This window comes from Gymnoscopelus braueri, assembly GCF_963280865.1.
Source record: "Gymnoscopelus braueri genome assembly, chromosome: 3".
Taxonomy (NCBI): domain Eukaryota; kingdom Metazoa; phylum Chordata; class Actinopteri; order Myctophiformes; family Myctophidae; genus Gymnoscopelus; species Gymnoscopelus braueri.
In genome coordinates this window covers 43129989-43202077 of record NC_137612.1, presented here as the reverse complement: position 1 = coordinate 43202077, position 72089 = coordinate 43129989, and the positions used below count along the sequence as shown (strand labels likewise).

The 72089-nt window shown below is 41.9% G+C and overlaps 3 protein-coding genes across 3 annotated transcripts; 1 reads left to right on the top strand and 2 right to left on the bottom strand.

The window, feature by feature from the left end:
- Positions 1 to 22951: 22951 nt before the first annotated feature.
- Positions 22952 to 26460, bottom strand: LOC308079176 (E3 ubiquitin-protein ligase TRIM39-like). The gene is made up of 2 exons (XM_080420556.1): positions 26365 to 26460; positions 22952 to 24831 (listed from the first exon to the last, which is right to left on the bottom strand). Exon 2 carries the CDS (start codon positions 24665 to 24667, stop codon positions 23117 to 23119), a length of 1551 nt encoding a protein of 516 aa, XP_080276682.1. The 5' UTR covers positions 24668 to 24831; positions 26365 to 26460; the 3' UTR covers positions 22952 to 23116.
- Positions 26461 to 34725: 8265 nt separating this feature from the next.
- Positions 34726 to 35559, top strand: LOC308081951 (UV excision repair protein RAD23 homolog A-like; the record flags this gene model as incomplete). Its single annotated transcript, XM_080423567.1, has 1 exon — positions 34726 to 35559. The coding sequence occupies one exon, from the start codon at positions 34726 to 34728 to the stop codon at positions 35557 to 35559; it is 834 nt and encodes a 277-aa protein (XP_080279693.1).
- Positions 35560 to 40663: 5104 nt separating this feature from the next.
- LOC308081950 (glycylpeptide N-tetradecanoyltransferase 1-like) lies at positions 40664 to 42082 on the bottom strand (the record flags this gene model as incomplete). Its single annotated transcript, XM_080423566.1, has 1 exon — positions 40664 to 42082. The coding sequence occupies one exon, from the start codon at positions 42080 to 42082 to the stop codon at positions 40664 to 40666; it is 1419 nt and encodes a 472-aa protein (XP_080279692.1).
- Positions 42083 to 72089: the final 30007 nt, after the last annotated feature.

The window sequence follows — 72089 nt, the reverse complement described above, 5'->3', positions numbered from 1 at the left end:
TCAATGCAACACAGGGCTTAGGCCTCACGTATAGTGAAGAGTTGGACCTCCTAGTAAAGTGGCTCGGTAAAGAGTCATCAGAGCATGTTAAAAGGCTCCGTTCTGTATATGTCACCAGCCCCCAAGCTGCCCTCCATCTGTCTTGGCAGAGACTTCAAGAATGCTATGCTACGCCTGAAATAGTAGAAAATGCTCTGTTTAAAAGACTGGATAATTTCCCCCGACTGTCTGCTAGAGACAACATCAAATTGAGAGAACTCAGTGATCTTCTCATGGAGGTGCTGGCAGCTAAGAACGAAGGATATCTTCCCGGCCTCAACTATCTTGATACTCCTCGCGGTATAAAGCCGATTGTAGAGAAGTTACCTCCAGGCCTACAGGAAAAATGGCTCTTCACCGGTTCCCGTTACAAGGAAGAACAAAGAGTAATCTTTCCGCCCTTCTCGTTCTTTGTTGACTTTGTCTATGGCCAGGCTAAGGCCAGAAATGACCCTTTGCCCTGTCAACCAGCAGCCAAAGTGGATTCAAGTCTGCTGTATCCGTGCACAAGACAGATGTTTCTGCAACTGCTGACGCAGATCACACAAGTGCAGCAGAGAGTGAGAAGACAGACAATGATCCTGCTCGATACTGCCCTGTGCACAATTTGACACATCCTCTGGCTAAATGTAGAGCCTTCAGAATGAAACCATTGCAAGAACGGAAGAATATCCTGAAAGAACACAAGCGCTGTTTTAAGTGCTGCTCTCCAAATCACCTGGCTAAGGATTGTCAGGCAACGCTGAGATGTAATGAATGCGAGAGTGACAGACACTGCTCTGCTATGCATCCTAGCACCTCCCAGCCTCAGCCTTATTCTGCATCGCCCACAACAGAAGCAGATGCAGAACCACAAGATGGCCCTCAACTTGAGGTGACGTCGCGGTGCACCAAGGTCTGTGGTAAAGGCCGCACCGCTCGGTCCTGTTCAAAGGTGTGCTTAGTGCGGGTCTTCCCTAAAGGCCAACCGGAGCGCTCCGTCAAGGTATACGTCATACTTGACGATCAGAGCAACCGCTCGATGGCCCGCTCTGAGTTCTTTCACCTATTTGGGATCGAAGGCAGCCTGTCACCATATCTGATGAGGACATGTGCTGGCACAACAGAGATGACTGGAAGAAAAGCAGCAGGCTTTCAAATCAAAGCAGTACACGGAGGAGAATGCCTGGATCTCCCACCTCTAATCGAGTGCAATGAAATCATGACAGATAAATCGGAAATACCAACACCAGACGTGGCTCTTGCACATGACCACTTAAAGCACATTGCTCCATGCATCCCCAAGTTAGATCCTGACGCTCAGATGATGATCCTGTTGGGGAGAGACATGATACGGGTGCACAAGGTTAGACAGCAAGTCAATGGGCCCCATGATTCACCCTTTGCTCAGCGCCTAGACTTGGGCTGGGTAATTGTTGGTGAGGTGTGCATCGACAATGCCCACAAGCCGACTCTAAATGTCTTCAGAACCCATGTCCTGCAGAATGGACGTCCATCTCTCCTCACTCCTTGTCCTAACAACATCAGTGTTAAAGAGAAACCAAGCTACGGCGGGGAGCCCAAATATGGCCTCCCCAAGCACCCCTCAAAGCCCATGCCAGCTGGAGATGAGCTAGGGCATGCAATGTCCTTCGAAGATGAAACCTTCTTAAAGATTATGGAGCAAGAGGTTCATCAGGATGAACTGAACAATTGGGTGGCTCCATTGCCATTCAGGTCACCTCGTCCCTAATCTGAGTTCCCAGAAGTTTTTCGCCTCGCATACAAACGGGAGCGGCGAAGGAACTTCTGGGCCAAAGCCCTGCTATCTGTGGGCCGGATGTGCGTTGCGCTCAGAATCTGAGCGGACACGCCTCTTACCGGTCTACTCGTCTAAAAAGTCCGACGAGAGGCAAACAGCAGTACACAACAATGGCGGCCGCAATTTCTCAAGGGGAAATTGCTTCCCGTCGCTCCTATTTACATGTAAGACCCACTGCATGTGGATCCCGCCCCCTTTTCTTCATTGGCTGTTGATTTGAATCAGAAATCAGTGGCCGCGCCCCTGCTGTCCAGGCTTTGAGCCGAAGCCTCCCAGACTACCTCGTCCCCTGCTCCCAAACGACGGAGAGCAAGCATTGTCCCGCCTCAGTTCCTTAAAACGCACTCTAAACAAAAACCCAGCTGATCTGGCCACCAGGTCTGTACCTGCATCACATCTCATGGATACTATGTGGTTCAAGGGACCTGACTTCGTTCACAAGCCCCCAGAGCCTGAAGTGCACAAGCCCTTTGAACTAATAGACCCTGAAGTAGACGTGGAAGTCAAACCACAAGTAATTGCTCTCGCTACCCATGTCGAAGCCAGGGGACTCACATCTGAACGGTTCCAGCGTTTTTCCACATGGGAATCCTCGTTAAGAGCCGTCTCCTTCCTGATTCACCAGGTACGTTCCCACAAGTCAGATTCTACAGATGCATCACAGCACACGTGTAAGGGATGGCATCAACGCAGCAAACCTCGCACTCCAGGGGAATGCGCAGCTGCAAAGAGACTCATCCTTGAGTCTGTTCAAAGAGAAACATATCCAGAGGAGTATGCTGCTCTTCAAGCAAATAAAGAAGTCTCTAGTTCGAGTTCAATCTTGAACCTTGATCCCTACATCAGTGGTGGTCTACTTAGGGTCGGAGGACGTCTCAGACATGCTTCCATTGAACCAGATGTAAAGAACCCAATCATCTTCTCAAAGTGGCACAAGGCACATCGCAACCTGCAACCCGGAGACATTGTGCTCCTGAAACAAAGTCAAGCACCAAGGAATGAATCATCCCAGGGCACCTCAAAGACTTACCTGCGGCCCATCTCCGATGTCATCATCCTCCTAGAAAAGGACTGAGAAAATAAGTTGTAATGGCATTGGTAATGCCAGACGGGGAGTGTTCTGCCCTCAGTTTGAGTTCATGTTTTTAGTTAATGTTAGAATTTCTGTATACATTGCTTGCTTGTAGTAAATGGATGACATGCTTTTATTTTGATATGCTAAGAATGGTAAACCCTTATTCTGAAATGTCAGCAATGCATTATGGGTAGAAGAAGCTCCATAACTAGTAGACTCCATTAGAGAACAAGCAGACAAGCACATGATGAACATGTCTTTTGTATCTTGACCTTTTCTCACACCCTCGAAAGCAATGGCTGTAAGTTTGAACATGATTCACTTTATATGTACAGTTTTGATTTGTTTATATGCAAATGTATATGGATACTAATTCATATTGGTTAAAAATGATGATGCTAATGGAAACTTTACATGTTTATGTATGACCAGCATATCATGTCATGTTATTGTGTTTATATTTCATATTAGAACTTATTTGCCAGCTTAAATTCATACTGTGATTTTTCCATGAAAGCTAAGAGATATCTTTGTCTTTTTTGTTTTCTCTTTGCCACAGTTTTACACGTAACTTTCACCTGTCACTCTGAAGATTGTAATAAAAGGAGCAAGGCGCTCGCTTCCTGGCTTGTGAAAAACGAGTTTGGCTGTCTGTTTAACTTCGTTAACATACTGGTTGTATACAACACGTTGTGGGAACAGAACAGTCTGCAAAAAGTTGTATTGCCATGGCAATACTGGCAATAATGATGGTGGATGAGTGTTTTAAGACTCCACAAAGGGTATCTGAGTTCACTCTTGTCCCTACGGCCCTGTTAGAAACCGGACCATAATTACAGATAGTTTGATATCTGTGTCTGTTTGAACATGTTCTCTGATGAACATACTGTACATTAAGCCTCAAAATCGACTGATGGACAAAGGACTTCCTTAATCTCACCTTATTGTATTTTGGAACGCCATATCTCCTTCCTGATGGCAACCTATATTCCCCGTTCAAAACATGGCGAGTGTTTGAAGTGATATTCCTTGCCAACCAATTAGCATACTGTTATATATGTAGATGCATAGTCTCTCAAGTGGTTGTCCAGTAAAAAAAGCAGTATAAATCGGGCTTAAGGAAGCTTTAAGTACAAGGGTTTCATATCCTCCAACATTGTGACAGCTGTAAACAAAGGGATTCTACCATTGCGCCTCAGCCTTAAACGGCCAGTCCGGTGCGTCACAGGGGTAGGGACAATAGATGCATAAGAGAAAACGCTGGAGCAACACAGACAGTTTAGGCCTTTTATTTATTTCGGTGCAAGTAAAACAGATAGACTGACGTTTCGGTCTTTCGACCTTCCTCAGAGTCATAGGTGGCAGCAACAAGGTAGACAATTATATACAGAGGTGAGCATGGGCTGTGCTCTCAATAAACCAATGGTGGATGGCCCTCTGTTTAGTGGTAATTACCTAGTACTGCATGTCACAGTCTCAATGTTGCGCCTATCAGTAATGATTAGGCTTAGTTCTGGGCATGTGGACCATTTAGCATATTACAAGATATACAAAATAGTCTACACATATAATGCCTTGGTAAGGTTAGTTTAAAACAGTGTACAAGTAGAAAGAGGGGCCAAGCAATGTTGGGCCAATGCAAAAACACTTTGAATACATTTTGACTAAATTATATTTTTAAGACACAAAAAAGAAAAGGGAAATACTCTCAAGAGTACAAAGCACACAAAAGCAATCTCAGGAAACCTCAGGGACCGTCTATAGAAAGCATGAAAGGCTCAGTTCTTCATTTAGACCATTGGGTTCTAGGGTGTCAAGGTTATGGATCCATAATGCTTCTCTGCGAAGCAGTTTGTTAATTATGTCTCCACCCCGTGATGAGACTGACATTTTTTCTATTCCCCAGAATTTCAGGGATGGTGAACTTCACTTAAACTCTGTATAGGCGAGCACAAAACTGCTATTCGCACTAACAACCCAGAATATGCCATGGCCAGGCATTATAAATCAGCAAATCATGGCTCTCCAGCATCCCTGAAATTCTGGGGAACTCTTCGCAGAGAAGCATTATGGATCCATAACCTTGACACCCTAGAACCCAATGGTCTAAATGAAGAACTGAGCCTTTCATGCTTTCTATAGACGGTCCCTGAGGTTTCCTGACACTGTTTTAAACTAACCTTACCAAGGCATTATATGTGTAGACTATTTGTCTCCGCCGGAGGCGGAGAGTATGTTTTCGCTTCGTCCCGCCGTGTGTTAGCTTGGCCCCTAGCCAAGCTAACATTGGTCAAGCTCCACGTGACACGTGACAATATGTTGACACCAATGCTTTTGATTGGCTAGAGGGACGCATGACGAAATAAAATCCTATAAATAGGTGTGTCACTTCAAATATTTTTTGAAGTGAGGTAAGACAGGATCAATCAGTCTTGATTGGAACAGTACCTTCCAGTACAAATCACCCGTCCGTGCATGTGTGTGTCCCTCTGAGAACACCTAACATTGGTCAGTTTCACGTGACATCACAATATGTAATATAAATATATAAATAGCTTAGACAGGAGAGGCTAGATCACACAATGCAACTTTAACAACAGGACGCATTAAATACATTGCGCTCACGGCTGGGGAAGCTAAAACTGCTAATCATTGACGAAGTTTCCATGGTGGGTGCAGATCTTCTACATCACATTCACAAACGCCTTCAAGACATCACAGGCATACACAGCTCAGAGTCCCGTTTTGGCAATGTCAGTATCCTCGCAGTCGGTGACCTGTACCAACTACCACCAGTCATGGCAAAACAAGTATTCGATACCCCTTCTGATGCCTATGTCAGACTACATGGTTCATTGTGGAAAGAAAACTTCCAACTATTTGAACTAACAGAAACGATGCGCCAGAAAGATGACCAACCCTTTGCAGAACTGCTTATGAGAGTTCGTACAAACACATGCTGTGCAGAAGACATTGCACTGCTACACACCAGAATCGTCTCTAAAACAGATCCCTCATACCCAAGTGACGCATTGCATGTCTTCAGAACAAATGCAGCCACAGATTCACACAATGGCGAAAAGCTAATAAAGTTGCCAACAGAAATATCCAACATCACCGCAATTGATTCACAAAAAGATTGTAAGACAGGACTAGTTAATGTTACACTATCAAGCAACCCATCGCATACAGGAGGCTTACGGGAGGTCGTGTCTGTAGCAGTTGGGGCCAGAGTCATGTTGACAACCAACATCAATGTCTCTGACATTGTTCCTCATCTCAGGGGTACATAAATTACTTTAACATTCACCTTTTAACAAAGAACTTTTTGTTTAACTAAAAGATATATCTTTTACCCTACTGTATCTCATTAGTTATTGTTATGATAATATAATTGCTATGATATAGTAACATGTTCTATTTTAAGTAAGAATTAGAACATTCCTAGAGAACTATGGTTAAAGATAGGGTAAGTGATTTCATTTGATTAAAATAGCACGGGTCTGCCTAATCATTACTGATAGGCGCAACCTTGAGACTGTGACATGCAGTAATTACCACTAAACAGAGGGCCATCCACCATTGGTTTATTGAGAGCACAGCCCATGCTCACCTCTGTATATAATTGTCTACCTTGTTGCTGCCACCTATGACTCTGAGGAAGGTCGAAAGACCGAAACGTCAGTCTATCTGTTTTACTTGCACCGAAATAAATAAAAGGCCTAAACTGTCCGTGTTGCTCCAGCGTTTTCTCTTCTGCATTGTGAAAGCTGTATTGTAAGTGCATGTGACAATAAAACCTTGAAAAGAGGTAGAGCCCGGACACCATTTTCCAGGTAAAGGATTTACTTTATTATTTGCGATAACGTTTCGATCTCACAGGATCTTCATCCGATCAGATGTAGTATACTGACCTGATGAAGATCCTGTAAGATAGGAACGTGGTCGCAAATAATATAGTATATCCTTTACCTTTATCCTTTTTTAAAATGGTGTGCGGGCTCTACCTCTTTTCATTTTAGTTTCATTGGCCCAGCACACAACGTTATGTAAATATAGTAATAGTACACAATAAAACCTTGAACCATAAATCTTCTTCCACACATTGACCTACAGATATATGAGACCATTATCCACATGTTATCTGGCACAGAAATGGATGCCAGAGAGAACACTGTGTCCTCATATGAACCAGACAGGCAGCGACAGACTTTCACTTTCACTTGTGTGGGTTTCTGGTTTCTGGGAAATGGCCTGATCTGCTGTAAAGCAGATGTGTTTGGGAGTCGACGTGGAAGACTGGGAGAATATGGAGCATTTCTCTTTATTCACTCTGTTGTTACACTGATAATAGGAATGTTTTCAATAGGCTAGATCACACATAATTGCAGCAGATGCAATCAGGTTCTAAATAAAATAAAAATGCAATATGGTCTGAAAAAAGTAGTATTGCCATGGTAATACTGGCAATAATAATGGTGGCGGCCATGCCCTATTGCATATTGTGAATGCAGCCTCTCTAACATTCTGCCTCTGGATGAGTGTTTAAGACTCTGCAAAGGGTATCTGAGTGTGTGTGTGTGTGTGTGTGTGTGTGTGTGTGTGTGTGTGTGTGTGTGTGTGTGTGTGTGTGTGTGTGTGTGTGTGTGTGTGTGTGTGTTCTGGATCTGTTCTTGTGAATGACAGACAGACAGACAGACAGACAGACAGACAGACAGACAGACAGACAGACAGACAGACAGACAAACAGACTATTGCTATTCCTTCTCTCTCAGAGTCGCCCCACTGCAGTTCTCTCACTCATTGCTCACAATAGCATAGGTTAACATACCCAAACTAAAACTAGTTCACCTATCACCTTAATTTTTTTGACTACATGTATGGCTTAGAGGCACACCACTTACTAATGCTTGATGAGGAAGGACAGAAGTTTAGCAAGGTATAGATTTCCAAAGCCAGGCCAAAAGTGTTTTGCAGGTATAATAAACTAACTTTACTTTCATTTTTAGAAATCTATTCGTAAACCAATACTAGTTACCAATTAACCCACTTGGATCATTAAATTAATACTGTTGTTTTTAGTGATGCGGTCCTGCAGTCCTGGCCATGTGTCTGTGTCACTAACAGAGGTGGACGAAGTACTCAACCCCAGTACTTGAGTAAGAGTACAGATACTCCTGGTCAAATTTACTCCACTACAAGTAAAAGTAGCTCAGTCAAAATGTTACTCAAGTAAGAGTAAAAGAGTAATTGCTTTTAAATATACTTAAGTATTCAAAAGTACATGCTTTTAAAAATACTTAAAGTACAAGTCCTCGACTACCTCGAGCACTGTCCCGTCGGCAGTGGCAATGATGTCCTCTGTGTTAAATACTGATTTTTTTCTTGGCATAGAGCTTGAGGCAGATCTTCCTGCACTCCATTTCTACTGCCAGTAGTAGTTCCCTTACATTCTCTGCTGTGTCTGAGACTCGGGTAATGTCATCTGCATAGTCCATGTCAGTAATCATGATGGGAGTTAGTAGCTTAGTCTTCCTCGGGACCAGCGTGAACCCCAGTGCCTCAAAAGATTATTATTTTCTCATGAGGAAATAACAGGAGTCACACATGAGTGACACATATATAGCTGACAAAGCTGCTCTCAGATCACATTCATTATATTCCAGTTCTTAATGTACTTTGGTAACATCTGGTGATATGACACAATACCTTACATGCTCATTCTGTATGCACAGAGTTGACATAGAAACAGAACAGTCTCCCTGTTCAGTGTATGTTTGTGCAGAGACCTGCAGACATTGGTGCCCTGTGGGTGCAGGGGAGCCCAAGCACCCACGGAGAAAGCCGAGCACCCACAGGAAATGTGTCGGTCGGATGACTATTGTGTGATGCTTTGTGCACAGGATGCATGATGTACCCGCTCTGATACCGTGTGTAATTGTGAACAGATTTCTGTCATTCAAACTCTCTCCCTGTAATCTGCAAAGTCCTTATGCCAGTTATGGTTTCATCATCAGCCAATAATCAAATTGCATGACTTGAAATGTAGTAAAAAAAAGGGTCCTTTTGCACATCTACTGGGACAGGTGCGTAGGAGCAGGCAGCCAGTGCATGAGACAGGAAAGAATGGTGATCGTGCACACTGTCTTCATTTACAGCAAAAAAGTATTTTATTGCGAGTACAATGTTCCCAACTGACTTTCATCAGGTATTTCTGATTAAGGGGTTAAAACCTGGTTGATGTGTGTGTCTTGTTGTTGAGTACCCTACCCACCCAACATGAATCGGCATCCATGCCTGCAGAGATGGTGGTTGCAGAGAGGCAGGCATGTGTTGTTTGCAAGGCATGTGGTGACCACATCCTCTGCTCTCATGAGAGCAAAGGATGTGGTCACAAAGAAGAAGCTGTTATCTGCATTTTCATATGTACCCACACGCACAACCGTTAACTTCACCTTGTCAAAACAAGATGACGGCGACATGCACAGCGGCAAACTTCACCCTGTCAAAACAAGATGGCACAGAGACAAGTCGACTTGCTTGGTCTCCATACAAAAAAACTCAGATTTCCTATACTAACACATCTAGTCGAAATTCATGACAGATCCTGGGTCTAGGTGAGACATGACCTTTGCCACGATCTAAATGTCTCAATAGAAGAGCAGGGAGGCAAAATACAACCGCCCCAATTGTAAGTTATATTGTATTAACATACTCTACCATACAGATTAGGCAAAATTACATTTCATTAATTCAAAAAAAGTTGCATAGTGCCTCTTTAAGTAGATCTCACGTCATTATTATTATTTTATTTTTTTACAGTACATGCTTTACAAGTAAAAGTAGAAGTATGTTTCTTATTTTTTACATCAATGAATTGCTGTAATGTTTTCACAATGAATTTATGGGACCTTATAACTATGATTAAACCACCTGCACTGCATGCACTGATGTGCTTGCTTGTAAAACCACTACATTATACAAAGCCTGCAGAAACACCTATAAAAACATAGAAATGACTGAGAAACCAGAACTAAATACTTTTACTCCTATACACACCCATACAAGATGTAACAAAGCGGCGAGCGGAGGGGGAAGCCTGTAGAAACATGGCTAGTGTGACAGCAAGTGTGGCCTTCCCTAAAATGAAAAAAGAAACAGCCAACCTATAAATGTACTCGAGTAAAAGTGAAATATTTGTCTTGGAAATGTACTCAAGTAAGAGTAATAAGTATTAAAAAAATCTAATACTCAAGTAAAGTACAGATCCTCAGGATATGTACTTAAGTACAGTACTCAAGTACATTTACTCTGTTACTGTCCACCACTGGTCACTAAGAGAGAATAAACCATTTACAACAAAAACACATCTTAAAAAGAAAGAAATCATAAACATGACATGAATTATTATCATTCAATAAAAATCTAAGCACACACAGAAACAGAAATATGTTTACACAAACCCTATGCTCAATTATTCATTAGCAAAAGCACTAGGCTACTGCACAACTTATACACAATTAATATATATACTTACCCCCGTTTTTTTTCCGGACTTCTGGAAAGTTCAGCGTTCCTGTCTACCGGAAAAATTGCAAAACAATACATCCGACTCACATGCTAATAGGTCAGTTATTAATTAGTTTGTTAGACGTGCCATTATAGTTACAAAATACACATGTGATAAAACACACTCATAACACAACAACATGAAATCCCATCAAAACAATATGTCAGCATCCCCTGTAAAGACGCCGCAACCCTAAATTAAATTGGGAACATTATAAAAACAATTGTCACATTATATAGATAACTTTCCCATAAGTCCAAAACCTTGGAGAAGAAACACATAGCAAGAAATGAAGACAAAGGAAAGACATGTTTGTTTGAGTGCCAAAATGGCATTGTCGGTCTCTGCTTGCTGAGGCGTCCCCCAGAGCAGAAACCTTTAACCTAGGCCCAAAGTGACCCTCTTGTAAACACATCCAACAGAATGTGACAGAATTACTGTATTCACTGCCCATGAAGAAAGGCAGTGACAGCAAGACATTATCAGACATGCAAAAGTGTCACTTTTCAGCTACAGTCACCTTTTTGAACCCAAATAGGGCAATTGTGTGACACCTGACCCGAAAGAAAACAACATGTTGTCACCTTTTTCACCTCAGGGCTGTTTGCATGCCTGCATTATGTATGTCACCAAATTGAATCCCACCACCTAGAAATAACACCTCCATGTTGTAAGAAACCTTTTACATGTGTATTGTTGAACATCTGGAAATGTATTAGAACGTAATTTATGTTGAACAGCTCACTTTAGGATATAGGCTTTGAATTGTGTTATCACTTGATTTGCCTAAAGAAAGAATATGATATTGACTGGTTGAAATGACTGCTGAGGTGCACTCGAAGGCTTGCAGCAGGCAGAGGCCTGCATTTCCTTTATGTGCATTTCCTGTATGTGAGCTGCACTCACTGCGTACGTGACATACAGCCTGCATCTATGGCTGATCAGTGAGGTCAAAGAGTACCCAAGATTTGATAGTTTTAACCAAATGTTACATGCACACATGCAAGTGTGAATCATTTGATTTTCTGATTAATGATTTGATTTAATCATATATAATTGCTGATAATATGCAGTATAATTGCATTTACTGAATTATGCTCAGGTATAAGACACATTTTGGGGGACATTTAACCCCTCAGTATGCCCATATATGGCCATGCTGATAATGTCGTGCAAGGTGCAAAGTAAGCGTTTTTTGTGTGTGTGGTTAGCTGTTGGACAAGTCACACATACACCCACATACAGACACACTGACTTCTGAGAATCACCTATAGCGTCTGACTTCTAAGAATAAGGCGTGCGCACCACGGCACACACACACACATTCAATACACACCCCATACAGGTAGAGATTTGTAACTGATGCAAAGTTTGATGCCAACGTTTTGATGCAGAGCTGTTTGGGAGTAATGTGTTAATGAATGCTTTTGGTAGTGCAATGTTTGGTATGCAATGAATTGTGAGAATTGAGTTTTTGCAATAATGGTGTGCTATGATGTTGTACTGAGGGTTGGCATGGTGGCGTAAAGAGTGATATGGTTTGCATGTGTCGGCTCATTAACCCTATGTGTGACTGGACTTAAGAGTGAGTGAAGTTCTGAGTGGCAGGCCATGGGGATGTAATGGGTTGGTATAACATGAGCTTCAGTGCATTTCTCTAGTCAGAGGAGTAAGATAGGTTGTTTCAGTGGGGACGCTTGACTGAGTGAAGGTCAAGTTGATGTTTTCCGTTGAAGCTGGCCAGTAAGTTTAGGGGGCCCCTCTGCCTCTTGCCTTTCTTATAACCGTGTTATCCTCAGGTCCATAGTTTGTCTTAAAGGGGTAGTTCACCCCCCAAATAACTTTTTTTCTATTGATTACTCACCCCATGGAGCCTTGAATTCATGGATATTTTTTTGTTTTTGTCGCATTCCTTCCTTTATTATTTGATTATAATAAATTTAGCCCCATTGATTCCGGTAGGAGACACAAATGCATTTGTGTCTCCTACCGGAATCAATGGGGACACATTTATTATAATCAAATTATTGGCTTAGGAATGTGACAAAAACAAAAAAATATCTATGAATTCAAGGCTCCAGATGGTCAGTAATCAATAGAAAAAAAGTTATTTTGGGGGTGAACTACCCCTTTAAGTCGGGGACTGGGTATTATGGTAGAGGATCGAGTTATTAAAGGACTTACAGATGGTGACCAGACTTAGACAAAAAAATTGCCGCGAATTCCCTGAAGGCCATGGGCCTGCTAACACAGTCGAATTTGCTCTGAAATCACCATGACGGAGAACACAGGGTTGTTCTTTCGTCGCCACAAGTAAATATACAGTTATACGCTTCTGTGTGTTGCTTGTCTAAAAGGTCCCCGCGTGGGGGATCTCCTGTCTGTATTTTGATGCTGCTCCAGTCGTGGTCTGGAACGGTTGATATGACCACTCAGAAAGTTCCCACAGCGGGTGAAGAGCACTTAATTACAACACACAGGAGAAATTACATTCAATCATGTTTAAAAAATCACTCTATATTAAAACACTGTCTACGTTAAGACATATTCACATTCTACTACAACAATAACTGAGTCACATGAAAACACCCAAAAGAGCACACATGAAACTGCTGTCTGAGCTGAATGACACGCATGCACATACACACACTTATTTATGTAGATTTAAAACATGAATTGTGTCAAAAGGCTACCAAAACAATTATGGATGTATGTTTTCTGTATCAATTCCATACGAATATGAATAATATGAATGATGGAAGGAAGGGGGGCAAGATTTTGTCATGGGGGGGACAAAAAAACACCATCTGTGAGGAAACGCACAGTATGGTATGGTATGGTTAACTTCGTACACCATGGAAATAATACCAGTCAGAGAATCCTTTATACCAGAGTTGCATAAAGGCAGCTCTCCACCACACCGATTTAGTCCCGACTCGGCGGCGGGAGGCGTTGGAAAGCGTCTGCTGCTGACAAGTTGTTGTCGGATAGCGTCGTTATGTCGGGTCCGCATCTCTATCGACCCGACGATGAGAAACCGAACATGTTCAGTCTTTGGGCTGACTGGTAGAGCCGTGGGGTAGTAACAATTGCCGACACCCCCCTCTGTGATGCGCATGGAACTGCCTCTCACATGGGCCGACCGCTTTAAATAACTCTCAAAACCCCTGGAATACCAGATGGCACCGTGGCGTCAACGTTAAGCATTAGCCTGTCAATCCCTGCGCCTCAGGATTGAATCCTTCTCATCGCACTGTTTATTTAGCATATAATATAATTCGCGTTGCAAATCATTTCATTAGGATTTAAGTTTAGGATTAAGGTTAGGTTTAGGCCCCCAGCGAGGCAGACCACTCGGCCCCGTTTGGTGAGAACAGACTACAGCCCCTAATATTAAGTTAGGAAGTAGTTGGGGAAAAAACTGTTACAACGTCAGAGGCGCACCGTTTCTGGCAGACTTGAGCAACGAGAGGCACCACCGAGCGAGCTGTTAGGCGAACGTTGCAAAGTCCGCCAGAACCGACTCAGCACCGTTCGAGTTATGTACCGATAGGGACAGAATAGTAAATTATCGCCCCCATCTAGGCAATACCAACACCGAGCACTATTTTCCACCACAGAGGACAGCCGGCCAGTGCAGAGCTGTCCTCCTGGAATGTGAAGCATGACTAGGGGCGAAGCAGTTCCGCGTGTGTCACAGAAGGGGGTGTAACACAGAAGTTACTGAGACCGGGGGTAATAACGCTGGTCGCGTTCGCAGTGAAGAGGGGGGAGAGAGGGGGGTAAAGGTTTGGTCCGAGCTGTTGCCAGATTCTGTGAGTGAAACAAGCGACCAGGTCTATGAAAACAAGCCCAAGAGAAGCGACCAGTTTCACCACTTGAGCCCTATTATATCAGCTATTTTCAAAAAGAATCTTGAAAGCAAGGCCAAATAAGCAACTACACTTCAGAAACAAGCCCAAACAAAAGCAACCAGCGAATATGAATATTTACACACGACTTTACAGGAAAACAAGCCCAAAGTCGCTTATAATAAGCAGGCCTGGCAAGTGGCAACACTGGCAGGCCAGCCTGCCAGCTCTAATGCATTAGCACAACAATGTGCACACCGGCCGGGTGCTTATGCTGAACTAAATGCCAACTTTTGCCAACAGACTACTACTAGTTCATATAGCTTAATGAAATTAACTCATCAAAGGCACCGCTCACTTCACACTTGGTGTGATTTTTTCTATGTAGCCTAACTTTTCAGCTGATGTGGGGTCATTGGACTCAGATCACAGTACTTGTTCTTCATTGGTTTTACTTAGCTCCGCCCCCTCTTCTAATTGGTCGATATTTGATAGTTCCTATTTTTTTCTATAACTTTTTATCGTACAGACTTGTGAGTCGTGTCACTTGATTCGGTTGAGAGTCCATGTCCTTCCCCCCCTATTCTGATTGGTCGATATTACATAGTTTCTATCATTTGCCATAACCTTTGAACAGTTTGTCGTAGCCACTTGTGAGTCGCCTGATTGGACTGGAGTAATTTTCCTTCATTGGTGTTACATAACTCTGCTCCCTGCTCTGATTGGTCGACATTTCTCCCCAACGTGGACAGAGGTGCGAGGGCCCGGTCATTGCTGCTTGCAGCTTTAATTAACTTTTCATTTCTAGTCACATATAAAGGTCTTAGTAATGCATGTCAATAATAGCCCCAAAAGTCATACTGAAGGAATAGCCTAAACATTCAAAAAACATTCACACAAGATGTAAAGTGGGTGTTTATCACCTTAGTTTACCTTGGAAAATATTCCATGCAATAGGCCTTTCAACTCTGTGGGGAGAAAACCAAAGTGAATGATGAATGAGTGTAATGTAACACTTGTTTATGTGTTTTTACCAAAGGTGACTCATTGAGATGTTATGAAATTAGCCTGGAGGCAGGGCCGTGGAACTACACCAAATCAAAGGCCCCCCCTCAACATTAATCGGACAATATCGGGTGCGTTCGCATGCCCAGCGAATGAACACGCGCGTGCGTTCGGTGCACGTGCCACCGCCAGCACGATCGGCGCTGACACAGGCACTGGGCACAGCCTTTCCAACTTCAGTCTATGCTATAACTACAGTGTCTATCATTTTACAAATTACATTTATTGTTAAGGAGGTTACTTTATGGTTATTACAGTCATAGGCTACAAGACATATGGTGATGAGATGGGTACAAATTGATAAATTTTATAACAAATGTTTCATATTTATTGTCTGACCATTTTTCTAGAGGGCCCCCCCTGATCCTTGGGTCCCTGGGCCCACTAGGCCCGTTCGGGATCCACCACTGCCAAGAGCCAGGGCCTCTGTATGATGTTACAGTTATTAACGTTGCATTTCTTGTCACATATAAAGGGCTTAGTAATGCATGTCAATAACAGCCCCAAAAGTCCTACTGAAGGAATAGTCATACTGAAGGAATAGCCTAAACATTCACAAAAGATGTGACAAGAAAGAAGCGATCACCAAGCGTTTCATACCTTTGAAATGAGTGTTTATCCCTTAGTTTACCTTCACAGAGGAAGGTAAATAATGGAGGTATTATAAAATGAGCCTGGCGGTATGAGTGCCTGTTTGTTTAGATGTACTGTATCTGAGCATGACTTCACGTTGTGTATGTGTCATAGAGTGAATAATGCCATTTAGTTTATGTCACAGAATGCACAGGGCCAATGGTTAAGCAGCCTGACTATGGTTTACTTTATATTGTGAGTTTTATAGTTTGCTGTGATTTCGATTATGCTTGCTGTGTTGTATTGATTACTGTGTGTTATATTTGACGTGATGGACAATGAACTTCTATGCCACAGTATTGTTCACCTGTCAGGTGCTGTGACAGAGGCGTGTGCATCAGACAGACTGATATCAAGGCATTCATTCGCCAGGAAAACTCCACGCCCATATAAAAGGGACACCAGGTTCCTACCTCGGGCTCTCTCTCTCGCCACCCAGACAGTTGCCTGCTGCCGTCAGGTCACGCCAGACCAGACCTCCTCTTCTCTCCCTACATGTTGTAGGCAAGATCTCCTCTTCTCTCCACGCTGTGCCCGTGGACCAGACCTCAGGCTCTTCTCCTCACCACACCGTGGGTCGGATCTCCGCAACGCTGAATCGCCTCCTCCCTCCACATCGCTGACGATCCGATCTCTGCAGTGTCAACGCTCTCTAACGTCCAGCTAAAGGAAAGTAACTATTTCCCTCCCTGGCGTATGTGTTAAGGCTCTTTATGAGCGTGATTGTGGAGAGTAATTCGAGTCCTCCTGTTTCCCTGTGTCGAGGCGCTGGAGCCAGACGGGTGACGTGACGACGACAGAGCAGCAGTGGCAGAGATTTATTGATGTGCTTCTAATACTCCTGTTAAATGAAAGTGATCACGCCAGCGTGTTTATCATAGTTTGAAAGTGCCGGTTACAAGGAGGGCTGTCATTCATTGTACCGTTCTCCTCCTACAGCGGAGCTGTCGGCAGGACGCCGGCGAGCGGCAACGCGGAAACTCCGGACTGGAGTTCGCGGACTGAACAGGGTTATACTGGCCGTCTAGTCACGGTTGTGGCGAGCCGCAAAAACCGGATCGGATTCACCACAGGACCGGACTGGACTGATACAAACTCTGTATCTCTAACCCACTGACTGACTTGCTTCCTCCCACAGTTTTATGAATTGGAGTTGCTTGCTATTATGAATTGAAGTGCTTGCTATTTTAAATGTTGATGTATTGAAAAGGGTACCCTTGCATAAATTGTCTGTTTAGTTTTAGTAAATAATAAAAGGTCTATATTTTTATACATATATACTGTGTCGTGTCATTCACTCTGTATATTGATGTGAACGGGAGTCCGAACCTAGAGTGGTAACAACTCTACCCAAAAACCTGTTACATATGCTCTCACACAATGGAGAGAGAGAGAGAGAGAGAGAATTCACTCTTGTCCCTACGGCCCTGTTAGAAACCAGACCATATATCTTTTTTAACGTGTTCAACACGCCTACATCGTTCCTGAAGGCAACGTCTATTCCCCATTCAAAACATGGCTATAGTGTTTAAAGTGATATTCCTTGCCAACCTTAGCATACTGTTATATGTGTAGATACACAGTCTCTCAAGTGGTTGTCAAGTAAAAAAAAAGCAGTATAAATCGGGCTTAAGGAGGCTTTAAGTACAAAGGTTCCATAGCCTCATAGCCTGTGTGTGTGTGTGTGTAGTTGTAGAGAGACGAGAGAAAAAGACACGGAGAAAGTGAATGATTTACCAGCCGATTGTGAAAAATCGTCTGGTAACCTCTCTACTTCATGTACTGCAGCTATGGGTGGTGTGTGTGAATTAGAATTCAGCTTATAACAGGATGTCTAGGCACCGCTGCAACAGGAAGTGTTAGTCACATGACAGGATGTACAACTGCAGCTGCATATTTTCACTTGTGTGGGTTTCGGGTTTCTGGGAAATAGCCTGATCTTCTGTAAAGCAGTGGTTCTCAGTGTAGGGTCCGGGGACCCCTGGGGTCCTTGAGACAGGTTCCAGGGGGTCCCCAGCAAAATGATACTATCAAAATCAGTTTAACCACTTTGACCCCATTTTGTACTTTGTCTAATCAAAAATGGCCAATCTGCAAGCTCACTACAAGCTCACAATGCTTTGTGATATGAGCTTGTAGATAGGCTAATTGTATTTTACTTCATTTTTTACTTTAGTTGACAGCCCCTAGCCCCCCCCCCCACCTAAAATCACTTCAGTGTTCCTGAACATCTCAGCTTCATCCTATAAAGTGAGTTAACCTGTCTGTACGGCGCCCGTCCGTCCATTTTTCTTGTCAGTGCTTGTCAGTGGGTTACAGTGGGTTAGCCAATCGATCTGAACTTGCACACGGGCATTGACCATTGGCATATAAAGGGAGCAAAGAAGTCAAGTTAACTTTTTTTCCACTGTTCCCAAATTTAAGCTCTTTATTGGCATTTCTGTGAACTCACACATCACACTAGGTTGGCTTTGGCGGAGCCAGGGCAGGTGTTTCTAATTGTCTAATTGTGCTCTCCTGTTTATAGTAGCATGCTTTGCCTGGGTTCAGGTATACACGCACACACGCCCACTGCCAGAGACAGACATAACTGGCTCAATGGTGTAAAGTTATAAAGGACTTTGATTTAAACACATCGCAAACAAGTGCAATAGACACATGGCTGGGCTACATGTAGCCTACTACAGACTTGGTGCACCAATATGTAGTGTGTGAATAAGGCACAGAATTGTGTCAGAAACAAACCACAATATGGAAGATCTGTCCGATTTTCCATATTACATCCTGATTGGCTAAGGTTGGCTTCCAAAGTTTGCAGGATTGGTCCATTTTGAACAAAATGTCTCAAATCATGAACGCAGCTTGCAATGGACCCTTCGCTAAGCCCCACCCACTCCACTCTGTGACTGGTGGTGCGAAGTTAGTCACACCCAGGCCTGGCAGCACCTGGCAACCTCTGCTTCTCACCCATTGACTTGCATGTTAAATGGCGGCTTTCCCCCTTTAAAATAATCGATCATTTCAGGAGCAAGAGCTTCAAAATCTCTTCTAAATCTAGTCAGCAAGGCCTGCAGTAGGCTATGCACTGGAAAAATGTGCATGACATTATTTCAATAAACTAAAAACACAGGAAATGTTAGAGGGAGTAATAGCCATGGATACACGACGGTCGACTGTCACGACCGTCATGGATCAACTTCAACCTGGTGTTTGCACTTTCTCCATTTAAGGCCCCCACATCTACATAAACGTTCATATTTCAAATGTAAAGTGCCTATCCCATGGCCACGGATGTTACATTTATGTACAGGCAGGCTCTCAGAAGTACCCGTATCATCCGTATTGTTCAATAAAAAGCATTTTAATCTGATCGGTGGCCATTTTCTCCATATGCTTTCAACTACACGACCCTATCGGTTAGTAGGTGTATTGCACTCTGATACATTATAACTCTATGAGAAAATGGCCACTGATCGGATTTAAATGCTTTTTATTGAACAATATTGAACATTAAAATGCACAGGCAGCGCTGTGATTCTGAATGTTGTTATGATTACGGTGATTAGTAGCCTATTTTACACCACCTGGGCGAGTGAGTCGTGTAACTTTCCCGATGTTAAGCTGTGTATGTGTTGTTAACTTAACACAGCCATGCAGCCTTGCAGTTTAAGCGCAGATTTCAGCTTGGGAAAAGAACCCTCCAACGGTTTTGGGTACGTGGAATCTGTTGCTGGTTCATAGTCACCATTGCGTTATCGTGGTATTCCTATTCTTGCTATTATGTTGCAAATGATTGTGTGTGTACGGGTGAAATAATATTGACAGCTATGGCAGGTGGCGAAAGCTTGCCAGACCTATGCCAGGCTAACAACGGTTGCTAAGCTGGTATTGGACAATCGCTTTTGGGGTGCGGTTTAGCGAAGGGTCCATGAAATTTCACACGCACATGCCCACTAGGCCGAGGAAGAAATGCCACTTGATGCCACTTTTTTCAAATCAGCCTCATGGTGGCGCTATAACAGGCCGATTTGCGTTTTTAACTATAACTGCACCGATCTGCATGAACTTTGCAAGCACACTCCCTAGAGGCCAAGGAAAAACATCTGCCCTGCATTTTTAACATTTGCCTTTTATAGCGCCACCAGGAGGCCGACTTATGTAAAACATTTTTTTTAATATTAAGGATTCAGATTTTATCCAAATTTCACACCAATCGGTACACATCATCTCTATAGTCATGTGATCAAGATGGATCTGTTTGATTTTTCATATTCCATCCTGATTGGCTAACATTGACATTGATCTAAAGTTTGCAGGAGTGGCCTGTTTTGAACAAAATGACGCAAATCATGAACGCAGCGTCCGATTGCAGTGGAACTTTGCACGCACATTCGCACTACGTTGAAGAACAAATGCCACCCTTTTAACATTGCCCTATTATAGCGCCACCAGGAGGCCGATTTTTGCAACACTTTTCTTTTTTTATATTACTCCTACAAATTTTGTCCAAACATCATGCAAATCGGTACACATTATCTTTATAGTCAAGTGATCAAGATGGTTCCGTCCGATTTTTTATATTCCATCCTGATTGGTGAATTCCGAACATTGCTGGCCCACAATGACCCTACCTGACCTGGCGGAGACCTGTGCTCCGAGGAGCACTTTTTCTAGTTTTCCTTTGAATTAGAATTTCAGCTGCGGAGCTCTGAATCGGTCTTGAGAGATTACCAATTGGTAGACTTTTATACAGTTAGGTGACTGTTCTCACACATTTTTCTCCCCAGTGTATCTTAAAATGAATTGAAGCTGATTTGAAACTTTTCCCCAAATTCAAGCTGTTTATCATTTTCGCCACAGGCTATGGGATCTGTAATGCTGGTTGCACTCCCAACTAAGTCAAGTCTGACATCGTTTGGGTGTGCACAATGGTCTATTTCTCTTAATCCATTTAGTCCTGAGGCCGATTCTAAAAACGCCTTCTAAATCCTGACCTAAGTTTTCTGAAAAACTTCAAATATGTATTCAAAGATTACAACAAATGTATGTTGCTATATACTGTACATAGCAACAAGAACCCCAAAAGGGGTTCCCGTCCTGAAAGGTATAGTTACAAATTGGGGTTCCCGTCCAAAATGGGTTGTGTGTAGAGACTGAACTTTTAGTTGATGTTAATGTTAAGAACATCAGGGAATACACATTAATATACATTTCTATATTGGTTCAATTGTTTTTGCATTTCTTTTTAAAATTCAATTGATTGAATACTTTAACACAAAAAGCCCCAGGGGCTTGTTTCCATTGTACTCAATTCATCAGTGATACCACATGAACCTTAGTGTCCCTATTCTGGGGTGAGCATTTGGTGAAAATAGCTGATCTACAAGCTGACAACGCGTCGATCGGCACTAAGATATTTAGTATGGAAAACAGGAGGGAATCTAGTGTAGACCCCTGGTGGACTCTGGTCAAATAAGTATTTAGGCTTGAAGTGGTTCATTTAAATGTGAAAGCAAAGCCGTATACGTAGATTACTGTCACTGTTACTTAGAGGGGTGAACATGCCTCCAACTTCATATTTTGCTCCCCCATGTTCGGTAAAAGTCATACACCCTTGTCTGTTCTTATGCAACTCTGAGGTTCTATTATTCTCTGAGGTGGTATGTCCTGCTCTTTAACCAAGCCTCAGGCGCCCTCTTGAGGCAAAAACATGCTATAACATCTTTTCTCTTTTAAGTCCTCCCCTGCAGTTTAAAACTTAATCATTCATGTCTCCAGCAAACAAATTAAAACATTTAAAAAAAATCATTACTCAGTTTTGAAGTACAGACACAGAATACTTTTAATGTAGTGTCCCCTTGGCTAACCTTGAGTAGTACGGGTGAATATGAACAGTCAATCCACATTGGATAATGAGAAATATACAATCTATAACCCAGTAAAAGTTTATATATTCTTTTCCCCCCCGTAAATTGTACCTAGTGTGTGTGTCATTTGCACCAGTGGATCTCAAAGTGGGGTCCTTGGGGGGACCCCTAGGGGTTTAGCCTACATTATATATTATTGATGTGCTCTCCTTTAAATACTCTTCCCCTTAGTCCCCCCCCCCCCCTTTAAAAACATCTACAATGTTCAAAACACACTTAAAAGTGTTTATGCTAGAAACGCCAGCAACGTGACAAGGCTGTGACTATTCTGCTCTGAGACGTGCATGTCTGGCATTTGTATCTGGTGGTCAAGAAGAGTTTAGAAATGATAAACTTTGCGCATTTTGATGCTCTGAACAATGGAAATTCTGTCGTATATTTTGTAAATAACAAAAAGGTTAGACAGCACCCCACGCCATCCCCTTGCTCGTCCACACAGTGCAGTCTGACTGCATAGCATGTTGTTAGGCCTCTACACACAGCTCCTTGAGGTGAGATTAGAGCAGACCTCGTTGGCAGACAGGCCAGATTGCGGTCCTGCAAAGGGTCCTATAGTTTGAAGGGTGCAGTTTAAGATTAAACGGCCGTCGACTCCAAGACTGATAACTATAATGATGTGAGCATCCACCTGATGAACAATAACATTCTGTAAACCTGCTGAACGTGACACTCTGTAAATGCAGATAGATTTTTAATGGCTGCCTGTCAGTGTTTCTATCCTTAATCAAATTGCTCTGAAAGTGATCTCAATGACATTGTTCACCACTCATTACAGTGGTGTGGACTCAGCCATAAACCTGGGGACCACTGTTGTGTTGGCTGGGGCTTTGTTTCATACATGAAACTTCTTGAGCTGATCCTCTTCTGTAGTAGTTAAGCTTGAAGTACTTTTGGAATTGAAGCACAAGGATCCTCAAATGAACACTGATAATAATAATGTCTTTAATTCCAGTGTCCTCACATCACACAAATAACAGCTGTGGTTTACCTTTCTACAAAAGAACAGAACAGAACAGAATTTCCAGCATTACTGAATGCATGTAAGGGGCCACATGCAATAGCTTCAATAACATTCATATTACCACCAAATATAGAATATTTTCTATCACTACCACTATAATAACAAAAACAATAATCATCAACCAATCATCTTCATTATATCCAACTGTGCTCTTCCAGAGTTACGCAGACCTTCCGTGGTAACACTTTCAAAGGCATTCCATCAACATCATTACCAATGTATGGAAAGAGTGTGTCAGTGGAAGTGTGTGTGAAGGTGTGTAGGTGTGTGTTAGTATCAGGATCAGAGAAGGACAGCATTCGTCTGTTCCAGTCCAGTCGAACTCTGATCCTCCAGGGCTTCTGATTGACTGAGATATCAGTCGTTGACCCGGGTGAGGATTCTGCTGTGTAGTAACCATCAAATAACATTATACTCCAGAACTGACCATCTCTGGACCTGCCCTTCCTCTGGTAAGGCTCTGCTAACGCACCTACTGACCAGCAACTATTGTCTCCAACCTCAACATCCCAGCTGTGAGTCCCTGAATTAAAGCCCTCAAAACCCAGTACCCAGTTGTAGTCAAACCTCTCTGGGTTGTCAGGAAGCTGCCGTCTCACTCCACACCTCACACTGGTCAGATCATCAGACAGGATCAGTTCTGGGCTGGCAGTGTTGGGGTCCAGAATGACAGGAGTGTAGGAGATGATGTCCTTCATCTTGTCCCAGACTACTCTGAAGGACAGGTTACCGATGTGTTTGGCCTCATCTATCAGTGCTCCTGAGCCGAGGTCTGGGTCCAGCCGCGGTGTAAGCTGGACTCTTTCCACTGTTGTATTGTAGTTCTGTAGGAATGATATGTTTTCAGCTCTTAGCTCCTCCTCCATGACGCCGATAGTGATTGAAAGATTTGTTAACTCTCTGTTCAGACCCTCAATCTTCTCCTTCATCACCTTATTCTTCTGCTCCTCTTCCTCCCTCAGTGCAGTGAGACTAGCCACCTCTTCCTCTTGTAGAAACTGATGAAGCTTCTTAAACTGTTCCTTCATCTGACTCTCTGTGTTCTGGGTCTGGGCCTTTAAGTGTTCTGCAGCTTGGTTAAAAGTTGTTTTAACTCCATTACAGAAGTTCAGTTTCTCCTGTAAGAGCTTCACCAAGTCCTGGATTTTCTCCTTGTGATCGAGGGCAGCTTCATCGATGGGTCTGAAACTGTGGTCGATGTGTTTTTTCAAATGAAGACATGCAACACACACTGGCTGTTCATCTTCCAGACAGAAAAGTTTGAATTTCTCAGCATGCAGACTGCAGAGAACCTCAGCTTCATCGATGGGTCTGAAACTGTGGTTGATGTGTTCTTCTGAATGACGACACACAACACACACTGGCTGTTGGTCCTCCAGACAGAAGAGTTTGAGTTTCTCCGCATGCAGAATGCAGAGAACCTCAGAACCTGTTGCAACTCTTCCACGTTTCTCTTGTAAGAAGGTTTCGCACAGGTTCTTCAGAGCCAGGTTACAGGGTGGATCATCCATTGAAGATCTTTTCCTACAAGATGGACATTGCTTTGCAGATCTCTGTCTCCACCACTCCTGCAAACAGGCTTTACAGAAGCTGTGGCTACATGGCAGGAGAACAGGTTCTTTAAATATGTCATGACACACAGAACAGGATAAATCCTTCTCTGAAAAAGACAACTGTGAAGCCATTTAGTCTCTTAATGAAGCTACAACACTGTAGTCAAGATAGGGAATCAGCCAGTCAGTTGTGCAGGTTAACTCTCCCTTCTCTAGAATGTCCTGGTTCTTGTTCAACTCCCACACTGTTGACAGCAGCAGGCGCAAGTCGTCTGGATCAGTATTGTGTCCTGTAGCTGTGGAAAAACAGAGGAGAAGAAATGATTTGCACTGAACAAAGGACTTGAGTTGTGCATTATGCTTTTGTTAATGTTGCATTCATCTGCCAGGTTCCTGGTTGTTGTTGCTGTGTAGGCCAAAGCAGTGGGTATTGCTAATTATTGAGCATGTTACATGATTTTTTTATTTTAATTTGTTTTATACAAGTATTATGGACCTATCCACGCGTGCACTGATGTTTGTGTGTGAACTAGCAGGCAGGCAGGCAGGCAGGGTGGAAGTTGCTGGTAGCACTGGACTGTTCTTGTGATCAAATCCTGCAGGTGACTCCAATACTACTGTAAGTATTGGTATCAGTTCAATACTGGCCAGAAGCACTTAATCACATGGGTCAATAATAAAAGTTCTCCCATACTGTTCATTGATAAATCTAGCTGGAAACTTAGTTCACACAAATGCTTGTAGCCACCCTTGGAATGAAATGTCATCAAAACCAAGACACCAATCAGTTTATTATGTCCTCAACTTAATTAAAAACGGGATTTGGGCAAAGGCATAAGTGGCAAAAATCGGAATTTATGTATTAAATATGAATTTATTTTCATTTTTAGAATAAAATAAAAAAGGGAAAAAAGTAATTGAGAAAAAACACGGTCTCCTCACGAATTAGAACGACAATAGCATTCACCAGAACCAAGGATGTGTGTTTTCAATGAGTCTAACATAAAACATGGAGTTTGAGGTTACAATGGGTTTGTATAGGAAGGGGCGTGCCTGATAAAATGAATATCAAATATCTAAATGAACAAGCAACTTCAAAACTGTCTGGGGTGTTTACAAAAGCCCAAGTAGACTGAAGCCATGGCCTGATCTTCTGTAAAGCAGTGGTTCTCAGTGTGGTCCGGGGACCCCTGGGGTCCTTGAGACAGGTTCCAGGGGGTCCCCAGCAAAATGATACTATCGAAATCAGTTTAACCACTTTGACCCTATTTTGTACTTTGTCTATTCAAAAATGGCCAATCTGCAAGCTCACTACAAGCTCACAATGCTTTGTGATATGAGCTTGTAGATAGGCTAATTGTAGTTTTACTTTAGTTGACAGCCCCTAGTCCCCTCACCTAAAATCAATTTAGTGTGCCTGAACATCTCAGCTTCATCCTATAAAGTGAGTTAACCTGAAATATCCCTTTGATAAAAAAAATATATATATATTTTGCACTTTCTCAGTGTCCATCTCAAACATATTTAACATTGCATGCAGTCTTGCATGAAATGCTAAATATAATAGACGGCATTCAACACCGTTGAACAATCTAACTGGATCATTAAACCAATCACATCATTATTTTTAAACCAAACAACTGTGCATCACTTCAAGAGACTTTGTGAAAGTAGCATTGTTTGTTTGACGTCTTGAATCAAGAAATCAAAGTCTAACAAAAGATAATTATGAACTTATAGGGACCTCACCATGCGTTGCAAACGGTGACGCCATTAAAGTTAAACTAGATCATTATAAATGTTGGACAAGAAACAGTTTGTCGTCTCACCTGCGTCCTGTCCTGTTGTTTATCTTCTTCTTCTTTTTTTCGGCAGGCTACACAATTTATCACCATGGCGATAAACGCCAAAAACTGTTTTCTTTTGTCCATGCATATTGTTTGTTTGATCTGTGTTCCGTGAGCAGAAATGACGGAGCAGAAATAAGACTTCCGGTTGACGATCTCTTCAGAATAAGAGTACCCTCTAGAGTAAAAAGAAACCATTGAAAACCATTGAAAAACGGTTCATTTGCACATCAAAACTATAAATTAAGCATTTAAACGAAGCTATATAACACATATTATGTTACTGTGTAACAAAAACGGATTTAAAACATTAATAATTTATCTAAATGGATAAATGCTGTTCAAAGGAGTGCATAGCCTATACAAATTGGACACTGGACAGGAGACGGTGCTTAGTGCCAGCACTTCTGAGGTACGCACGCGTTCGGGGAGACCCCCTCTACACCGCCACACTCTCCGCTAAGCGGCACAGGTGTATTTTGAAAAGTGGCGGGCCGTCCAGTGAGGTCAGGGGTCAGAAAAGGGCCTTTTTCAGTGCATAGCCAATCTGGAACAACCTGGCACTTAGAAGTGATCTAAGCCATTTAAAAAGACATACTGTACATCATAAATGTATTTTTTATATGCAATTGTGTCCTTTTTTTAAACTTGCCACTTGGAAGTGTTTTAGTATGAGCCATTTAAAAGGCATACATCATAAATGTATTTTTAAAATAGATTTGTGTCTTTTAAAAAATATAAAAAAATGTAGATCTTATTTTGAAGGCAACCGGAAGCTTTATTTCTGCTAGCTCGAAAACCGGAAGTCCAATTTCTGCTCACGGAACGGAGCTGTTTGTTTGCTCCTCTCTCTTTGTTTTCTCCTCCGTTTCACTACTGTTGTTTATGGCAGTGTTGCCAGGTTTTGTGAGAGAAATAAGGAGATATAGGAAAACCAGCCCAAGAAGCAACTTAGGTCACGTGAGCACTTTAAACCTATTATGCGTCCCTATTTGAAAATAGCAGATCTACAAGTTCGCAACTCGTCGTATCCCCTTTTTAACTCTATGGTCGCATCAGATCTGCTATTTTCAAAAACTCATGCAAACATTTTTTTTTAGATATTTTTTAATATTCTAACAACACAAATGCTCCCTGGCACAAAACCTTTTCATGAAAATATTTGAGAACCATATGGTTTAAATGATAATAAAATAAATTGGAAACAAGCCCAAATAAGCAAGTACACTTTAGAAACAAGCCCTACATTACTACCAATATTTACAAGCAACGGAAAAATAAGCCCAAAGTCGCTTATAATAAGCCGACATGGCAACATTGTTTTATGGCTGCACCAGCTGTTGCATGTTTGTTGTCCTTCTGCACAACGTTGCTGCTTCTGGTAAGTGTAATGCCATGCTGCCCTCCACAGGCGAGGGGTTTAGTGTTTTATTCATCAAATATTTGTATTGATTTTTTTTCAAAAAGGTACACATACAAACACATAACAAACAACTACAAGACAATACACAGACGCTACTCAATACCCAATGAAACGGATACACATTCCATCCAATTACGTTTTGACCGAAATTAAAGTCTATAAGAGAAAAGAAAAAAGAGAATAATAAACAAATGCAAAATAAAAGAGATGATTGGAACATAATTTTTTAGAAGTGAAATGTAATAAAATCATATGCAAAGTCAAAAATATGTAGGCCTACAATAAATAAATCAACTCTAACTGGGAGGAACCACGTGGGCCATTTGCATCGTGGCATGATGATGGGAAAGGGAAGAGAATTCCACAATATTTTCCTTACGTAAAATGGTCTGTCAATCTATGTAGTCTGTCAATATACAGTAAATGTATACATGACACACTTTACTTCAGTCTTGCTTAGACCAAATTGGGTAGTCGGTTTAACTATTCTGTTCTCTATGATGCCCCCCCCCCCCCCCCCCCCGTGTGTTGAAACATTCCGCTCCCTCAGCCAATCCAAACAAGTTTCGCAAACCTCATGAAACGTTGTATGTCCATGTTCCTTTTTTATTATTATTTAAAAAAACGTTTAAAGTAGTGAAAATAACCGATCTACGAGCTCACAGCGTGTCACAATGCTAATTTGCTAATTTCACTACTTTTGTGCAACACTCTTGTGTGATTAACTATGGCATTCATTTACTAAAAGAACCTAAACATGGAGATACAAGGTTTCTGCCCAACAGTCCTTTTCATGTGGGGGAGGCACTACAACCAGACTGGTTAAAACAATGATCAATCACCCTCCTTCAGTGCTGTTTAACACAGAACAAGATGCATGGGATGAAGCAACGCTGTCTCCTGTTCACATGGCTGATCACTGTGAACTTAGTGAGTGCTGAAGGTAAGACCTTTCTCATTTACACAGCACATTAGATCATGTGTTGAGGGCTTTTACATTTTTGTTCTAAAATGTTTTCTGTCTGTCTGTCTGTCTGTCTGTCTGTCTGTCTGTCTGTCTGTGTATAAATCTCATGAGCGGATGGAATCCTTCCCTTTGTTCATGCTGCACTGCTGGGTCTGTGACCTGAGTTGCATCTGTTTTTGTCTGCAGGGCTGTGGGTGAGACAGCCGCAGTGACAGATAAATAGCCACAGTGAGACAGACAGCCACAGTGAGACTGACAGACAGACAGACAGACAGCCACAGTGACAGACAGACAGACAGCCACAGTGACAGACAGCCACAGTGACAGACAGACAGACACAGTGACAGACAGACAGACACAGTGACAGACAGACAGCCACAGTGAGACAGACATCCACAGTGACAGACAGACAGACAGACACAGTGACAGACAGACAGCCACAGTGAGACAGACAGCCACAGTGACAGACAGACAGCCACAGTGACAGACAGACAGCCACAGTGACAGACAGACAGCCACAGTGACAGATAGACAGCCACAGTGACAGACAGACAGACAGCCACAGTGACAGACAGACAGACAGCCACAGTGACAGACAGACAGCCACAGTGAGACAGACAGCCACAGTGACAGACAGACAGCCACAGTGACAGACAGACAGCCACAGTGACAGACAGACAGCCACAGTGAGACAGACAGCCACAGTGACAGACAGACAGCCACAGTGACAGACAGACAGCCACAGTGACAGACAGACAGCCACAGTGACAGACAGACAGCCACAGTGACAGACAGACAGACAGCCACAGTGACAGACAGACAGACAGCCACAGTGACAGACAGACATACAGCCACAGTGAGACTGACAGACAGCCACAGTGAGACAGACAGCCACAGTGACAGACAGACAGCCACAGTGAGACAGACAGACACAGTGACAGACAGACAGCCACAGTGAGACAGACAGCCACAGTGACAGACAGACAGCCACAGTGACAGACAGACAGCCACAGTGACAGACAGACAGCCACAGTGACAGACAGACAGCCACAGTGAGACAGACAGCCACAGTGACAGACAGACAGACACAGTGACAGACAGACAGCCACAGTGACAGACAGACAGCCACAGTGACAGACAGACAGCCACAGTGACAGACAGACAGCCACAGTGACAGACAGACAGCCACAGTGACAGACAGACAGACAGCCACAGTGAGACAGTGACAGACAGACAGCCACAGTGAGACAGACAGACACAGTGACAGACAGACAGCCACAGTGAGACAGACAGCCACAGTGACAGACAGACAGCCACAGTGACAGACAGACAGCCACAGTGACAGACAGACAGCCACAGTGACAGACAGACAGCCACAGTGACAGACAGACAGACAGCCACAGTGACAGACAGACAGCCACAGTGACAGACAGCCACAGTGAGACAGACAGCCACAGTGAGACAGACAGCCACAGTGAGACAGACAGCCACAGTGACAGACAGACAGCCACAGTGACAGACAGACAGACAGCCACAGTGAGACAGACATCCACAGACATGATCAGGCTGAACCTTCTGTGTTTATTCAACCTCCAGGACACACAGCTAGGTCAACTCTGCTGTGCACTGGGACAGAGGCCATAGACAAGTGGTTTCCAACCATTTCTGGATCAGGACCCTCTCGAAAATCTCAAAAGTGTACACGGCCCACCCATCTGACAGATGGGTGGGATGCGTGTATTTTCAGAGCATGTTTATTTTAATGATCAGTCAATTGATTGTGTTGCGGCTTAGATCAATATGAACCAAACTGAAATAATATAATTCCTATTTATCGGTATCACAATGAAAACATTTTTTTCAAGGTTTCAAAGAAATATATTCCCACAGGTTGGGAATTGCTGCCATAGACCGCTTGGAGTGAAAAGTGTGAGTCTAGGATGACATCAAAGTAGTTGTTGTTAACTTTGTAGTCACCCTCAGCTCTATAACAGGGAGGTCTGCAGCTCAAATGGCCTTTTCTTGAGGCCACTTGTAATATTCTTCCATGTTATTGGTCAATTTTCAGGTGGATGTTCCACAGCCAATTGAGTTTAAAGTGTAATTTAAGGATAATTTAAGTGTTCATGGTGAAGGTCACTCAGACCAAATTACGAAATGGCAACCAACCCGTTAGTTTAAAATAAACCATTGGTTGTCTTGGATATATACATTCCTGTTTTGTGCTCCTTCCTGTTTGCCTGCTTGTTTTATTTGTTTGCGTTTTATTAGAAATAACATTGTTACTCAACCTATTTGTGAAGACTGTTTATTTTATCATATTTAGACATAGACAGTACAGTAAACAAAGGGCAGTAAACAAAGGAGAGCTAATGGATTAAAGCCTAGACAGTTTTTCTTCAAATGAAAGTAATTCAGCTGTTGCAACTCAGAACCGGTGGTGTATGGTCTTATAGATAAGACTTTTGGAGGCTTTGGAGGTGGACTGATGATGATGATTTTTTTCCTTATATACTCTCTCTCTCTCTCTCTCTCTCTCTCTCTCTCTCTCTCTCTCTCTCTCTGCAGAGTCTGATGATGTGAGGTTGGTGGGAGGAACCAGTCATTGTACTGGTAGACTACAGATGACACACGAGGGAGAGTGGAGACCAGTGATTGGTTGGTCTTACTGGAACCTGAAGTCAGCATCTGTAGTGTGTAGACAGCTGAACTGTGGCTCTGCTGTTTCAACAGAAATTAGTTATGGTTCCACAGATCAACCTGCATTGGTGATTCTTTCTTCCTGTGTTGGGTCTGAGTCTTCAATGAGGGAGTGTGGAGAAAAGGCACCCGTTCATACCTCCTCCAGACTTGAGGTGACATGTGCAGGTAACACAAACAATGACTTGAATGATGGAAATAATCTTTACCATCTTTTATTTCATTTGCATCTATGCACCTGTAATATTATGGTTTTGACCTACACTATGTGTAAGTGTCATGAGACAACTATTGTGATTTGGTGCTATATACTGTAAATAAAATAGACCCCCCCCCCCCTCTCTCTCTCTCTCTCTCTCTCTCTCTCTCTCTCTCTCTCTCTCTCTCTCTCTCTCTCTCTCTCTCACACACACATTTTTCAGAGTCTTTGAGGTTGGTAAATGGGACTAGTTTGTGTTCAGGCAGAGTGGAGGTGAAGTCTAATGAGTCGTGGGTCTCAGTGTGTGAAGGTGACTTTGACCAGCAGGATGCAGAGGTGGTCTGTAGGGAGCTTGAGTGTGGGGCTCCTTCAGTCCTCCAGGAGGCGCTCTATGGAGAAGCGAAGGCTCCAATGTGGACTAAAGTGTTCAAGTGTGAAGGCAATGAGTCTGTTCTCCAGAACTGTGGAACATCAGACTCAACTAGAAACACCTGCTTACATGACAAGGCTGTTGGACTCACCTGCTCAAGTAAAAGACAAAACTACATTTTTGATTTAGATTATTATTATCATTATTTTATAATGAAGTAATATTATGTTTTTAGTGCTGACTCTTTTGTCTCTGTACAGAGTCTGATGATGTCAGGTTGGTGGGAGGAACCAGTAACTGTACTGGTAAAATGGAGATGAAACACCAGGGAGAGTGGAGACCAGTGGATGGTTGGTTGGACTGGAACCTGAAGTCAGCATCTGTAGTGTGCAGACAGCTGGACTGTGGCTCTGCCGTTTCAACAGAAAGGAGATCAGGTTTTACAGATCAACCTGTATGGAGGATTACACCTTCCTGTGCTGGGTCTGAATCTTCAATGAGGGAGTGTGGAACATTGCAGTCTATTGATTCCACTGGCAGACAGGAGGTAATCTGTTCAGGTAATGCAAACAATGACTTCAACGATGACAGTAATATGGGGGTGTCAGGTGGAGGTGACACATGCCTGTCCACCTTTGTGGAGTCTAGGTTCAAATCCACCACGGTGCATCCGGCTTTGGCCGAACATAATTGTCCATGTTCGGGTGAGGGAAGCCGGGTGGGGAGGGTGATATTTGTCGCTGCAAATCTGTGCCTTATCGCCCTTCCATCCCAATGGCATGCATCCCTAGTATGGTCCCTGTTAAAATACTAGAGATAAGTTTTGTGGGTGTGAACTCAGATGGAAACGAAACATAACAGAAAGGTGGGGCAGAACCGTAAGATATCTGATAACTGTTGTTTAATCCCATTGTCTGCTCTGTGCTTATCTGCTGTTTCAGCCAATCTCCTCTGTCTTGTTACAGGTATGCTGTTTAAGCCAAACATAAGCAGTGCTTCTGAGGGCCAACAGTAGAGGCTGCAGGTGTTCAAGGGTTCCAACTTCACCATCAGCTGCTCCAGCCATGCACAGTACCCAGGAGGATCCTTCCACCTCACCTTCACTGGAACACAATCACACCCAGCCAGCTGTCAATAACGTCTCTGTTTTAGTCATAACTTCTCCTCTCTCTCTCTCTCACATAACCTGAATGAAATGGACTTTATGAGATACTGTAGCATGGACCCCTGTTTGTATCACACTGTCGCTTCTTTTCACCTGACAGTGAGTCAGCACTCCTCACTGTCAGGTGAAAAGAAGCGGCTGGTGACTCCATGTGTATTGAAGGAGACAAATGCCTGTCTACATCCTCCGCTAGTCTGTACTAGTACTGACATCATAGATTGGCCTGGACCGCATATCTGGGCATGCCTGACACGGAACTCCATATAAGGGCATACAAGGGACACAGAGAGACAGACACAGATATCTCCATATATGGGCATAAAAGGCCGGGACACAGAGAGACAGACAGACAGACATGGCCTTCTGACTCAACAAGATCAGTTTGTCCCGTCTTTAATGCAGGTGTGGAATATCTATTAACATGTTTTCTTTTTAACTCAGCCCACACATTGTAAACAGTGAAAGTTTAATCAAATCCCATATCAATCTTTTAAATAAATATTCATGTAAGGCTCTTGATTTTCTGGAAATAAAGAATTAAATTAGACGTTGTCATAACATTTAATAAAAACTATTTGTTTAAACCATGAATAATGGGGAGCCACTTTAAATTACTTTATGTTCAATCAATGGGACATTTATACTGAGCACATAGCTGTGAACATACAGTATGTGTACAGTTTCGATTATTTATCAGCTCCTACTATTCACAATGTTTCTGGTACAGCGGCAGGTCCGCCTGTGGACTCATGTTGGAGCTACATTAATCAGCACAAGTTCATTTTAAATCCATATTTACGGAGCAGTTTTCCGGCTCTTTTCCATGGATCGGACAGCCTGCATCTCCATTCTCTATATGCCTGCTTATGCTGTGATTTTGAGACCAAACATTGCGTGATCTGAATCATCTGATCATCTTTTTATGATGCTGTTGGCTATTCTTATGTTAACTTTTTAGCGGTCACCTCTCAATTGTTAGAATATTAACAGTGCTGGTTCTCTAAATTGATTGATTGAATGATTGAGTTTTTTATTGACACAGATCATATGCACAGTGGACAGTTTGCTCTGACGATCAGGCAAAATGCTGATTGACGTGTCAGTAAGTGATGAGTTGTCAGCTTGTTATTTAAATATTACACACATCTGTCCTTCACATATCTCGAGAACTTGTCTTGAATAATGCAAAATCAATGCAGAGAAGCAAATACACGCAAATTGGCACCGGACCGGGCAGTGGTGCCAAACTCCATATTTGGGCAAATCATTAAATGACGTATCTATATGACATCAGAGATTAGTAGAGGAGTTCTCCCCATATACTGTATGGTGCTTTACTCTAGCAGCAATAGCAAAGCACCATACAGTATATGGGAGGGCATATGTCATCAATATCAATATGTCATGACGAGTCAGATCTATAGCCCATATAAGTCCCGAACAAGCACTATGGTTGTCACTTGAAAGTTAAGCGGAAAGCATGTCGGACTTGTCGGAGCCAGGGAAAACCTCAGCCAAAATGCAGGTTACCTTGAAAACACTTCAAGAGGAGACGTTTAAAATAGACATCGATTTAGAGGAGACGGTGAAGATGCTGAAAGAAAAGATTGAACATGAGAAAGGGAAGGACATTTTTCCAGTTGATGGACAGAAACTGATGTATGCAGACAAAGTACTGAGCAATGACACAGCTCTCAAAGAGTACAAAATACATGAGAAAACTGTTGTTATCGTCATGGTAGAAAGCCCTGAACCAACCCCAACAGATGCCCAGACGTCTGCTGCCTCAGCTCCTGCTACTACAGCTCCCTCAGCCCCAGCTGGCTCAGCTTTGGGCCCTGACACCCCATCAGAAGAAGAGGGTGCACCTAAAGAGGACAAGACAGAAGAGGAGATACCACCCACAACTGCTGCCCCAACTTCAACCAATACTACCATGGCCACCTCTTATGAAACTGAAAGAAAAGCAACTTTGTTAGATGACGCTATTTCAACTATGGTGATCGGCCAGTCTCACGAAAATCTAGTGGTAGACCTGATGTCGATGGGGTATGGGAGAGAGAAGGTGTTGGAGGCTCTCAGAGCCAGCTACAACAACCCAGACAGGGCTGCAGAGTATCTGTTTACAGGCCTCCCAGGCAGGGGGGAACGCCGCACAGGAGGGGCTGACTCTGGGAGCGGAACGCCAGTTGGCCAGCAAACATCCCAGGATGAAGAGGCCATTGAGAGGTTAAAAGCCATGGGATTTCCAGAGAGTCAGGTTATATCAGCCTACTTTGCTTGTGAGAAGAACGAGAACATGACTGTAGACATGCTTTTAGAGCAGAACGTTGATGATATTGATACTATTTAGTTTTCTTGATGGTCAAGGCGTCCGGCAACAAAATCTTCCCAATATGCCAAGTACTCCACTGATGGGTATTGTTGAGGGAATTCTCAAGAGAAGAAAATTATTCTACACAAAGATGAACCAATTGTTAGAGGACAAACAAAGCCTCTTGGTGACTCTTGGCTTTACCACCCAACAGGGAAGAGGGAGGCTGCACCAGAGAGGAAAGGATGAGTGTGGGTGTTGTAGAATATTAACAATATAATGAAAACCAAAAAAAAATGTGGGGGGGATTTGCTGTAGATTATTGGGAGTATGAAAATGTCACTTCCCTCTCACCAAAGGCAACACAAAGGTGGAAGCTGCTGGCAAGATCGCAAAGCAAGCGAGAATGCCTGGAAGTCAATTTTTTTTTTCTTTATTCCACAAAAGATGGGTATTTTCAAACATCTGATGTCACGGCCTCTGACCACCAACCGACAATAATATTGGAATATCTTTTTCCTGCTTTATTCAGATGAGGGTGTAGAGGCATGAAACTAAAGGCAGTGAGAAAGAAGATTGAAACCCTAGTCCTAGAGCAATGTGGTTGAGAAGCCAGGCACCCGCAAATAATTCCCTCCCCCCCCCCCGACAATATTTTATTGTCCGCAGCTACTCCTCAGCTCTGTCTGGGTTGTTGTTGTTTTATTAAGTTGTGTCCGGAGCAACAGAGGTCTCTGAAGGGGGTTTGCAGCCCTGGATATTTTATGAATCGCCCCGGATCTCAAAAAGGGAAGAACAAAAATAAATTCTAAATGAAAGACAAGCAAAAAATAAAAACATATTATCCTTACCCATTATCCCTACACATTCCCTAACATTTTCAAAGAGTTCAACTAGCCGATCTACATCGACACGATGTGTGCTTGTAGATCGGCTATTAGAACTATTTGAAAATGTTTATAAAAATAGTTGAAAATGGCAAAGAGATGAAGGGAAAAAGAGAGGGAAAATAGGGCCCATAGTCTCCCCGGAACAAAATCTCTGTCCGCATAACAAATGTCTGTACATAGTCTCTGTCAGGGGCATAACTCGGGAAGCGATAGACTACGTTTGTGCCATGGGCTTTGCGTGACATTCGTGCTAGGCTTCGCGTGACAAACACGAAGGGGGCTTATTAGCTTCATAACTCATTTGTGTCGTGGGACAATTTAAGTAAACCATGATTCTGATGTGGTTCGTTCACCACACCTTTTGGTCTATCAGGCTATCAGTAACTCTCCTTTTTCAAATCACAAATACCCTCTTTTGTGACATGCTGATCGCCGAGGGAGTGGGTGCCCGGCGTCGAGTCGAGCAACAGCTGATCCGACCGATATGGCCATATAGGCCTATCATATATATGGAGATCCGGTTGTCCAGACTGATATGCCCATATATGGGACTGACCGACTTCAAACTGAGCTTGCTCGGCGTGATCCGCCGAGTAGGAAGTTGGTCGGATCAGCAGATTTCCCAAAATTCTTGATAAAGCCGCAAATCCCCATGTATGGAGTATGCTGATGTCATAAATATGACATCATAGACTGACCTAGACTCCATATTTCAGCAAGCCTGACACGGAACTCTATATATGGGCAAAAATGGGACACAAACAGAATGAAGGTTCTCAAACATTCTCATGTCCGCGGACCCCCATCTGAACATATTTTGTGCCAGAGACAGACAAACAGACTTATGTATACTTTATGGTTTATTTTCTTATTTACCTTAGACTGAATTATCTTTAGAATTTCTTTTTGAACACGCAAAATTTAACACACTTTGTTCAATTAAGACTTTGCTGTTTGCTGTTATTTATTACTTAACACTCTGCGGCAACATCCAAAAGGACAGCCTAAAAAGGTCAAAAATATAAAAACAACAAATTAAGACACAACATATTACCGTCAGATACTCCCTGGAAGCAGACACAAATTCAGTTAGTGTCAGACACTCCCTAGACTAGAAGCAGCATCAGGCGTGGGCACTTTAAATCCTCTGTTTTCCCCGCCCCTTTCCCCCCCCTCACCTGCAGAGACAGTTTGATACAAACAAACAAACTCCTTTATGTAGTAGAAGTACAGCATAGTTGTCAGTGTTGTCAGGGAGTTAAAACTAGGCCGCTAACCACATCTGTGACAGTTGAAAGAGAAATGGAATTATCTTCACAACAAACTGGTTGCATTTTCTTTCCAAATGAGTGGATTGTTCAGGTGAGTTGCTTAGCATTAATGTTTACATGGAATGTTGATGGTTTGTGTCATTTCACTTTTATTATAAAAACAATGTCTATGTGTTATGTGAATTAAATGTTGTCAGCCCGCCTCGCTGCCTGTCAAGTCACACACACACACACACACACACACACACACACACACACACACACACACACACACACACACGCACCTACTTGCAAGCCCAACTGTGTCTTTCATGTATTCCGTAACGGTACAATCTTTGTCAAATAGGCTGGTAGCCTACATGAATGACACCACTGAAATCGCCATGAATGGAATACGTTTGTATATTAATTAATTTAACCCATACCGAGCAGTGCGTGTTCGAGTTACACTAAAATAAAGCAGTCATTCCCCGTGAGACTCAGGCTGCAGTCAGTCCCGTGCCGCCACGTTTATGGAGTGATTGATGAATGAATGCATAAACATTAATGGATGAAGGTTGGTGTGTGTTGGGAGGGTTAAATCTCCGATGCTTAACCCAGGTTGTACATAACTCCATAGGACACGCTACTGTATATAGGTTTGGGAGACCTCACTGTCCATGAAAAGATTACAGCTGCGCCGCCGCACTGGTCCCGACTCCCGAAAATGCTCTTGCATAGCGCTCGTATATCTTGAAAATAGCAGAACTACAAGCTCACAACGTGTCACGATGCGGCATGTTGTGAGCTTGTAGATCTGCTATTCTCAAATAGCCAATACAGCCAGATCTGCAATCTTATCTGAATGACTGTTAAAGCAGTTTGTTTAAATGAGTTTATAATTAAATAATCCCTGTGAAAATATAACATATTATAATTTATAATATGTTATATTTTCACAGGGATTATTTATTAGTGTGTTAGATATACATTTTGGAGTGGATACATGTGGCCAGATGCCTGTCAGACGTGTAGCCAAAGTCTACACACCCTCAGACCTGACGTGAGATCTGAGCGGGCCGTATGCTGAAGTCAAAGTCACAATAGATTGATAAATGCCGAAAATTGCGGTGATCTCGCCGTACGCCCATTATTTGGTCTAGACCACGTTGATAAATGAGGGCCACTATCTCAGGGGTCATGTGATCAAGACGTTTCAGTCCGATTTTTTTTAGATCCAATCGGCTGCCTTCCAAAGTTTGTGGGCCTTGGGTAGGCAACCCAGCCTGGCGGAGACCTGTGCTCCGAGGAGCACACATTTCTGTTATCTTTGTTTTTAAAATATTTTTGGATATGCCTTTGTCTGTAAAATATAAGGATGACAGTTTTTCCATTGCAAAAAAGGAAATAAAAATAAAACAATATTCATAATAATAATAAAAAAGTTCCAACACTTATGGAACACAAGAATAGGATAAGATGTGAGGCTCTAATGTCGATGTGTTGATAATAATTTCCTGCATGTCCACATTCTAGACCGATTCCCGCCGGTCACCGGCCTATTGAGAATGATGCAAGTCAGGAACAATGCAAGTTGGAATTGCATGCCTACCCGGGTAATATCTGTTGTACCCATGTCAGAGTACCCGTTGTCTGTCTGTCTGTGTCCCTTTTATGCCCATATATGGAAATCCGTTCCAGGCATGCCCAAATATGGAGTCTAGGCCAGTCGATGACGCCAGTACAATGGCGTCATATTGATGACATCAGGGCACTCCATATATGGGGATTTGCGGTCATAGATATTTTTGGGGGATCCGCTGATCCGACCGACTACCCACTCTGCGCATCACTCTCTTGGACAATTTTGAGAGACAGCTTTCAGATGTTGACAGGATGTCCAGTAAGGTGAACTACAATGATCCATGTGATGGAAGGAGGAGAACAAGACCAGGAGACCTGGTTCTGCCAGACCCAGAATGAATTCCTTTTCCTTTTATGCCCATGTATGGACGAAAGGGGGACGAAATTGGCTGACTCTATTCAGCACTGTGATTGGCTAGCGAGACACATGATGACATTAATAACCTATAAATAGGACATTTATTTTTTTAAGTGAGCTCCATCACTATGGGGGACGAAACTTGAACCCTCTTTTATGCCCATGTATGGACGAAATAGGGACAAAGCCTCATGTAGGCCGACCCCTTGGGTCTGGCAAAGAGTGCCACTCCCTGCCTGGCAGGGGTAGTTCAGCTGGTCAAAAAGTAAAAGTTGGTGGTGGTCCAATTCTAATGTCCTCCCTTGCAGACTCACTGGCTGTCCCATTTGAAATGGTTAAGTCAGTGAGGCAGAGCCCTTTATGCACCCTTTCTGTAAGTCACAATCAATGTAGACTTTGGCTAAGGGACTTACCCACAGTTCATAGCGTTACCAGGGGAATCCTCCAAACGGCAATAATTAAGAATGCAAAATAGACATGCATCGTGTGATTTCTCACCGTTCTCGAAAGCAGACAGAATGGAGATACATGGAAATACAATTTAAAATGAATGAATATTACAGTCCCTAATCTAAACAAACACTGAACAATCTAAACAATCACAGCCTTTAGCACTGACTGTAATAAGAACAGGAAGAGTTTTAAAAATGTAGTTTTTAAATTGTCATGGATGAAGGACTTCAAAGTCCCGTTCCTTTTATACCATTTGGAGCCCTTGCAGTCTCTCACCCTTAAGCACTAAGGCTGACTTAAGTCTGTGAGGGTGCAGGGCATGAGAGCTTAGGGCCATCTGTCAGGTGGTCAGTGAGTTGGTATGGGTCTCCTGGCCCAGTGGCTCGATGTGGGGTCCTTGGGGGGTTCCAGGAAATCATTGATAGTGTACACATGGAACCAAATGGACCTGTAAGGGTCCATTTGCTATGGGGGTACATATCAACCTGGGGGTCCTAAAAAAAAAGAGTCTATACATGGCAACTCTTGTTTGGTCATAAAACGGCACATCACTGAAGTACCAAACCAACCTTTCCTGATTCCATGCTGGGACACTTCCAATTGTACAGATAATACTGTAGATTCCCATCTCCCATGCCAAACTTAAGCTCCTCCAAGAAAGTCTTGTTTTCCATAAGGTCCAGCGCATTGAAGACGTCAAATTCTTTTGACTTGGCCAGGACGAGGGCATCGGACATCAGGTCCACCAGGGGGGTGGTGGTGTGCACGTTGTAGAATGAGTAGGCGGCCTTCAGACTGCGATGCACGGGGTGGTTCATAATGGTGGAGGGCAGTGTGTAGAAGCTCAGGAAGTCCGTCACCTTGCCACCAGTCTCCACCAGGTACGTGTCAATAATGTTTTCCTGGGGAAGCAGCCAGTGCTCCACCTCTTCCTGGCTCATGACGGGCGCCAGGTGGAACAGGCTCAGGTATTCATTGAGTAAGCGATGTACCGCCGGCACATCGCTCTTTGTCATCGGCCGCAGCCCGGCTGTCTTGGGGGCCTCAGGCAGACGGTACAACCTCACGGTGCGCTGCAGTGTCATGTTCTGGCTCAGGTGCGAGAATTTCACATCAATCAGCTTTTTGGGGTCCAAAGAGCGATGCCAGTACCTGCATGTGCCCACAGGTGTAGGCAACACCACTCCGGCGGTGTAAACAGCCTGAAATACGCCATGCAGGTTGACCCGTCTGGTGATCTCTCTGATTAGAACCGGGGAAACTCGTTTGCTGCGAAGCTTTTTGTGTACACAAAGGAAGTTGATCTCGACCATTTTCTTTTCTATTCCATAGATGCAAATGTTGGCAGGGATGGCACTGATGAAACCCACAAGCTTCTGGTTAGAGTTGACCCTCACCCCACAATGCCACTGTGGCACCCAACCAGGGGGGCGCAGGGCCCAGAGCAGGAACTCAGGTGAGTAGTCAAATCGGATACTGTTGTCATCATTCTCCACGTAGTTCTCATTGAGAAGAGTGTAAAGCTCTGTGAGCACAGAAGGGTTGCCCAAGTCAAGTGCATCCCAGCAAAAGCCCTGTGGAAGGCTGTAGGGCTCCTCACGAATGTTTTTGCTGGTCTCAATGGAGCCATGTGATGTCACCATCTCCCCTAGCTTAGGCACAGGCTGTGTGTCCCAGAACTGGTAACTCCTCTGGCTTGCCTCCTCCTTGGTTTTGAGAAGTTCTATGACCTTCTTGATCTCCTGCAACTTATCAGCTGGCAATGAGCTTACCTTGGCAAGGGGGTCTTGTGTTGCTTCCATGGCTCCAGACTTCTTCTGTTTCTTTTTCTTCTTGGCCCCAATGTCACCCCCTAGACCCATGTCACCATCACGAAAGTGGTGCTCATCATTTTCAAAGTCACTGCAGTGTCCGTGGTCTTCTACATCTTTCTCCGGCATCAGTGCTGTCTCATTCTCATCCGCCATAATTCAACTAGGAAGTGAGGTAGGTAGCCAATATCTGTATGATAAGCGGGTTTTGTATGTGTTTTCCCTCAGTAGCTACAGAAAAGCCCTAATCAAGTTTCTTAATGTAAGTAATATAATATAAGGAACAATGTGATGATGTCATCAAAACAGCGTGCCCAAACCCGGAAGGATGGATGGATGCTGGGTGAAAAACTGAATTGAAATGAATGGCAGGGGATTTCCAGTCCCCACTCCAGAAAATATATAACTATGTACTGCACGGGGTACTCTCCGTAGCTTGAGGCGTTCGTCCATCTGTTTGTGCCCAAAATGCCTAAATGTAGTTATACTGGGGTCGGATCGCTCGTGATTTGAGTCCAGGAGTCCTTCCCATACAGTACTGTATATGGTGCTTTGCTCGTGCAGCTAGAGCAAAGCACCATATATGTGAGGCATATGTATGTCATCAATAAGTTATGACAGTTATGACCCATATAAGTGCAAAACAAGCACTGTAGCTGTTTTCTTTCAGCTTATGATATTTGAAAGTTATACTCCACAGAGTTTTACTGAGATCAGGTGAAAAAACACGGTGCAAAATGCATATTACCTTGAAAACACTTGAAAACACGCAGTTTAAAATAGACATCGATTTAGAGGAGACCGTGAAGACACTGAAAGAAAAGATTGAAAATGAGAAAGGGAAGGACATTTTTCCAGCTGACGGACAGAAACTGATGTATGCAGATACAGTACTGAGTGATGACACAGCTCTCAAAGAGTACAAAATACATGAGAATAACTTTGTTATCGTCATGGTGGAAAATCCTAAACCAACCCCAACAGCTGCCCAGACTTCTGCTGCCTCAGCTACTGTAACTACAGCTCCCACAGCCCCAGCTATCTCAGCAGCATTGGGCCCTGGCACCCCATCAGAAGAAGAGGGAGCACCTAAAGAGGACAAGACAGTAGAGGAGATACCACCCACAATTTCTGCCCCAACTTCAACCATTAACAATACCACCTCTTCTGAAACTGAAAGAAAGACAACTTTGTTAGATGATGCTATTTCAGCTGTGGTGATCGGCCAGTCTCATGAAAATCTAGTGGTAGAGCTGATGTCGATGGGGTATGGGAGAGAAAAGGTGTTGGAGGCTCTCAGAGCCAGCTACAACAACCCAGACAGAGCTGCAGAGTATCTGTTCACAGGCCTCCCAGGCAGGGGGGAACGCTGTACAGGACAGGCTGACCCTCGAGTAAGACGAATGCCGGTTGAACTACCTGGTCAGCAAACATCTCAGGAGAAAGAAGCCATTGAGAGGTTAAAAGCCCTAGGATTTCCAGAGAGTGAGGTTATATCAGCCTACTTTGCTTGTGAGAAGAATGAGAACATGGCTGCAAACATCCTTTTAGAGCAGAACCTTGATGATGGAACTATAGAGACCTAGTTAATTTGATGTTGTTTTGTTTTCTTGATGATGAGGGCCTCAGACAACAAAATCTCCCAAGAAGTACGAAAGGTATTGTGTTGAGGGAAATCTCAAAATATGAGCAGCGCATGAAGAAAAAGATGCTCAATGTGAGGTACAGGGACCCCAAGGGTTCTTGAGGGGGTTCCACAGCACCCAGTGGTCCTTGAAGGGGTTCCAGGGTCTCCCCAGCTAAATTGACGGTTAGGAACCAAATGGACCCCGAACTTTGTACAATCAGAGTTGTAGGGGTCCGTGGCCTAATGTATACCAAACTGGGGGTCTTTGAAATAAAAAAGGTTGAGAACCACTGTTCCACAGCATTTTTAAGGAAAAGGCCTAAATTATTGGTTACTGGCTTTACCAACCACAATAAACAACCTGAGCTACTGTTGGTTTGGCTTTCTGCATTGGTGATGAGATGTTTGAGGCCCTTTTCAGCACAGCGGAATGCTTCTCTGAAGCCCCTCAAGACTCAGGCAGCACCAGCACCACCAATGATCTGGACCGATAGCAGCAGTAGTATCCACCAGAGGAAGGAAGGGATGGGTGGTTTGTTGGTGTTGTGGATTAACAGTGGATAGAAATGTGGGGAGGGGGAAGGAATTTGCTGTGGATTGGCAGTTTGAACATATCACTTCTGCTCACCAAAGGTATATATAAGCCCAACAGAAAGCTGAAAATTGTGAAGCACCTACGCAAGTACTTTGGGATGTCTCAAAACCAATAGAGTTGTTGTCTCCACCAGGCCGAAGGCGTGGCAGAGACTATGTTTTACGCCTTGTCCGTCCGTCCGTGAGTGTGTCTGTGTGTCTGTGAGCAGCTAATCTCTGGCACTGTTGGGCCGATCGCAGCGAAACTGCAAGCACACTCTCGGGATGCCAGAGCAGAACCTCTGCCCCAGATTTTTCAGATCGGCCTGTTATAGCGCCACCAGGAGGTACTCATGGTGGCACTATAACAGGCCGAATCGTGTTTTTACCTACAACTGGACCGATCGGCGTGAGACTTTGCACACACTAGAGGCCAAGGAAAAACCTCTGCCCTGCATTTTTCACAATTGCCTTTTATAGCGCCACCAGGTGGCCGACTTATGTAAAACTTTTTTTTTAATATTACTCCTTCAGATTTTATTCAAATATCACTCAAATCGGTACACATCATCTCTATGGTCATGTGATCAAGACGGATCTGTCCGATATTTCATGTTCCATCCTGATTGGTTAAGATTGACATCTTGCAGGAGTGGCCCGTTTTGAACAAAATGCCTCAAATCATGAACGTGGCAGTGAAACTTTGCACGTACATTCCCACTACGTTGAGGAAGAATTTGCCACCCTTTTCACGTTGGCCTGTTATAGCGCCACCAGCAGGCCGATTTTTGCCAAACAAAACAAAAACAAACTTTTTTTTTATGTCACTTGAAGTCATTTGACCCCCAAGTGACGATACTAGAGGACCCCCCCCCCTCAATTTCTACTTAACACATTGCCTGCCATTGACGTCGATCTACGTAAATTCAACATTTTTTGAAAATTCCACAAGAGGGCGCTCTAACGCGACTTAGGAATGATCCCTTGAAAAACCTATCTGGTCGGATTTCTTTCTCACCAGCGGCTGAATTAATTAAATAATACCTGGCAGTGAATGTAGGAGAGAAACAGGAAAGCAAGGGCAGAAATATAGGATTTGATCCAGGGTGCATGTGGTTGAGCTACCAGGCACCCCATTATTTTACTGCTGTGGCACCTAACTAATGGGTGAGCCGTCTAGAAAAGTGCTTGTCAATATATGTCCCTATTTTTGTCTCCGCCAGGCCGAAGGCGTGGCAGAGACTATGTTTTGCACCCTGTCCGTCCGTCTGCGAGCAGCTAATCTCCGGCACCGTTGGTCCAATGGCAGCAAAACTGTGTACGCACACTCTCTGGGTGCCAGACCAGAGCCTCTGGCCCTCTGGTTACAGCGCCACCAGATGGTGTCCAAACATCACGCAAATCTGTACACATTATCTCTATAGCAAAGTGATCAAGACAGATCCGTCAAATTTTTCATATTCCATGATTGGCGAATTCCAAACATTGCTGGCCCATAATAACCTACCTGACCTGGATGAGCACTTTTTTCTTGTTTTTTCTTGCTTAGTCTGTCCATCCTTGTCCGTCCACAGTGAATCAAACTGCAACCAGTGTTGCATTGGTCATTGCATTCGGTACCACGCCTTCCCACTAGTCTTTTGAGCAGGAGCACACGCATGCACATGCACGTGAATGCATTCCACTCGATTCGTACTTTGCATTACAGTAGGTCAGGTGTGGTAGCTAGTATAGTGTCTGTAGATTAGTTGGTAGGCTACAGGAAAACAATAGCCACACACACTTCACACCCCATCAGATGTGCAGCCCTGTCTGGTCTCTCCATTCAAATACATTGGTTTAGCAAGGGCAGTGGAGTGAAAGATCAAACTCGTTTCACAAGATATAGTCAGGAGGATAGCTTAATCTTATCAGTGTCCAACTTTGTTTTTGTTTTTCCACAATCACAGGTTAATAGCATATTCATCTTCGGTGCTATAAATTAAGGCATTCTTTGGGAAAGTTACAAAGAAAAAAATCGATACATAACTAACAAAAACGAACTAAAACTACTTCTACACACATAAACCAAACTAAAATGAATGAAACATCAAAATAAAATGAATATTTCATATGCTAATGCTGGTCGGAGTGTGTCTGTGCGCATTTGCACGAGTGTGCACGTGACGTCGTTAAAAATAGCATCCCCCGGTTGAAAAATCACCACTACACCACTGGTTAAAACCCCCTAAACTTAAAAGCAATACTGTGGATATGCTTGGTGATATTGTGTTGCTCATTTCCAAAACGTGTCACTTTTTTTTCACATCTAACTGTGGTGTTCCAGAATGACACACACCTTCCCAGGTAACACCTCTGAAAATTGAAGACACCAGACAATCTTCTATTATTTAGGTCCCATGTCACCAAATTTTTTTAAATGGGGTGCACAGCTTAATACGTCATGTCAATTTGGGGGTCAATTACATGAACATGGTTGAAAACCACTTTTGGGCCATTCTGCATGTTATGTTGTCATTTACATGTAAACGTAATTACTCTATTTGTTTCTATTTAGTCTCTCCAGTTATGATTGGCTAATCAAATCACTGATATGGAAACATATCTATTTCATGTGAATGGCTGACTGGCATTACCATGAACACACAGTACTCCAATAGAACACACACACACACACACACACACACACACACACACACACACACACACACACACACACACACACACACACACACACACACACACAACTCGCCTTTTCTGAATGTTTATTATAAGATACAACATTATACGTCTAAAGTACTATGCAATACAATGCAACCGAAAGTCTAGCAGTAAAAAGGTAGTTGCTGTGGTCCATGATACCACCCCCTGGAAGAGTTGACATTGAGTAATCCAAGACAGACACAACTTAATTGCTAGATATGTATTTAAAAAGAAATTCAATGCGGGTACAAATGACGGTAAACAATGACCAATCAATGTCCTTAAAAAAGGCAATGAATACAAAAAAATATCAATGACTTGGTAAACAGTCAGTCAAACCCCCCTCAATGCAAAAAATGCAATGAAAAAAAAAGTATATACTGTATTATATGTCATGTTATATCATGTATATGTCAACTATATCATGACACAGTTCATAGCTAATTCCCTGTGGAAGCTTGCCTTTCCTCTGGTATTGTTCCAGTTTGCTTTGAGACACCAAGCAACGTATTTCTCTTCCAAGTGCTGCATATAGCGAAACAACAAAGCACTGTAGTGATCCACACATCCACTACATAAGAGGCTGATGGATGCTAATTGGTGATAATTCTAGCAGTTCTATGTCTAAATGCTGTATAGGAAAATGCTGCTGGTGTTGTGCACGCTCTGCTCAAGCTGTCTCTCCCACTGCTTCAGCCGTCTCTCTCGCTCTCTGCTCCAGTCTCTCTCTCTGCTCCAGTCTCTCTCTCTGCTTCAGCCGTCTCTCTCTCTGCTCCAGTCTCTCTCTCTGCTCCTCTCTCCCTCCTCTTCAGCCGTCTCTCTCTCTGCTCCAGTCTCTCTCTCTGCTTCAGCCGTCTCTCTCTCTGCTCCAGTCTCTCTCTCTGCTTCAGCCGCCTGTCTCTCTGCTCCAGCTCCTCCAGCTGTCTCTCTCTCTCCTCCAGTTGGTCCAGCAACACGTCCAGTTGGTCCAGCTGTCTCTCTTTCTGCTCCAGCTCCTCCAGCAACCTGTCCATCTGCTCCAGCCGTCTCTCTCCTGGCTCCATGTGCTCCAGTCTGTTCTTTTCCTCTATCACAACCACCGTCTGTTCTTCAATCTGGTCATTCAAGGCCAGAATCCTTTCCGTTAATTGTGCTACCTCATCCTTTCTCCTGGCCAATAGCGAAGGCAAGTTGCTTTCTCTGTTGCTCTGGGTCACTCTGGTTGTTGGGTACATTCTTACCACGGTAGCCTGCATTCTCTCCAGGTAACATGAGCTTGTCTCCATTGCTGAAGCAGTATGACTGTGATTGATTTTGGATGGAATTTATATGTCTCTCCCATCTGAGTCCATTCACACCTGGACAACCCCCCATCAACAGTCTGAGTGATTATCTCTCATGCCGTTTCTGGACTGTTTCATTACTAAGCTATGGCCCATTTCATTACAAGGAATGCATCTGATATCAATTTGAATAGTCTGGCCACTTTGTTAATGGGGCCAAACCCCATTTACATCATGCTATGTCATGCTAATATTCAAGTTGAGTTTAGTGTTTTCAGGTCAACAGATCACAGTCTGCAATTGTGATAAAAGTAAAAAACTAAAATCTGCAAAGTATTTCCAAGAATAACTGTTTTTGTGTATTGTTGAGTAGAGTAAGGAGTGTAAATATGCTTGGTCTTTTTACAGCTAAGGATTTCCTAAGAGTTAGAATTTTCGGCATTTAGCAGATTCATCCAGTGCGATTACAAAGTGTTAGATCAGACTTAATGACACGAACCCCAGTGAACAAACATAGTGTAAATTGTCATAAGTTTAAAGAAAAAAAAACAAGTGCTACAAAGTGATACCAGGTTAACATCATCTGATATACATGTTATAATAGTCTGTCTCACTCTGTGAATGGGGAAGACATTGGAATGTAAAAATATAAACGTGTTTAACAGAGCAAGACACAAGCATGAAGTTGGCACTGTCAAACTATGAACCATGTGATGCATTTCAAATAAAAATGTTCTTCTGCAGTTTATTTTAATATAGGCTAATGTTAATATTTGCTTTGGTGTGGTGTATCCAGGCCTTATTGGCTCAGATACACAACGCTGATTATTTATTTTGCAGAAAAGTTGACCGTGACTTCATTCTCAAAGCTGTGTTGCAAAGCAGAAAGTTGATGTTTTAGCAGACACTACACTCAGTCACTACACCAGTTTCTGTTCAATCATGTGCAAATTAGGTTTCTATAGTGACTTGATTGATCATAGCTGCAGAGAGAGACTTTTGTTTTACTGTAAATGCAAATGACAGCAGCACATGCAGAATGGGCAGCAGTGAGCTTTACTGACAAATATGGTTTAAATTGTACTTAAAGTCAGAGGTAGTTTTGAGGTAAACTTTAATCACTGTGTTCCTAACTTTGAGCAAACAGGAGGGAGCAACATTAGGATATAGGTTGAAGTTATGATTGATTGATTGATGTACTTTATTTAGTAAGAAATTAGAACAACAGTACATGGAAGTACAAATTCACAATACAAGGTCTACTAAACTGGAAGGCTCATAAAGCACTAAGCTTGTTTAAAATGAGATCCCCACACACACAAATCATCATGACATAAGAGACAGACAGATATACACACTACTATACAGAACATCATACAATCAGCTTACAGGTTACTGGTATGAAAAAATAAAAAATATGTACAAGAGAAAAAAGAGGAAGAGTTCGGGGACGGGGGGGGGGGGGTTAGGTTAAGACTTTGACATAAGAGACAGACAGATATACACACTACTATACAGAACGTCATACAATCAGCTTACAGGTTACTGGTATGAAAAAATAAGAAATACGTACAAGAGAAAAAAAGAGGAAGAGTTCGGGGGGGGGGGGGTTAGGTTAAGACTTTGACAGGGGCCATTTTCAAATTGCAGCCCCCTGGTAGGGCATTCCACATTTTTTTGAATAGCATGAGTTCATTCCCTTTGTTGAGCCAAATCTGGGTTGAACATGATCCGTGGAGCTGCCTCTGGTGTTATGATCGTGGACTTCATTTACGTTTTGGAAGTATTTTGACAAATACAGGGGGGTCCCAATGTTGTGGCCTATCTTGTAGACCAGGCCCATTGTAAGTTGCTGTACTCTGTCCTCAACCCTAAGCCATCCAATCCTAGCAAAGTGAGCAGGGGTTAGATGGGTTCGGTGTTTGAGGCCAAGAAGTAGCCTTACTAGTTTGTTTTGGGATGTTTGAAGCCGTGTTTTTAAGGCCTTGATGGTGTTGTGATACCATGAGGAGCATGCATAATCGAAATGACCTTGTATGAGGGCCCCTGCAAGCATCAGCAAGGTATTCATACTGACTAGAGGGGAAATCCTATACAAAAAGCGTGTTCTTTGGTTGACCTTTTTGATCACTTTTTCTGCCTGCCATTTTGTCACCGGAGAGGTTTGCCTCTAAGATGGAACCCAGGTAGGTAAAAAAAGAAACCCCCTCCCAAAAAGAAAGAACATTCTCAGAACAATTTCATGTAACCATATACATAGAAACTCACAATGTGTCTGTGGGACCAAATATTGCTAATACAAATCTTAAAAGTATAGTTCAACCAATGTGAGTAATTATGTAATACCATAACGTAACAACTTTTTCACATACTTTAAAGAATGACTGTATATGTCTTACATAACAAGTAGTCGAGGGTCCAGAAGACCACCCTTTGGCCTACCAGGTGTGAGATCCTGAAATTCCATTATGAAATGAACACGACCTTCACCATCAGAAGCAGGAACATGCTGATTTCAATGAGAGGGTCATTAGTCAGCTTGCTGCTTTGAAGGAAAAACAAAATGTCAGTATAAGTGAAAATTAGCCTGGGATCAGTACCATTTTCAGGTTTCTGATACGGTCAGGTGGCCGGAACCCGCACGAGCCGAAACCAGGGTTGCCTGTGCATCACCCCAAAATAATTCCCTGCGATCAAGGGCATTTCAATTTTAGGGCCTACCCAATAAAACCCTTTATGCTGCATAGTTTGTAGAAATAGTTTGTTTGGTATATCCATCTTTTATTCCAACTCGTAGCGACTGGCGAGACTAAACTAGTAGTTATACTTGATTTATCATTGAAATGCTAACAGGGGGACCAAAACAAAGCGGCGCCGAAAAACCGGAACCCACACACCCGGAACCACAGGGGTTTTCCCCTTTTTTTCCAGTAGGCGTGGCCTAGACCGGATCACACGGGCCATTTAATAACAAATACCAGGCTTTCCTTCGTGGTGGAAAGTCTGGTAACCAGGAAAGCGTTACCAGGAAAGTCTGGTAACGCAAGGTGAAAATTGTAAACTAAATAGTGAGTGATTTTATATTAGTATTCATTGCATTTCTTATTGCATGAGCTCATATAAATAGGGATTACACTTTCACTCATCAGATGCTGACATGTTTGAGCTCTTGTTGGGGGTCTGTCAATCATTGACATTTTAAAGCCAATGTTTAACCTTTCACTCAGTTCCGCCTCTTCATGTTGAAAAAAAACAACACTATTTTTCTTTTTTGGTGAAAGGCACAGAGTAAATTAGTTAAAAGGTGGGGGGGGCAACTCACACTAACTATTGCATGTGTAGTACATTAAAATACTCAAAGAATTAAAACCCCCTAAACTTAAGCAGTATGCTTGGTGATATGTTGTGTAAAGTTGCTAAATAGTCTTCCAGAGTGACACACACGCCTTCCCAGGTAACACTTTAGGAGTTGGTGAATAGTTTTTATTTTTTAATGAAATTTGCTGTACATACAGTATAAATCAATATATTAAACAATTTGGAACCTTAAAAAAGGATAGTGTTATTTTGACTGGTTAATCTAAAGCAGCCAACTCCAGCCAACCCCTAATGATGTAGGGACTTCACCATGTCACTAAATGTAAAAAGGGGGGGTTTAACAGTGTTTTAAATTACAGCCTGCATACCTTGTAACTAGTCATCAACCTATATGAAGCTAAGCTATGGCCCATTGCATTAGAATGCATGGAATGCATCTGATATCAAGGAGAGACAACCACACTAAATTATAATTATATCATGATATTGAAGGTGTGTCAAAGTGTCAAATCTGCTAATTATTTCCCAAAAGTAGCAGTTTTGTGTATTGTTGGCTTTCCCCAAATAAAAATCACTTTCGACACATTTTCCCCCAACACCTTTTCCCAAATTGATATTTTTTCTCCAGCTTAAGGGTTTAATTAGAGGGAGCGTTTACAATTTAGGATACTCTTGTCCAGTGTGGAAAATGACAGGGTAAATAGTCACTTAAGTAGAGTGTATGCTATTTTAAATATATTAATATAATTATATATAATATTAATTTTGTAAGCCAGTTTGTTCCAAGTTGCAATGTCACAGCTCTATATTAAGTATTTCCTTAATTGTACATAAATGTCTTCGTTTTTAATTGTTTTTATTTTTGACATTTGACAAGTTGTTTTCTCATGCCAATAACGCTCCTTTACTGTGTTGGTTGTTGTAAAATCCAAAACCAAACTTTTACACCAACTTTTACAACCACTTTTACTACAACTTTTTTACCTTTCAGAATGAAATAAAGTCTCTTAACTTACTTTGTAGAAAATGCCATGTTCCTCTTAGGTAAATTGATTAAGAAAACTATTTAAATAAAGAAAATAATTTGGCCTAGAAGACTACAGGCTATAGTCCATACTGTGATATTAGGATCCACAGGTAGGATTTATCTGAATTAATTTAAGGGGCTACAGCATGATAACACAGTATTCAACATTTACACGTGTTGGGCTTGTAATGAAATAACCATTCATTGTAAATGGTTTTATATGGATAAATAATTGTAAATCATTGTAGAATTAATTTTATGGTTCCTTATTGGCTCAAATACACTGTGCCGATTATCATTTAGCAGAGAAGTTCACCTTGACTTTATTCTCAGAGATGTGTTGCAAGGCAGAGAAAGTAGATGTTTTAAATTGCAAGATAAATAAGTTATGAAGTACATTAAATTAGATCCATTTATAAGATGAAGACAGAAAGTTTTCTCATTGTACTTTTTTATTTTCTTCATTGTCTTGGAGATGAAACTGCACAACTAAGATAGCTATTGTCTGTATTGGAATGCAAACATTCTCTCACAGAGCGATATATTCGTTTTTCCAACATGTTAGATACATGAATATTTTAGTTTGATAGAAATATATGTGTGGCTATTTTTATTTATTTTTTAACTTCGAAGATAAATACAGACTTGCTGACTGGAATGAGAAACTGTGCTTACAGAAATACATTTCAAATGAACAACTTCACTTGAAAGAACTCAACCTTGATCAATACATGAGTTTATTTATTTTTCTTTGAGAATTGTTTGACTATGGAGTGGTTTCTATGTCAAGGGTTAAGTGGGGGGTGGGGGCAGTTAACCAACAGTTGTCCAGTACAGTTTCTGTCTATTGTTGTTGTGTCCCACCCCCAGCCACTCTGATTGGACCATCAGACCCCCCTGCGAGTATTTAGCATTAGCAGGGATCTGTTTTGTTTAGAGTCACTTTAATGTGTGCTGTTGTTAAGAGCTGAACTTCTCTCTTCTGGACTTGGTTTCCTTGGTGAAGTAATCAGGTATGTAATTTGTGATTCCACAATTCTTGTCTTAATTTGACTTGCAGAGATTCATTCAAGGGCTATGTGGGGGTATACTCTGGTTTCCATCTACTAGTGTTGCTACTACTTAACTACTACAATTACTACTAAGTTCACACCAAACTTCTGTTTTTTTTGTAATGGTTTTCAATGGGAACAGAGTGCGACAAATCATTGAAAACTATTGCAAAAAGACGGCCACATAGGCAGAGTCAGAGGGAGAAAAGTTAGTTGTGACCGTACCATGACACTATTGTGTTTGTAAATAGCCAGAAACATAATTTCAAGATAACTTGGACATGAAGCAATTCAATAATGTACTTTTTAATAAAGTACTGTAATTTTCAGACAGTGTTGTATGGCTTTACACTATGCAACCCAAGTGCAACTTAGTTTCAACTAAGTTTCAACTAAGTGAATTTATGTGAAAGTTTCACGTATTAAGCCAGGTTAATAATAATCAATAATAATAATAATACTACAGCTATTACTGCGACTCATAATGCTAACACTGTTGTTTCCTCCACCAGAACTCAACCCAACACTAGCCATGTCAACCTCAAGGGACATTCCAGAGGAGGAAGTAGCAGACACAATGGATTCCTATTTGACTCGGCAGGAAGAGGAACTCACCTGTCCTGTGTGCCGTGACATCTTTAAACACCCTGTTATCCTGTCATGTAGCCACAGTTTCTGCAAATCCTGTATGCAGCAATGGTGGACAGGAAAACCAATGGAGAACAAGGAATGTCCTGTTTGCAAAACCAATTCCTCCCCAGATCAACCTCCTATCAACTTGGCGTTGAAGAACCTGTGTGAGAACTTCTTAGAGGAGAGAAGTCTCAGATGTGTGTCTGAGGTTATCTGCACTCTACATGATGAGAAACTCAGGCTGTTCTGTCTGTATGATGAACATTTGGCATGCCTTGTATGTCGAGATTCTGAAAAACATGCAGGACACAAGTTCAGACCCATTTACGAATCTGCAAAACATCTCAAAGAGGACCTCCAGGAATCACTGAAGCCCTTACAAGAGAAACTAGAGGAGATTAAAGAGATTAAAGCAGGATATCGTCAAACAGCAGAATACATTAAGGTGCAAGCCCAACACACAGAGATGCAGATTAAGAAACAGTTCAAGAATATTCGGGAGTACCTACGTCAGGAAGAGAAGGCCAGAATCACTGTGCTGAGAGAGGAAGAGAAGCAGAAAAGTCAGATGTTGAAGGAGAAGATTGAGGGTCTGCGCAGAGAGATGGTGACTCTTTCCAACATCATCAGAGATGTTGAGGCAGATGACATCTCATTCCTGCAGAACTATAAAACCACAGTTGAAAGAGTCCAGCGCACACTGCCAGATCCACAGCCAGTTTCAAAGGTTGTGATGGACGTGGCCAAACACCTGGGCAACCTGACCTTCAGAGCCTGGGTCAAGATGAAGGAGATCGTCTCCTACACTCCTGTGATCCTGGATCCCAACACAGTCTTTACTGGATTCATCCTGTCTGATGATCTGACCAGTGTGTTGTATAGTGAAGATGTACGTGAAGAGCTAATTAGCAACCCAGAGAGGTTGGATTACCTGCACATCGTCCTGGGTTCCGAGGGACTTCACGCAGGAACCCATAGCTGGGATATTGAAGTTGGAAACAATAAGTTCTGGGAACTGGGGGTGTTAGAAGAGTCTTTCCAGATAAAGGGAAACAATGGAGGTACGGGTATGTGCTGGTGTTTATGGTTTTGGGATGGTAAATACACAGCAATCTCCACAGCAGGGTCAGGGACTGTTCTCTCAGTGAAGCAGAAACCCTGGAGGATCAGAGTCAAGCTGGACTGGAGCAGAGGAGAGCTGTCCTTCTCTGATCCTGATTCTAACACACACCTACACACCTTCACACACAATTTCACTGAGAAACTATTTCCATGCATTTCTACTTTTCACCATCTCCCTCTGAGGGTGTTACCTGGGAAGGTGTGTGTCACTCTGGAACACTACAATTAGATGTTAAGACAATTAGCACGTGTTAGATAGGATAGCAACTTTACACACCACTAAACATATCCACAGTACATTTATTCATTTTGGGAGACCTTGATGTGCAACAACAACAAAAAGAAAGAAAATTGACCACCCATGAAGTCTTAATGGATTTTCAACATTTCTCCGAATTGTAAATCCAGCAGGCTGTTTTGACTTGGCTTTGATTTTAATTACTTTTCTTAGTAATCCTTTTCTATATATAAGCACCTACCAGGTAGAGAAATTTTGTTTTTTTCCCCTCTTTTTCATCTGCCATTTTTTCTGGTCTATATAACCAGGAAATACACTGTTTTATTGACTCTATATTTTAAATAGTGAATATTCACTATCACTGCCTACCTGTTTATTTTATTTTATACTGTTTTTATTCCAGTGTAGGCAGTTTGATTATAATAATTTCAGGGGGTGGTATAACGGACCACAGCAACCACCTTTTACTGCTAGACTTTCTGTTTAATTGTATTTACTTTTGACTACAATGTTGTATTTTTTTATATAATAAACAATCAGATAAAAGGTGATTTGTGGTGTGTGTGTTTTATTGGAGTACTGTGTGTTCATGGTAATGTCAGTCAGCCATTCACATGAAATACCCTTTGGAAGGCTGATCTCAGTGCGTTCAGTGACCTGGTGGTGCAATGACACTTTGCCAATCCTTCTCTGTGTACAAGCATCATCCACACCCTCAGAGCGTACATTTTCCACTGCTACTCACACACAAATGGAGAGTGAGACTTGTAAATTTGTAAAAAGAGAAGCCCAGTTATAAAATGTGAGTGCCTTATGCAATGTCCATTTTGCACTGAAAACCAGTTGCACTGATTTAATTTTTACAGTATTTCATGTGTTGTTGGTGCAGTTATACGAGATAGCGTAAGTAAAGTTAAATACAGTAGGCTTTATGCTGTAACTGTAAGTTAAAGCTGCTTTCCAAAAAATAAAACGATGTGTATCGTAATTTCAATGTGTAATGTTGTTTTCTTTTTAAAAATGGGAATATATGTTCAGGAACTGGTATCAAAATTAAGGTATCTATTTTAATAATGATACCCAGCCCTATAATGAGGCATACTACAGTAAAACACAGACTAAGGTTTAAAGGTCCAGTGTGTAGGATTTAGAGTGCCTAGTTTAAAAAAGTTTTTAAAACAACATTTTAATTGTATGGACTTGTGGCCCCATTAATAAAGTGGTCAGCCTATTCAAATTGATATCAGATTCCATGCATTCTAATGCTGTGGGCCATAGCTTAGTGTCATATGGTGTTTCATTACAGCCTGTATACCATTAAGTTACCCTGTAACAAGTTATCACCTCATCTTCCATTTGCTTAGTTTTATGTTCATTCTGTACTGTATATAGAATAGTATAGAGTACTATAGTGTACACACAGGTTCTAGTATTTAGTACTCTAAATTCCTTCCACATAATTAGACAATATATGCCCAGTTAATAAAATAACGACAGTAACCTTTTTTAAGATTCCAAATAGTTTCATGCCTTTATTCCATAACTTCACATCTTGTTAACCATATATTGATTTATACTGTATTGTACAGCAAATTGCATTCCACATGAGAGGGACGTTACTTTTAAAAACTGTTCTATATCTGCATGCAATATGTTTACAGAGCAATGTGGAAACTTTTTTGGGGGGAAAAGTTTACAGTATGAAAAGGTGGTGCAGTGTAGACGTTAGCGCTGGTCCTGGGTTAGAACCAAGGCCAGGGGTTTTCTGTGTGGAGGTTGCATGTTTGTTGTGTTTGTGTGAGTTTCCTCAAGGTACTCAGGTTTTCCAACACATCAAAAGACAGGTGATGTTAGCTTCTGTCAGGAGAGGTCGGGTCAAGATTTTGTCATGAGGAAAAACAAACACAAAAAAACTCTATGTGAGGAAGTGCACAGTATGGTATGGTTAAAGCAGCACTATGTAGTTTGGGGTGTCAGTGGCCACTTTGGACACAAATAACATGGCAGCCAACGTCTTTCACTTCATCACCCAAGAGTCTCTGCAAGCATGTCCAGTGAGGACGTGGCTGTGATTGGCCAGTCTTCGCTTTGACTGGCAGTTCTGCCTTGGTGCCTTGGCAAATGCCAGGATGAAACTTGTCTCCCTTATACTAGTAATACAGTCCCTAGCAGGGACCCCCCTGAGTCTATACATTTATGGAAGGATTATTGTTATTGCTTAAACATGTAACCTTATAATTTTGTGGGACAAAATATGCTATGTAGTTGACAAAAAGTTGCAGTGCTACTTTAACTTCGTACGCTATGGAAATGATACCAATCTGAGAATCTGTTATAACAGATATGCATATTTCAAGGAACTTAATAAATGATTGGCTATAATGCGGCAGTTCACTAGTAAGAGACCACACCTCTACTCTAATAAACAGTTTATTGAAACGAAATGAGATCAACAACACAATCAATAAAGGATTTTTTTAAATCCATAATGTTTTCATGAACTACAGTCATGTGGCCTTGGTGAGATAGTTAAGCCTGATAGTTAACCCTGATGAGACAGTGTTGTTCACCCATTATTTTCATATCAAAAGATTATTAATGTGTGTTAAGCCCTGCCCCTACTTCTGCCTCTGCCCAGATGGGTGCTGTGCAAGATTACGTAATGCCATAGGTTGGCACAAGGGGATGGCATGGCACTGCGTATAAAATGTAGCAACTGGACAGAGGATTTGGGGAGGGGGTGTTAGACAGAGGACAGTCATGAGGGCTTCTCTATACATACACCTGATTTCACACCTGTGCTTATGCTTGATATTTTGGTCTTCCTTCTCTCCTGTGTCTTAGTCACCTTCCTCTTCTTGTGATTTACAGGCTCAGTTTAATCTGAACAGAATGTACAAGGCAGGGGATTTTGTTCTGGGTGGTGTGTTTAACATCCACCTGCACGCTGTTGACCCTGAGCTGTCTTTCACCTCCCAGCCCCAAGAACCCAATTGCTTTGAGTGAGTATCGCAAATCATCACTGTCGGGTGTATGTCCGACACTATGTCTGTTACTTTTTCAGGAAATGGGGAAAAGAACCAGTGTTCCAGCGAATCCATTGTAATTATTATTTAGTCACAAGCTCTTGTTAATACTTTTCATTCTTTAAATATTTAAATACCCACAGACAGACTTAACCAATTTCACTTTCAACGTTTTTCCAAAACAGCAAAAATAGCCGATCTACAAGGTCACAACGTGGCACAATGGGATGTGTTGTGACCTTGTAGATCGGCTATTTTCTCTACTTTTAACAATCTCCTGCGACGAGGTAGGGCATTAAGTCACTTTTTGACATGAACATGAACATGGTTGATAACCACTTTTGGGCCATTCTGCATGTTATGTTGTCATTTACATGTAAACTTAATTACTCTATTTGTTTCTATTTAGTCTCTCCAGTTATGATTGGCTAATCAAATCACTGATATGGAAACACATGAACAGAAACTAGTGGGGTGAAGGAATAACTTCTAGTTGTAGTGTTTATAAAAAAAACTTTCCAACGGGTATTTCATGCGAGTGCTGACTGGCATTACCATGAACACACAGTACTCCAATAAAACACACACACACACACACACACACACACACACACACACACACACACACACACACACACACACACACAAATCGCCTTTTCTGAATGGTTATTATAAGATACAACATTATACGTCTAAAGTACCATGCAATACAATGCAACCGAAAGTCTAGCAGTAAAAGGGTAGTTGCTGTGGTCCATGATACCACCCCCTGGAAGAGTTGACATTGAGTAATCCAAGACAGACACAACTTAATTGCTAGATATTTATTTTAAAATAAATTCAATGCAGGTACAAATTACGGTAAACAATGACCAGTCAATGTCCTTAAAAAAGGCAATGAATACAAAAAAATAAGAATGACTTGGTAAACAGTCAGTCAAACCCCCCTCAATGCAAAAAATACAATGAAAAAAAAAAGAAGTGTATACTGTATTATATGTGTGTTAGTTTGGGGGGTTGGTGTGTGCAGAGTTTCGTTGAACGAAACTATATCATGACACAGTTCATAGCTAATTCCCTTCTGTGGAAGCTTGCCTTTCCTCTGGTATTGTTCCAGTTTGCTTTGAGACACCAAGCAACATATTTCTCTTCCAAGTGCTGCATATAGCGAAACAACAAAGCACTGTAGTGATCCACACATCCACTACATAAGAGGCTGATGGATGCTAATTGGTGATAATTCTAGCAGTTCTATGTCTAAATGCTGTATAGGAAAATGCTGCTGGTGTTGTGCACGCTCTGCTCAAGCTGTCTCTCCCACTGCTTCAGCCGTCTCTCTCGCTCTCTGCTCCAGTCTCTCTCTCTGCTTCAGCCGTCTCTCTCTCTCTGCTCCAGTCTCTCTCTCTGCTTCAGCCGTCTCTCTCTCTGCTCCTCTCTCCCTCCTTTTCAGCCGTCTCTCTCTCTGCTCCAGTCTCTCTCTCTGCTTCAGCTGTCTCTCTCTCTGCTCCAGTCTCTCTCTCTGCTTCAGCCGCCTGTCTCTCTGCTCCAGCTCCTCCAGCTGTCTCTCTCTCTCCTCCAGTTGGTCCAGCAACACGTCCAGTTGGTCCAGCTGTCTCTCTTTCTGCTCCAGCTCCTCCAGCAACCTGTCCATCTGCTCCAGCCGTCTCTCTCCTGGCTCCATGTGCTCCAGTCTGTTCTTTTCCTCTATCACAACCACTGTCTGTTCTTCAATCTGGTCATTCAAGGCCAGAATCCTTTCCGTTAATTGTGCTACCTCATCCTTTCTCCTGGCCAATAGCGAAGGCAAGTTGCTTTCTCTGTTGCTCTGGGTCACTCTGGTTGTTGGGTACATTCTTACCACGGTAGCCTGCATTATGAATAGAAAATGTATAGCCAGTGAGTTTTGACATTGTATCTAGATTAAAAGCAAACACAATAGTATAATCTGATTCAACTCTAATATAAAGACACATAATACAAGGGGAGATTTAACAGTTAGATTACAGCCTGAATAATCTACAGTTAGGCTATACCACATCATTCCATCTAACATGAAACAAAACAAAGCTTCATTCTGTACCCTGTAATTATTGAATTGGTACCCAGTAGTTAAATAATAACTACACTTGTTCTGTTCTACAACAGTTATTTTTTAAATTCCCACTATGTTTACACCCTTATTCCATAACTTTACATCCCAGCATCTACATTATGTACTACAAAGGTTTACACTGTAACTAAAGTAATTACACTGTATGATGCAGATGGCAATTTATAGAATTACCCAGTTTATAATGCTCACTTAAAAATTTGTTTTTGTTGATTAGCCTTGAATAAATGTGGTAATGTTCAATATAGTGACTTGTTCTCTCCAGAACTACTCAGAAAGATGTCCACAGCACAACATGTTATGGTGGTTTCAAATGTGACAGAATTATAGACTAGTGTAGCTCGCTTTCTTGACATCAACTCACCACAGAGCTGTGGTAGATTATATGTAACTGGATATAGTTTGAAAACAGAAAGCTAGATTACATTTACAACAATAGTGATAATTCCACTTACCTTTCGTTTGTTGGTGGTGGATAGGTCTGGTGTTGCAGAGCTTCTCTCCAGGTAACATGAGCTTGTCTCCATTGCTGAAGCAGTATGACTGTGATTGATTTTGGATGGAATTTATATGTCTCTCCCATCTGAGTCCATTCACACCTGGACAATCCCCCATCAACAGTCTGAGTGATTATCTCTCATGCAGTTTCTGGACTGTTTCATCACTAAGCTATGGCCCATTTCATTACAAGGAATGGAATGCATCTGATATCAATTTGAATAGTCTGGCCACTTTGTTAATGGGGCCAAACCCCATTTACATCATGCTATTTCATGCTAATATTCAAGTTGAGTTTAGTGTTTTCAGGTCAACAGATCACAGTCTGCAATTGTGATAAAAGTAAAAAACTAAAATCTGCAAAGTATTTCCAAGAATAACTGTTTTTTGTGTATTGTTGAGTAGAGTAAGGAGTGTTTAAATATGCTTGGACTTTTTACAGCTAAGGATTTCCTAAGAGTTAGAATTTTCGGCATTTAGCAGATTCATCCAGTGCGATTACAAAGTGTTAGATCAGACTTAATGACACGAACCCCAGTGAACAAACATAGTGTAAATTGTCATAAGTTTAAAGAAAAAAACAAGTGCTACAAAGTGATACCAGGTTAACATCATCTGATATACATGTTATAATAGTCTGTCTCACTCTGTGAATGGGGAGGACATTGGAATGTAAAAATATAGACGTGTTTAACAGAGCAAGACACAAGCATGAAGTTGGCACTGTCAAACTATGAACCATGTGATGCATTTAAAATAAAAATGTTCTTCTGCAGTTTATTTTAATATAGGCTAATGTTAATATTAGCTTTGATGTGGTGTATCCAGGCCTTATTGGCTCAAATACACAACGCTGATTATTTATTTTGCAGTAAAGGTGACCGTGACTTCATTCTCAAAGCTGTGTTGCAAAGCAGAAAGTTGATGTTTTAGCAGACACTACACTACACTCAGTCACTACACCAGTTTCTGTTCAATCATGTGCAAATTAGGTTTCTATAGTGACTTGATTGATCATAGCTGCAGAGAGAGACTTTTGTTTTACTGTAAATGCAAATGACAGCAGCACATGCAGAATGGGCAGCAGTGAGCTTTACTGACAAATATGGTTTAAATTGTACTTAAAGTCAGAGGTAGTTTTGAGGTAAACTTTAATCACTGTGTTCCTAACTTTGAGCAAACATGAGGGGAGCAAAATTAGGATATAGGTTGAAGTTATGATTGATTGATGTACTTTATTTAGTAAGAAATGAGAACAACAGTACATGGAAGTACAAATTCACAATACAAGGTCTACTAAACTGGAAGGCTCATAAAGCACTAAACTTGTTTAAAATGAGATCCCCACACACACAAATCATCATGACATAAGAGACAGACAGATATACACACTACTATACAGAACATCATACAATCAGCTTACAGGTTACTGGTATGAAAAAATAAGAAATATGTACAAGAGAAAAAAGAGGAAGAGTTCGGGGACGGGGGTGGGGGGTTAGGTTAAGACTTTGACATAAGAGACAGACAGATATACACACTACTATACAGAACGTCATACAATCAGCTTACAGGTTACTGGTATGAAAAAATAAGAAATATGTACAAGAGAAAAAAGAGGAAGAGTTCGGGGGGGGGGGGGGTTAGGTTAAGACTTTGACAGGGGCCATTTTCGAATTGCAGCCTCCTGAAGGGGTTTCTTTAGGGCAGTTTTGAATGTGAGTAGGGTTTTACACTCCTTTACTCCTTCTGGTAGGGCATTCCACATTTTTGTTGAATAGCATGAGTTCATTCCCTTTGTTGAGCCAAATCTGGGTTGAACATGATCCGTGGAGCTGCCTCTGGTGTTATGATCGTGGACTTCATTTACGTTTTGGAAGTATTTTGACAAATACAGGGGGGTCCCAATGTTGTGGCCTATCTTGTAGACCAGGCCCATTGTAAGTTGCTGTACTCTGTCCTCAACCCTAAGCCATCCAATCCTAGCAAAGTGAGCAGGGGTTAGATGGGTTCGGTGTTTGAGGCCAAGAAGTAGCCTTACTAGTTTGTTTTGGGATGTTTGAAGCCGTGTTTTTAAGGCCTTGATGGTGTTGTGATACCATGAGGAGCATGTATAATCGAAATGACCTTGTATGAGGGCCCCTGCAAGCATCAGCAAGGTATTCATACCGACTAGAGGGGAAATCCTGTACAAAAAGCGTGTTCTTTGGTTGACCTTTTCGATCACTTTTTTTGCCTGCCATTTTGTCACCGGAGAGGTTTGCCTCCAAGATGGTAAAAAAGAAACCCCCTCCCAAAAAGAAAGAACATTCTCAGAACAATTTCATGCAACCATATACATAGAAACTCACAATGTGTCTGTGGGACCAAATATTGCTAATACAAATCTTAAAAGTATAGTTCAACCAATGTGAGTAATTATGTAATACCATAACGTAACAACTTTTTCACATACTTTAAAGAATTTGTGCCTACCAGGTGTGAGACCCTGAAATTCCATTATGAAATGAACACGACCTTCACCTTCAGAAGCAGGAACATGCTGCACACACACTCCCTGGATGCCAATTCAGAACCTCTGCCCCAAATTTTTCTCATAGCCCTGTTATAGCGCCACCAGGAGGCCGATTTGTGCAAAACCCATTTACTCCTACAGATTTTATCCAAATGTCATGCAAATCGGTACACATTATCTCTATAATCATGTGATCAACACGGATCTGTCCGATTTTCCATATTCCATCCTCATTGGCTAAGGTTGTCTTCCAAAGTTTGCAGGATTGGTCCCTTTTGAACAAAATGCCTCAAATCATGAACGCAGCTTGCGATTTCCGTGAAATTTCACACGCACATTCCCACTAGGCCGAGGAAGAAATGGCACCCTTTTCTCATTGGCCTGTTATAGCGCCACCAGCAGGTCTAATCTTAGCAAAACACATCTTTGGAACAAAAGCCTCAAATCATGAATGCAGTGTCTGATTGCTGTGAAAAGCCTAAGAAGAAATGACACCCCTTTCACATTGGCCTATTATAGCGCCACCAGGAGGCCACAATAACGTACCTGACCTGGCGGAGACCTGTGCTCCGAGGAGCACTTTTTCTAGTTATACTTGATTTAGCATTGAAATGCTAACAGGGGGAACCAAAACAAAGCTGCGCCGAAAAACCGGAACCCACACACCCGGAACCACAGGGGTTTTCCCCTTTTTTTCCAGTAGGCGTGGCCTAGACCGGATCACACGGGCCATTTAATAACAAATACCAGGCTTTCCTTCGTGGTGGAAAGTCTGGTAACCAGGAAAGCGTTACCAGGAAAGTCTGGTAACGCAAGGTGAAAATTGTAAATTAAATAGTGAGTGATTTTATATTAGTATTCATTGCATTTCTTATTGCATGAGCTCATATAAATAGGGATTACACTTTCACTCATCAGATGCTGACATGTTTGAGCTCTTGTTGGGGGTCTGTCAATCATTGACATTTTAAAGCCAATGTTTAACCTTTCACTCAGTTCCGCCTCTTCATGTTGAAAAAAAACAACACTATTTTTCTTTTTTGGTGAAAGGCTCAGAGTAAATGAGTTAAAAGGGGGGGGGACAACTCACACTAACTATTGCATGTGTAGTACATTAAAGTACTCAAAGTATTAAAACCCCCTAAACTTAAAAGCAGTATGCTTGGTGATGTTGTGTAAAGTTGCTAAATAGTCTTCCAGAGTGACACACACGCCTTCCCAGGTAACACTTTAGGAGTTAGTGAATAGTTTTTATTTTTTATGAAAATTAACAAAGGTTTTGAATTTGCTGTACAAACAGTATAAATCAATATATTAAACAATTTGGAACCTTAAAAAAGGATAGTGTTATTTTGACTGGTTAATCTAAAGCAGCCAACTCCAGCCAACCCCTAATGATGTAGGGACTTCACCATGTCACTAAATGTAAAAAGGGGGGGTTTAACAGTGTTTTAAATTACAGCCTGCATACCTTGTAACTATAGTCATCAAACCATATGAAGCTAAGCTATGGCCCATTGCATTAGAATGCATGGAATGCATCTGGTATCAAGGAGAGACAACCACACTAAATTATAATTATATCATGATATTGAAGGTGTGTCAAAGTGTCAAATCTGCTAATTATTTCCCAAAAGTAGCAGTTTTGTGTATTGTTGGCTTTCCCCCCCAAAAAAATCACTTTCGACACATTTTCCCCCAACACCTTTTCCCAAATTGATATTTTTTTCTCCAGCTTAAGGGTTTAATTAGAGGGAGCGTTTACAATTTAGGATACTCTTGTCCAGTGTGGAAAATGACAGGGTAAATAGTCATTTAAGTAGAGTGTATACTATTTTAAATATATTAATATTAATATTTGAAATGTGCAGCTATTTCTAACAGCTAATGAACATTTGTGGTTTTGTAAGCCAGTTTGTTCCAAGTTGCAATGTCACAGTTCTATATTAAGTATTTCCTTAATTGTACATAAATGTCTTCGTTTTTAATTGTTTTTATTTTTGACATTTGACAAGTTGTTTTCTCATGCCAATAACGCTCCTTTACTGTGTTGGTTGTTGTACAATCCAAAACCAAACTTTTACACCAACTTTTACTACAACTTTTGTACCTTTCAGAATGAAATAAAGTCTCTTAACTTACTTTGTAGAAAATGCCATGTTCCTCTAGGTAAATTGATTAAGAAAACTATTTAAATAAAGAATTGTACTTCTCATTGTACTTTTTATTTTCTTCATTGTCTTGGAGATTGAAACTGCACAACTAAGATAGCTATTGTCTGTATTGGAATGCAAACATTCTCTCACAGAGCGATATATTCGTTTTTCCAACATGTTAGATACATGAATATTTTAGTTTGATAGAAATATATGTGTGGCTATTTATTTATTTTTACTTCGAAGATAAATACAGACTTTTGCTGACTGGAATGAGAAACTGTGCTTACAGAAATACATTTCAAATGAACAACTTCACTTGAAAGAACTCAACCTTGATCAATACATGAGATTTATTTATTTTTCTTTGAGAATTGTTTGACTATAGAGTGGTTTCTATGTCAAGGGTTAAGTGGGGGGTGGGGGCTGTTAACCAACAGTTTCCAGTACAGTTTCTGTCTATTGTTGTTGTGTCCCACCCCCCCACTCTGATTGGACCATCATACCCCCTCTGTGAGTATTTAGCATTAGCAGGGCTCTGTTTTGTTTAGAGTCACTTTAATGTGTGCTGTTGTTAAGAGCTGAACTTCTCTCTTCTGGACTACTCGTGAAGTAATCAGGTATGTCATTTGTGATTCCACAATTCTTGTCTTAATTTGACTTGCAGTAATTCATTCAAGGGCTATGTGGGGGTACACTCTGGTTTCCATCTACTAGTATTGCTACTACTTAACTACTACAATTACTACTAAGTTCACACCAAACTTGGATTCTGTTTTTTTTTGCAATGGTTTTCAATGGGAACAGAGTGCGACAAATCATTGAAAACTATTGCAAAAAGATGGCCACATAGGCAGAGTCAGAGGGAGAAAAGTTAGTTGTGACCGTACCATGACACTATTGTGTTTGTAAATAGCCAGAAACATAGTTTCAAGATAACTTGGACATGAAGCAATTCAAGAATGTACTTTTTAATAAAGTACTTTAATTTTCAGACAGTTTTTATGGCTTTACACTATGCAACCCAAGTGCAACTTAGTTTCAACTAAGTGAATTTATGTGAAAGTTTCACCGTATTAAGCCAGATTAATAATAATCAATAATAATAATAATACTACAGCTATTAGCACCACTGCGACTCATAATGCTAACACTGTTGTTCCTCCACCAGAACTCAACCCAACACTAGCCATGTCAACCTCAAGGGACATTCCAGAGGAGGAAGTAGCAGACACAATGGATTCATATTTGACTCGGCAGGAAGAGGAACTCACCTGTCCTGTGTGCCGTGACATCTTTAAACACCCTGTTATCCTGTCATGTAGCCACAGTTTCTGCAAATCCTGTATGCAGCAATGGTGGACAGGAAAACCAACGGAGAACAAGGAATGTCCTGTTTGCAAAACCAATTCCTCCCCAGATCAACCTCCTATCAACTTGGCATTGAAGAACCTGTGTGAGAACTTCTTAGAGGAGAGAAGTCTCAGATGTGTGTCTGAGGTTATCTGCACTCTACATGATGAGAAACTCAGGTTGTTCTGTCTGGATGATGAACATTTGGCATGCCTTGTATGTCGAGATTCTGAAAAACATGCAGGACACAAGTTCAGACCCATTTACGAATCTGCAAAACATCTCAAAGAGGACCTCCAGGAATCACTGAAGCCCTTACAAGAGAAACTAGAGGAGATTAAAGAGATTAAAGCAGGATATCGTCAAACAGCAGAATACATTAAGGTGCAAGCCCAACACACAGAGATGCAGATTAAGAAACAGTTCAAGAATATTCGGGAGTACCTACGTCAGGAAGAGAAGGCCAGAATCACTGTGCTGAGAGAGGAAGAGAAGCAGAAAAGTCAGATGTTGAAGGAGAAGATTGAGGGTCTGCGCAGAGAGATGGTGACTCTTTCCAACATCATCAGAGATGTTGAGGCAGATGACATCTCATTCCTGCAGAACTATAAAACCACAGTTGAAAGAGTCCAGCGCACACTGCCAGATCCACAGCCAGTTTCAAAGGTTGTGATGGACGTGGCCAAACACCTGGGCAACCTGACCTTCAGAGCCTGGGTCAAGATGAAGGAGATCGTCTCCTACACTCCTGTGATCCTGGATCCCAACACAGTCTTTACTGGATTCATCCTCTCTGATGATCTGACCAGTGTGTTGTATAGTGAAGATGTACGTGAAGAGCTAATTAGCAACCCAGAGAGGTTGGATTACCTGCACATCGTCCTGGGTTCCGAGGGACTTCACGCAGGGACCCATAGCTGGGATATTGAAGTTGGAAACAATAAGTTCTGGGAACTGGGGGTGTTAGAAGAGTCTTTCCAGATAAAGGGAAACAATGGAGGTACGGGTATGTTCTGGTGTCTAGGGTTTTGGGATGGTAAATACACAGCAAGCTCCACAGCAGGGTCAGGGACTGTTCTCTCAGTGAAGCAGAAACCCTGGAGGATCAGAGTCGAGCTGGACTGGAGCAGAGGAGAGCTGTCCTTCTCTGATCCTGATTCTAACACACACCTACACACCTTCACACACAATTTCACTGAGAAACTATTTCCATGCATTTCTACTATTCACCATCTCCCTCTGAGGGTGTTACCTGGGAAGGTGTGTGTCACTCTGGAACACTACAATTAGATGTTAAGACAATTAGCACGTTTTAGATAGGATAGCAACTTTACACACCACTAAACATATCCACAGTACATTTATTCATTTTGGGAGACCTTGATGTGCAACAACAACAAAAAGAAAGAAAATTGACCACCCATGAAGACTTTATGGATTTTCAACATTTCTCCGAATTGTAAATCCAGCAGGCTGTTTTGACTTGGCTTTGATTTTAATTACTTTTCTTAGTAATCCTTTTCTATATATCAGCACCTACCAGGTAGAGAATTTTTTTTTTCCCACCTCTTTTTCATCTGCCATTTTTTCTGGTCTATAGAACCAGGAAATACACTGTTTTATTGACTCTATATTTTAAATAGTGAATATTCACTATCACTGCCTACCTGTTTATTTTATTTTATACTGTTTTTTATTCCAGTGTAGGCAGTTTGATTATAATAATTTCAGGGGGTGGTATAACGGACCACAGCAACCACCTTTTACTGCTAGACTTTCTGTTTAATTGTATTTACTTTTGACTTACAATGTTGTATTTTTTTATATAATAAACAATCAGATAAAAGGTGATTTGTGGTGTGTGTGTTTTATTGGAGTACTGTGTGTTCATGGTAATGTCAGTCAGCCATTCACATGAAATACCCGTTGGAAGGCTGATCTCAGTGCGTTCAGTGACCTGGTGGTGCAATGACACTTTGCCAATGCTTCTCTGTGTACAAGCATCATCCACACCCTCAGAGCGTACATTTTCCACTGCTACTCACACACAAATGGAGAGTGAGACTTCTTGTAAATGTGTAAAAAGAGAAGCCTTATGCAATATCCATTTTGCACTGAAAACCAGTTGCACTGATTTTATTGTCTCCGCCAGGCCGAAAGGCATGGCGAGAGAGTATGTTTTACCCCCTGTCCGTCTGTCCCTCCGTCCGTCTGTCCGTCTGTGGACAGCTAATCACCCACACCGTTGGCTTGATCGCAGTGAAACAGTGCACACACACTCCCTGGATGCCAATTCAGAACCTCTGCCCCAATTTTTTCACATGGCCCTGTTATAGCGCCACCAGGAGGCCGCTTTTTGCACTCAAAAAGAATTCACAGTACTCCTACAGATTTTGTCCAAACATCACGCAAATCGGTACACAGTATCTCTATAGTCATTAAACAAAATGGGTCTTTCAGATTTTTCATATTCCATCCTGATTGGCTAAAAATGGCTTCCAAAGTTTGCAGGACTGCTCCATTTTGAACAAAATGCCTCAATTTATGAACACAGCATGCAATTTCCGTGAAACTTTGCACGCACATTCCCACTATGCCGAGGAAGAAATGCCACTTGAGATTTTTCTAATCAGCCTCATGGTGGCGCTATAACAGCCCGATTCGTGTATTTACCTATAATTGCACCAATCTGTGTAAAACTTTGTATGCGCACTCCCTAGAGGTCAAGGAAAAACCTTTGCCCTGCCTTTTTCACATCTGCCTTTTATAGCGCCACCAGGTGGCCGACTTATTTAAAACATATTTCTTTACATTACTCCTTCCGATTTTATCCAAATTTCACGCAAATCGGTACACATGATCTCTATAGTCATGTGATCAAGACGGATCTGTATAATTTTTCATATTCCATCCCGATTGGCTAAGATTCACATCTAAAGTTTGCAGGAATGGCCCGTTTTGAACAAAATGCTGTCAATCATGAACGCAGCGTCCGATTGCGGTCAAACTTTGCACGCACATTCACACTATGTTGAGGAACAAATGCTACCCTTTTAACATTTGCCTGTTATAGCGCCAACAGCAGGTCTAATTTAGCAAAACAATTTTTTTGAACAAAATGCCTCAAATCATGAACGCAGTGACCGATTGCCGTGCAAGGCCTAAGAAGAAATGGCACACTTTTCACATTGGCCTATAGCGCCAACAGGAGGCCACAATAACCTACCTGACCTGGCGGAGACCTGTGCTCCGAGGAGCACTTTTTCTAGTTTTTACAGTATTTCATGTGTTGTTGGTGCAGTTATACGAGATAGCGTAAGTAAAGTTAAATACAGTAGGCTTTATGCTGTAACTGTAAGTTAAAGCTGCTTTCCAAAAAATAAAACGATGTGTATCGTAATTTCAATGTGTTTTCTTTTTAAAAATGGGAATATAAGTTCAGGAACTTGTATCGAAATTAAGGTATCAATTTTAATAATGATACCCAGCCCTATAATGAGGCATACTACAGTAAAACACATACTAAGGTTTAAAGGTCCAGTGTGTAGGATTTAGAGCGCCTAGTTTAAAAAAGTTTTTAAAACAATTTTTTAATTGTATGGACTTGTGGTTTTGGCCCCATTAATAAAGTGGTCAGCCTATTCAAATTGATATCAGATGCATTCTAATGCAATGGGCCATAGCTTAGTGTCATATGGGTTTATGCCTATTTACAGGGTATGGAGGCTGTAATGTAAAACACTGTTAAAATCCCCCCTTTTACATTTAGTGACATGGTCAGGTCATTATTTTGGCTGCTTTAGATCACGGACCCGTAGTTTTATGCCACTAACATAGTAGGGGAGAGTTAACAGTGTTTCATTACAGCCTGTATACCATTAAGTTACCCTGTAACAAGTTATCACCTCATCTTCCATGAAATGTCCAAATGTTTTGCTTAGTTTTATGTTCATTCTGTACTGTATATAGAATAGGCACATATATCTATAGTATAGAGTACTATAGTATACACACAGGTTCTAGTATTTAGTACTCTAAATTCCTTCCACATAATTAGACAATATATGCCCAGTTAATAAAATAACGACAGTAACCTTTTTTAAGATTCCAAATAGTTTCATGCCTTTATTCCATAACTTCACATCTTGTTAACCATTATTGATTTATACTGTATTGTACAGCAAATTGCATTCCACATGAGAGGGACGTTACTTTTAAAAACTGTTCTAAATCTGCATGCAATATGTTTACAGAGCAATGTGGAAACTTTTTTTTGTTGGAAAAGTTTACAGTATGAAAAGGTGGTGCAGCGCAGACGTTAGCGCTGGTCCTGGGTTAGAACCAAGGCCAGGGGTTTTCTGTGTGGAGGTTGCATGTTTGTTGTGTTTGTGTGAGTTTCCTCAAGGTCGGGTCAAGATTTTGTCATGAGGAAAAACAAACACAAAATATAGCTGCAAGCAGCAATAAGCGGGGCCAGGGAATAGAGAGAGAGAGAGAGAGAGAGAGAGAGAGAGAGAGAGAGAGAGAGAGAGAGAGAGAGAGAGAGAGAGAGAGAGAGAGAGAGAGAGAGAGAGAGAGAGAGAGAGAGAGAGAGAGAGAGAGAGAGAGAGAGAGAGAGAGAGAGAGAGAGACTAATGAGGAGTGAGTGAGGGCAGGTGTGATTATGGATTGAGAGGGAATGACAGCAGGTGAGGTGGGTAGATCCAATCCATGGGAATAGGCCAGGTGGACTATTGCTGTTGCTCACTTTCTAAAAGAACATAATTATGAGAAAGAGAGAGAGAGAGAGAGAGAGAGAGAGAGAGAGAGAGAGGAGAGAGAGAGAGAGAGAGAGAGAGAGAGAGACGGAATAGATTGAAGAGAGAGAGAGAGAGACAGAATAGATTGAAGAGAGAGAGATAAACGGAATAGATTGAAGAGAAAGAGAGAGAGAGAGAAACGGAATAGATT

Coding starts and splice junctions, on each gene's coding strand:
- LOC308079176 (XM_080420556.1), bottom strand. CDS start 24,667: ATGGCTTCACAGTTGTCTTTTTCAGAGAAGGATTTATCCTGTTCTGTG.